The 71,208-nt window shown below is 45.1% G+C and overlaps 1 protein-coding gene and 1 pseudogene across 3 annotated transcripts; one reads left to right on the top strand and one right to left on the bottom strand.

The window, feature by feature from the left end:
• Window positions 1-5,006: 5,006 nt before the first annotated feature.
• PDCD6 (programmed cell death 6) lies at window positions 5,007-48,712 on the top strand. Of its 3 annotated transcripts, none has more exons than XM_037799160.1 (6): window positions 5,007-5,191; window positions 5,996-6,057; window positions 18,894-18,938; window positions 21,195-21,353; window positions 43,138-43,247; window positions 48,104-48,712. In XM_037799160.1, exons 1-6 carry the CDS (start codon window positions 5,091-5,093, stop codon window positions 48,200-48,202), a joined length of 576 nt encoding a protein of 191 aa, XP_037655088.1. In that variant the 5' UTR covers window positions 5,007-5,090; the 3' UTR covers window positions 48,203-48,712. The 3 variants fall into 3 exon arrangements, with proteins under 3 accessions (XP_037655088.1, XP_037655089.1, XP_037655090.1); XM_037799161.1 differs by having other exon boundaries at window positions 21,195-21,347; XM_037799162.1 differs by lacking the exons at window positions 5,007-5,191; window positions 5,996-6,057 and adding an exon at window positions 6,110-6,359.
• Window positions 15,638-16,313, bottom strand: LOC119506184 (annotated as a pseudogene).
• Window positions 48,713-71,208: the final 22,496 nt, after the last annotated feature.

Here is a 71,208-nt window from a genome sequence, read left to right on the forward strand (position 1 = left end):
TTCATTATTTTTTTCTTCTTTCTTTTCAAAGATACCCCAGTAGTAATAAGCATCCTCGGACACCTAGACTGTGGTCTCTAAATACTATCCCCACTAGAAGAAACCGGGGCTCCTGGGGAGAAACTGCTGATCCCTGAGCCAGGGCAGGAAATGTACAAGATAAGCCTAAGGAGTTTTCTGTGCTCCAGAGCAAGGGAGCTATCCAAGACTACTGGGATCTGTACAAAGAGCACAGGAGCTGACTTCCCATCTGCCAAAGAACAATGACAAGTGATGGAAACACAATGAACATATTTAAAACTGGGAATTCATGATGATATTTTTTTTGAAAAGCCCCGAATGAAAACATAATTGGTCACTTTTGGAAGTAACTTGGACACAAACTGCTAACACTGAAATAGTGATTATCGTGACTTTTCTCTACAAATTGTATTTCAGGGTAATGAAAAGTTGTATTTGATTAGGGAAAGTTCTTTACAGAAGAATTCCTGTGAACAAATGAGTAAGAAATGATAGAATTTAAGAATCACCATTTTTGCAACCCCTAATGCAGTGGCTCTCAAACTAGAGTGTGACCCAAATCAGCTGGAGGGACTGAGTGTCTGGCTCACCGGGTTCTGGGGTTCGGCCCAGGGAAGACACTGAAAACCTCTTGCATGTAAACCTCCTTCTCAGTCTGCTTCCCTCACAGGGAACCCTGCCTGGAACAATGCCCTCAGTAAATTTAATGAAAAATGTATTTAGATTCTTCTTAAATCACAGTTATGATCAGTTGAGAGGCCAGTTCCTATGAAAGTCAACAGGAGTGACTTGGTCAAATATGAAGGAGGTAATTTTCAGGAGAAAATGAGAGCTTCATCGCATCCAACAGATTTAATGAAAATATATGTGCCAAAGCGTTTTGTAAGTGTTCAGTATTAATATGGGCATTTAAGCAACATTTAAATGTTAGACAGTGAATTAAAAGCTAGCACAGACACCCCTGATGTGTGCTTGGATGCGGCCCGGGAGTGGACAGCAGCAGTGTAAGGGCTAATCTGGTTTCAAAGCATAAGTGTTCTAGGGTATGCCATGAGATAATGAGCCATGGGACTGATGCATTTCACACTTGAGAGACCTTGTAAAATGTGGGTTTCATGGTTCTAAAAGAACCCACATGCATAGGGGGATTAACAAACCAAAGGAGTTAAAAAATTTGGGACAAGATACAGAGAAAACAGAATATTGCCCACAGAGAAGACACCGGTAATTTCTAACATGAATCAAAAGAAGCAAACAGGTAAGATATATAATAAAATATTAAAACCTGTACTGTCTAGTACAATACCCATGTTCACAAGTGGCTATTTAAATTTAAGATGAAATGTGGCTACTATATTTAAGTTAAAATTAAATAAAATTAAAAATTCCACTCCCCAGTTGCACAACTCCCTTTCTAATGTTCAGTAGCCTCATATGGCAAAAATTACTTATTGAATAGTGCAGATAAAGAACAATTCCATCGTTGCACAGTTCCATTAGCCAGCACTAATGTAGGCATTTGCTAATAGCCTCTTGTATTAAAAGCATATATTTGAAATTGACTGTTTTTCAGTAAGAAGCCTAAATTAGATTTAAAAAAAAAAAAAAAAAATAGGTCATTTTCTTTCATGCTGAATTCTGAGAAAGAATTTTGGTTGGATTCCAGTAGCCAGGAAGGAGAGAACTCGTGTCATCCTTGCACAGGACGGGGAGGGCTGGGCCCAATCTCTGTCGGCTGGAATTCTGCAGCCGGAGGCTCTAGGGGGAAGTGGTGGAGAGGAGGCAAGTCTCGAGTGTGCAGCTCGTAAAGCTCAGGGTCCTCGAGCTTACTGAGAAAAATAAGAGACAAGTGATGCAACAGTGGTTTTGAGAGAACACTGATAAGTTAAATAAATATATAAATATTTGTACATATAAAAATTATACATAAATGTGTGTGCCTGTGTATATATGCATCGTCACACACATATAGAAAGGACAGAAGAACGGGCACATAACTTGTTCATTCGTCTATTGTTATGGCTCAAAAGTGAGTCCTTGTCTGATGTACAGTCAATTAGGAGACACTGGGACTGAGAAGAGAACAAATTTATTTAGCAAAGGCCAGCCTCAAGACAGCTGGAGGACAGCCCTCAAATCTGTCTCCCCGAGCTGGAAAAACCTGCAGTGTTTCAGAGCATTCAAACAAAGGCAGGCAGGCTCAGGATGATGGGCAAGGTGGTTTGAGATGACGAGGTTAGAGACAGTCTAATCACTGAAGAGGTGCGGACTGATTACATGCTTGGTTTACTTGAATTCTAAGGTTTAAGCTACTGCACATGTCAGGTGTGCAACTCCGATTAAGAACTGCCTGGTCCAGCACGGTAACTCGGGAATCGGGGTGGTCAGTTCTGAGCTGATTGATGCTAATTAACAAAGTGACTTCATGCAAGGGCGCCCGACCCCAGGGGCTAAAGAAGATAAGATGATACAAGAGGCACCAGTCACAAGTTTACTGTCCAGTACAGGGTAAAGATTATGCAGTTTCAAAACCGCATCAGCATTAAAGAAACAAGGCATCTGTGTTACAGGTTAGTGAGTTATGACAGTTACAGTTACTTGCTTCTGGCTACAATATGTAAGAAAGTTAGAAAGCTTTTAGATAATGATTCAGTAACTATAATTATACTTGTTAGCGCTCCATTACACTTTTAAAACTAATATTTATTGAGGACCTATTTCTGCCAAAGATGTAAGATGAACATGAGGGTGGACTGTGAAATGTCAGGGATGGCACTCAGAAAGAACCAAAGTCTAGAAAAATTCTTAAGAAAATAAAAGCCTTTTCAAATTAGCTCAGAGAAATTAGACCAAAATAAAAACTGACCCAGTACTTGAATGTCTGATGTAGTTAATGTAGGAAAGAAAGCACACCCAGGAGCATGAACTTCAAAATGGAAAGTTTAGAACAGCCCTGGCCAGGAGGGAACTGAATCTGAGATGGGCGAGGACATGGTGGCAGGCCCCCGCTGCTTTAAGCAGCTGAGCCAGCAGCACCAGGGTGGAGGTGATGTGCCTCTTCCTGGTGGCAGATGGTGGTCTCTGCACCGTGGCCACGGACTCCTGAGGGTCGCGCCGTTGGCAACACCCCCGCCTCCAAGTGATTCAGGGGAAAGGCCTGAGAAAGCACGTTCCTCACTGGCAGAAGAGCGAGGGTTGCTTCTCCCAGGAGGAGCTGATGCGGCCGTGCCCAGACTCTGTGGGCCGGAGGCTCCCGGTGACTCGGGTGCATCAGGGAAGGGCCCACAGCTGCGGAGTTGGCAGAACATGGCAGGCCAAGCCCTGGACTCTTAAATCCATCCATCCGCACGTTTACACGGGTCTATATGTGGAGCTAGGTCTGTTTAAACCCCAAGTTACTAGCAGTTGATCTCCTACGAGTCAGCCGTGTCAGCACTGGGATACTGTGCAGGAAATGCAGAAAGGCCCCACTTGAACCTCCTGATTCGCTGTTTGACCTGAAGCAAGTTTTACTTAACTTCTCTAAGCCACGGTCTTTCTCATCAGTAAAAAGTGGACCACGGCCCCTCGCCTAACAAAGCAACATTTATACACCAGCGTAGACTCGAAGCCACTGTAAGTCTTCCTCCCTCGGAGGAACTTCCCGCCCTAGAGCTGGACAGAAAGCAGAGCAGCCTGGCCCCGCATCCCATGTTGAGCCGGCGACACCGTCAGGAGAGGCAGACCAAGGGCTGCTGCCTTTGCTGAGGTTTTCCTGTTCAGTACCAGAAAACTTACAAGTAGGGGTGCAAAACTCTTATTATCAATAATTAATCCTTATGAATATTCATGGAGCCCTAGAGACAAAAAGGGAGCCAGCAATGAGGAGAACAAAGAAGGATTTCAGAACCTACAGAGCTGTGGAAAATCTAGATAGCATTATTCAACAAGTAATGTGAATATTTCATAAGGAGAAAATTAGAAACTGCTTTAGTGCATTAAACCATGAAAAAATCCACATTGTTGCAGAGGTTTGTGGAGAATTACTTTAGATTAATGCCAAAGACAGTGTCTTGATTTCTTTGAAGAATTTAAAGAGCTCTGAAGTTCGCGGCCTAAGGGCCGAGAGAGATGGGGGGCAGAGGACAAGGCGGAGATGGTATCTGCAGCTGCCGCGGGAGCGCTGGATAATGGATCTGTGCCCACGGGGACGAGTCTCAGGTGCGGTAAGAGGCCACGTCCTCGGCCTCCGTCGGGCCGGCGCTCGGGCAACGGGAGAACAGCAACCGGGTCTGAGGAGCAAGCGCGGGGGGTCGCGCAGAACGCGGACCTGGAACAGCGGGAAGGCCGGCGCAGGCCCCGCAGAGCCACGTGGGGCCGGGGGCGCTGCGGCCCGGAGCTCGGCATCCCCGCCCGGACGCGCGCGGGGGCCACACCGGTAGCCGGGCGCCGATTCACGGGGCCGGCAGCCCAGGTCAGGGCGCCGCGGGCGGGGAGGGCGCCAGCCGCGGACCCTCCAGCGCGTCTCGCCCGTGCTCCGTCCCCTCCCGGAACCTACAGCCGCGAGCATCAGCGGTCGCGTCAGTTATTCGCGTCTTACACGGACTTCAAGCAAGCCGGCCGCCCCTTCGCACTATCACTTCCACTTTGGCCCTCAGGGCAACTGCCACCGCGGGTCGGGCGAGCACCTTCCGGAAGGTTCTAGAAAAAACGTCGTGCTCAAGAACGCCCGAGTCACGTCGGGGCGAGTGCGCCCGGATGGCCAGATCCCGGTTCTCTTCCTCCTGGGAGCGCGCAGGCCCGGGGCGGGGCAGGGCGGGACTGAAGCATCCTGGGCTCCCGAGAGAGGCCGACTGCGACCCCGAGAGGAGGAGGCGAAGGCGGGAGCGCCGGCTTGGCTCTGCTCGGAGGTAGGCGGGCTGAGCTCGGATTGGCCGCGCCAGGCCCCGTGACCGCCCTTGCGGGACACGCACTTCCCGTGCTCCAGGAAGTGACGTGCACTCAGGCTCCGCCCCAGGCAGAGGCGGAAGCTGAGGCGGTCGCGCGTCTCGTAGTCTCTACCAGCACCTCAGTCAGCCGCGCCTCGGCCCATGGCCTCCTACCCGTACCGCCCTGGCCCCGGGGCCGGTCCCGGCCCTGCTGCCGGCGCGGCACTGCCGGACCAGAGCTTCCTGTGGAACGTCTTCCAGAGGTGAGGAGGTGAGGGCCGAGCTGCCGGCCGCCTCCCGGCCGCCGGCCTCCTCCTGCCTCCCCCTCCACCGGCCTCCCTCCGGCCTCCTCCTCCTGCCGGCCCCTGTCTGTCGTCTCCCCCCGGCCTCTGCTGGCCTCCGTCTCTCGTCGCCCCCCGGCCTCCCCCTCTGGTCTCCTCATCGGCCTCCCCGGACCGCAGGCCACTCCCCGTTCCCGTCTTTCCCAGTTCTTCCGGCCACCGCCAAGCGCCCCGCGGTTGAGGAACGGGTTCCAGCTGCTCCGGATGGTCTCCGGGGGAAATTTGCTTTAGAAAAATAGCAACCCGCACCCTCTCCCCTAGTGCTGTTAGAATGCCAGGAGCCAGGGAAGAAGCTGGAAGACTTCTGGGCTCGGCCAGTGAGCCTTTGGTCCCGAGTGGGTTTGAGTGAACGAATGACGGAAACTTGAGTGACTCAAGGAAAGAATGACTTGTTTGAGATATTTTTTCTGCTTGCGGAGAAGAAACTGGTGCAGGTGTGAGGGTGGGAATAGGAGAAAGGAAGATGGGAAGGGAAAGACCCGAGACGGGGGAGAAGATCCAGTGTCCTTGGGGAAACCAGGCTTGGAATTTGGCACGGAAGGTACTTAGGCTACAGTGAAGGCTGCCTCAGTTCCTTATTCCCCAGTAAATGGGCGAGTGAGGGGCACAGAAGGAGATGCCAGGATGCCGGGTCCCATGTAGGAATAACAGGAGTTAAACATTTTGCCATGTTTTGCATTGCCTACAGTTTTAATCACCAGGTTGATTGGTCTCATTAATTTCCAGGGTTGATAAAGACAGGAGTGGCGTGATATCGGACAACGAGCTTCAGCAAGCACTGTCCAACGGTGAGTGGGACCTGGCCGTGGCCGCAAGGACTTCAAAATTGCAAGTCCAGTCCACCCTCAGTAGATGACTTCTTTCTCAACCTTAATTTCTAAGTTCAAAGGAGTCACTAGACCAAGTCATTGCCGGTGCATGGTAGAGGTCTTCCGGTCTCTTTTTTTCGTGTGGTTTCCCGGTTGTTGCCGTTGGTGCTCCAGGACCTTGGAGAGCTAGTTGAGAAGTGCATGGATAAGAAATGGACGTTCCAGTGACAGTTTTAAGGGAGGGGTAAGAAATGTACCTTTGTACAGAACACATCTTTCAGGTATGTTGAAGATCCTTTAATTTCTTAGGAGAGTCAGGGTCACAGAGGGCACTGATGAGATTATCAGTGAGACTGACTGGGTAATTGTTGAAGGGTTTGAACACTTAAATAGGAATGTGGTTGCTATGGAAACTGCAAAAACAAAGACTAAATTGTGGCAGAAGTGATTGGGGCCCTGGGTGGTGGAGGGATTACTTGGAGGAAGATGATAAGGGGTCAGGTAGAGGAGGCGACAGACGTCTGCGGTGCTCTGTGGTGCTGTGTGGTGGGGATTCTCCAGTTTATGCTGGGACCAGCCGTGATTATCCAGAGTGGTACCCAGATATTTACTTCATGAAATGCCTGCCTAGGAGGTTGCCCTTGTTTAATCCCTCAGGTGCAGCTGTCTTTGTAGCTGGCTTTTCCAGGGTGTGCCATCTTAGCGAGAAAAGGAGTTGATTTTACGATGACAATGAGGTAACAGTGTTTGTTAGTGGGAAGTGGCTTGGTGGAGTAGAGGGAGGGAGGGAGTCAGAGAGTAAGGGTGCTGTAAACTGCCTCGGAGCAGGGGTCAGGTGAAAGGGCGTCTGCCTGCGCCCTCAATGTGCTTGGCACAGGCTAGGCATCCAGCAGGCACTTCACTGCCTGACAATCGCTGTTGCAAATAGTCATTAGCATGGGTCATAGATATCGGTGTATATTTCATGTGAAATTATGCAGATTGCTTTCTGGAAATTAAGAAGTTCCATTATTTCTGCCCTGAGGACTTTTCTGATCATTGTTAACCTCTTTTTATTTTTGATTTGTTTTCAACATTTGAATTGCGCTCAAGGGATGCAAAACAGGTTACTAGGAAGATGTCAGGAGAGCCTGGAATCCAACAGGTTGCAGTTTAGCACATCCTGGCTTTCTAAATTTTGATCAAAACAGATGTTTTCTTCATATCATATGGTAACTATGACCAGATGACCACCAGACAAAAGTGGCAGCTCACTGCAGTGATAGATGTTGCATAGGCCTCATTAGCGTGACCGTTGTCTACGCTGGAGGGTCTCCCTGCCTGGATTCAAGTCCGGCTCTGCCTGTTCTGACAGTGTCACCTGGGGCATGGGTTTGACCTCTCTGGATCTCCGTGTCCTCACAATTACTGGGAGGATAATCAAAGGAATTCATGAAAAGTGCTTCCTGCACCTGGTACATAGCAAGTGCTCAGTGATTGTTACCTACTTTTATTAGTAGTAGTATTCCCACTGTTATTGGCTAAGCAGCCAGCTTCAATCCTTGATGGCTCCCCATCTGATGATGATGATAATTGCCATTAATTGAGCACCTAGAGAGCATGTTTTACAATGCCAAAGAATCTTTCAGTCCACCATTCCTAAAATACGTTGAGATCAACACTTGCCATAATCCAAGCCCATAAATATGTGTAGGAACCATCTCACAGTGGCCCCTGTAAATGCACTGTGGGATTCCCTCAGCTCCTGCAGACACAGCCTGCCTTGCCTGCAGGCGCTGTTAATCCCAGAGGCTTCCTGTTACACCCCCTTTCCCTAGGGCAGCCCCCGAGAGAAAGGCCTCCCTCACTCTCCCGGGAGTAGTGGTGGTCCTTGTGTTCTGAGCACATGTGGTGGGTGTTTTACTTTGTGTTTTAACTGATCACATCTTACTCTTCAAATTAGCTGCTAGAAAATTTTACGTCAAAATTTGTGACTCACCTGCAGCAGGTCTTGAGGGTTTCGGGGTAAATTTTTTGAATTAGCCTTGGACTCCTTACTTTCTTACTCTCTGATCTTTAAGTTTTTCTCTTCCCAACCAACATAATTAAAATTTATTTTATTTTGCTATTCCATGAATATCTTCATAGATTTCTTTTAATTCTTTCTGGAATAAGGCAGTTGATTAATAAGTACAGATTTCTAGTCCTTTAATAAGTTCGCAGATAGGTGATGGTCTGATCAAAGGCTTTGCCTACCCGAGATGTAATAGCTCTCACATTGCAGAACCTCACTGGAATCCAGATGTATTTTCCATACACCACAGTGCCTCATTGTGTCAGTTTTGCTCCTCACATTGAGGCATTCATTCTGAGGCCCCTAGGTTTTTTCCACCTTGTCTTTTCCCATCTGCCTGTGCTGAGAGCTGCAGCCATGTGGCGGCACCCCAGTGGTTGCCCTCCCCTTGCCTTGCTCCTTGGGCCTAGAATGCCTTCCATCCTTCAGCCAGACGCATTTCAGGACGGGCCTCCCAGGTGGTCTGAGTGGTTTTGTCTTTATCTTTCTTTTCATTGTATTGTAATCATTGATGATTGAAGTGATTTTAACTTTCCTAATTGTTCTCCCATGATTGGACTTTTCTTTTGATATTAGACTGTTTCAGGAAATTATTTTAATCAGTTTATTCCTGATGGAAAAACTGAAGTTACAAAATCACAGTCTCCCACCTTTCTCAGTTAAATCTGTGCCTCTCAGTGCCTCTCTATTAAAATCTGGCTGAAAGCCTCCTGAGCAGGTATGTGCTGCTCCTTTACACTGGGTCCTTTTATGAGACTTGTTTCCAGAGGAAAGCTTCTAAAAACTGGCTCTGTGTTCGTGTCTCTAGTCACTAGGTATGAAGAGAGCAGAGAGAACTGTTCTCTTGTTTCTTTTTTCTTTCTCTTTTAATATATTTTTATTGCAGTGACATATATCCTGTTTCTCTCTGAAATAACATGTCACAAATAAGTTTGGTGTCTTTGCTGTTTTGATTTTCACACTATTTCTTGGACTTATGAGAAATTAATTTATTTTTAAGAATTGGAATAGCTTTATTCTGATTATAAAAGTAACATGGTCTTTGTAAAGTTTTCCAAAAAGGTAAAGTTATTAAAGAGAAAGAAAAAAATCAACCTTATTCCAACTATCCAAAGTTAACCAATATTAATTGTTTGATGTATTTTTTCCTAATCTTTCTATCTCTTCCTCTCACACACAAACAAATACACACACAGTTTATATAGATTTATGTCTTGCTTTTTCATTTAATATATTGTGATAATATTCCTATGGTGTGAAATTCTTTGACTCTATACCATGCCACTGTCTGTGTCTTAGATTGTGTTTGATTTTCATTAACCAGTTCTGCAGCGTTTAGTCCCAAAGTTTCATAAAACACATTTCTAAAGGTGAGATCTGTCAGCTCAAAGGTTTAAGATTAGTGCCAGTGATAAACATTGCAGATTACTTTTTACAAAGACTGTGTTACGGTTGACTAAAGCTGCCGGAATGCAATACACCAGAAATGGATTGGCTTTTACAATGGGGGGTTATTAGTTCACAAATTTATAATTGTAAGGCCACAAAAATGTCCCAAATAAGGCATCAACAGGATACTACCTTCTCTGAAGAAAGGCCGATGGCATCAGGGGTTCCTCTGTCCAATGGGAAGGCAAATGGCTGGAGTCTGCTGGAGCTCTCCTGGGTTAAGCTTCTGGTTTCCATGGCTTTCTCCAAAATGTCTCTGGGCTTCTGTCTCTCTTAGTTTCTCTTGGCTCCTGTGGGTTCTCCTCCTCCCAGGGGCAAACTCTGGTTTATGTATCTTAGCTTCTCTCCAAATTCTCTGAGCTCTCTCTTTCCTTGAGCCTTTCTTAAAGGACTCCAGTAAAAGGATTGAGACCCACCTTGAATGGGGTAGGTCACATCTCAGTTGAAACAACCTCATCAAAAGTCCCACCCACAAGATTGGATTAAAAGAGCATAGTCTTTAACAGGATACATAATAGATTCAAACCAGCACAGATGAGAGAGGCTGAGAGAGACATTTGGAGAGAAGCTAAGATATGTAATCCAAAGTTTGCCTCCAAGAGAAGCTAAGAGCTGACACAGACCCAGGCATTTGGAGATGCTAAGCTAAGGGATGAAGCCCAGAGTTTGCCCTTGAGAAGCTAAGAGAGGACCCCCCAGAAGCTTCGAGAGAAACATCCTGGGAGAACAAGCACGTATACACAGTAGCTGAGAGAGAAGCTAAGAGAAATAAAAGCTCGGAGACATTTTGGAGAAAGCCATTGTGGAACACAACTCAGGAGCAAAGGAGCCATTGGCCTTTCTTCAGTGAAGGAATCACCAAGCCATCTGTGGAAGTCCTTGTGGCAAGAAAGCACAAAAAGCACATCACATTTTAGGAAGATACACTTTATCTATAATTTTATTTCCTTCCCACCCTGAAATAATATTTTTCAGATTAATTTTGAAATTGGAGGTCCAAAATACTTCTGGAACATATTTCTTTTTCCTTTTCACCCTCTGATTTTCAGTGTGACATAGCTTTAATTAATTAATTTATTTATTTATTTATCTATTTATTTAATATTTCAGGTTACTGAAACTTTATAAGCAGAGACTTTCAATAAACAGTTTACATTTCAGTGACAGTCAATAGCTTAAACTGAGCTTTAAACTAATTATGAAGAATGATAGAGATTTTCTTGGGGAATTTTTGAATAAAATATTCAAATTGAGGAAGAGAAAACAGCACAGACCATTTTTCCAGTTGTGGGCTTTTGAAGATAACTGGTGAAATGTGGGATTTTGGTGTACATACCAAAGATCTGGCAGATCTCTTCATTAAGTACCAGTGTGTTATGACCTGAACCAGATAGGACTTCATGTGTACACCATCTTTTTACATAGCTCTTCCCTTTGGCAGAAACGCATAGAAAGGCCTGAGGCCCAGAGTGATGGCATAATATGGAAAGCGGTCTCCAGAGGATGTAACTCAAGGTTTATTTTCCCAAAAGGGTTCAAATTGTTAGGTACTTCACTTGTCCACATACTAGTGGTTGTGAAGTTTTTACCCCACTTACTCAACCAAAATGTAAGCTTCTGGTTAATAGGACATTAGGCATTATAAGGCAGGAAACTGTTTGGAAAGTAAAAGGAAATGACATTAATGCAGAACAGGAGCTGAGATGGGTTTTTCCCACCCTTGCAAAGCGGGATGTATATAAAATTTCAAGTCAACTGTGTACCTGAGGTTTAAGTAGGAAGACACTAAAGCGTTAGGATGGTAATTGACTCTGTGTTTATAGAATTGCGGATTTTTAGTTCAGCCTCATTCGTTTTGATTGTTGCTTTCTATGGCACTAGCACTGTCTCCAAATTCAGGTGGAAAAAGTTAGGTGTACCAGTGTATATGGAGGATAATGTGTATGTTTCTCTTTTCTCTGGTTCTCTGAGATGAAATTGAGGCAAGATATATAGGTACAGTCTTAATTTTCTAAGACCATAGTTTTCTAACTGGATGTCACAAGGTCTTTATCCTCTGCGGCCTGAGTGATGCTAGACATGTTCATAACTGGTGACCTCAGGTGTGCTTAACCCTTAATATAACCAAGATGTTAAATGCCTGCAAATTTCAGTGTTCAGGCTTCATTGTGGGTTATATAACTTTTTGATGTTCAGTCTGGGAACCAGGCCACTTACTTGGCACCCAATAAATCGTCAATTAAATATGGACTGTTGCTATTGTCCCTTGGTTTCTTAGGAGTTCTCAGGCCCTAATTTTAGGTAGCAAGAAAGACATGTGGAGAGGCCAGGAGCCTGCCTCTGTCTTCCTGTTCCTCACCAGCCACTGAAGGAAACGGTGGGGCTTTGTGTGGAGGCTAGGCTGTTGTGCTGGAGGAGGGGGCCAGCTTCCTTCCCATCCTCACTGGCCTAGGATGGACTACTGTGCTTTCCTGGAGCCTGGCACTCTCCCTGCAGTCCTCAGAATGCCCCGGGACAGCCACCTAGTTCCGTCCCAGACCAACCCTCTGGAGAATGCACCACCTGCTCCACGAGTGCCTCTGTGATTGGTCCTTGATCTTCACCAGGGAGGATGGTGACTTGGACCCATTTCCAGCAGCCCAGTACCTTTGATCTACATGGGTTATATTTCTGTTAGAAGTGCCTGTGTTTGCAGTATCGTTTAACGGTTTCACCTGTATTGTTTTATTAAAAAAATGTTGCACCCATGTAAAAGTTCAGATTGTCAAGTTATTTGCTAAGATGGTCTATTGACGTCTCTAATTATAGACAGTTGGGACAGACAGACAGTGTGTTCTCTACCTTCAGTGCTGTAGAATGTCATCACTGAAATCTCTCAGCTTCTGTGCATCCTTGCTTGTTTCTCCCAGAGCATTTCTCTCTAAGTGTTCTTGGGGTCCTCTCTTAGCTTCTCAAGCGCAGACTCTGGGCTTCATTTCTTAACCTCTCCAAACATCTTTCTGTCTGTATCTCCAAGTGTTTGGGGCTGTTTTGGCCCCTGACTTCTCTTAAAGACTCCAGTAAACTAATCAAGACCCACTTTGAATGGGTGGGATCACACCTCCAAGGAAGTAATCTAATCAAAAGGTCCCGCATACAGTTGGGTGAGTTGCACCTCCAAGATCAAAAGATCCCACCCGTAAGTCTGCACAAGATTGGAGTAAAAGAGCATGGCTTTTGTGGGGGATGTGATAGATTCAAACCAGCACACCACCCTTCCCCTACATGTCTGTAAGGCCTGCACAGAGATATGCCCGTGAACTGTAATCTCTTCAGTTGAACACTTTCTTGTGCAGTGAAGTGAGCCAGGCTCTGTGCTAGGCTCAAGGACGAGTGTGCCCCCTGCCTTCCTGAAGTGCACCGGCTGGTAGGAAAAGCGACCTTACTGAGTCATGTAAGGTGGGTGAGGTGTTCTGAAGGGGAAGTGTGCAGGTCCTCCAGCAGAGCAAACGAAATTAACTTGGAGGGGTCCAAGAAAGCACTCCCAAGGAAATTTCCCGCAGACCTAAAGGAAAAATCGGAATTAGGGTGAGGGGTGTGGATATTTTCTGTAGGAGGCACACATCAGATTGAGAAAAATCGTGGGTGGCAACCTTTGAGTGGGCGTGGTACTTGGGAGGAACTGCAAGGAGCTCAGGTGCCCCGAGGGAAGGGGTGGTGGGTAGAGGGTGGCGTGGACTTGGGACCCTTCAGACACCCCACTGCCCACTACCCACATTCCTAAATATAAGCATAAAAATATTACCTGATGTGACAGCAGGGGGATAGGTTTCTGTATGCCACCCAGAACTGATTAGTACCTGAAGCAGCTTTGTAAATAGAAGAAAAAATAGTAGTTTTTTATATGTATGGGTGTAGGGAGAGGATGATCCTAACCATGGCTATCTCATGTTTGAGGTCTTTAAAAAAATTTTAATAGAGTTTATGTTTTTAGAGCAGCTTTAGGTTTACAGAAAAATTGAGCAGAAAGTAGAGCTCCCATATATCCCTCCCTTGCACCAGGGTTTCCAATTATAAACATCCTGTGTTAGAGTAGTACATGGGTTACAGTGGATGGAACCAGTACTGACATGTGATTATTAACTAACATCCGTAGTTCACCTTGGGGTTCACTCTTTGTGTCGTACAGCTCTGTGGGTTTTGACAAATGCGTAATGTCATGTGTCCACCATTATGGTGTCACACAGAGAGTTTCGCTGCCATAAAAATGCCCTCTGTCCCCCCTGTGCATCCCTCCTCCCTCCTCTAAACCTCTGGCAACCACTGATCTTTTCACTGTCTATGGTTTTGCCTTTTCCAGAATGTCATATGGTTGCTATCGTACAGTATGTAACTCTTTCAGACTGGCTTATTTCATTTAGCAATGTGCATTTTAAGGTTCTGCCATGTCTTTTTGTAGCTTAATAGCTCCTTTCTTTTTATTGCTGAATAATCTCTTGTATGGATGTTCCACAATTTGATTATCCATTCACCTATTGCAGGGCATCTTGGTTGCTTCTGATTTGGGGCAATTATGAATAAAATTTCTATAAACAATTGTGTGCAGGTTTTTCCTGTAGACATAAGTTTTCAGCTCCTTTGAGTAAATACCTAGGAATGCAAGTGCTGGATCATGTGGTAAGCCTATGTTTAGCTCTGTAGGAAACTGCCAGGCTGCCTGTTCTAGTTTGCTAATGCTGCCGGAATGCAAAACACCAGAAATGGACTGGCTTTTATAAAGGGGATTTATTTGGTTACAGTTACAGTCTTAAGGCCATAAGTGTCCAAGGTAGCACATCAACAGTCAGGTACCTTCACTGGAAGATGGCTTCCGGAAAACCCCTGTTAGCTGGGAAGGCACGTGGCTGGCATCTGCTCCAAGTTCTGGTTTCAAAATGGCCTTCTCCCAGGATGTTCCTCTCTAGGCCGCAGCTCCTCTTCAAAATGTCACTCTCAGTTGCTGTTGGGACGTTTGTCCTCTCTTAGCTTCTCCGGAGCAAGAGTCTGCTTTCAACGGCCATCTTCAAACTATCTGTCATCTGCAGCTCCTGTGCTTTCTTCAGTATCCCCCTTGGCTGTGTAGCTCCTCTTCAAAATGTCACTCTCAGCTTCACTGAGTTCTTTTGTTTGTCATCTCATTTATATGGCTCCAGTGATTTAATTTAGACCCACCCTGAATGGGCAGGGCCACACTTCCATGGAAATTATCTGGAGTCATCACCCACGTTTGGGTGGGTCGCATCTCCACGGAAACACTCAAAGAATTACAATCTAATCAACACTGACATATCTGCCGACACAAGATTACATCAAAGAAAATGGCATTTTAGGGACATAATACATTCAAACCAGCACACCGCCTTCCAAACCGGCTGTACCATGTTGCATTCCCACCAGCAATGAATGAGAGTTCCTGCTGCTTGAAATCCTCGCCAGCATTTTTGGTATTGTTTTGGACTTCAGCGATTTTAACAGGTGTGTAGTGGTATCTTAGGTTTTTTTTTGTTTTGTTTTGGATTTTGTTTTTAAGAGCAGTTCAACTAATTTCACCTTCAATTTACAAAATCTTTTGATCAGTTTTAGTTTATCCCAGAAAAAAAGAGAAAGTATATTTCCAAGAGTGTACTTCTGATGCCTTTCTTGATGAACTCAGTGCTTATTGTTCTAGCTAATAATTGCTGTACTTGACCTGAGGTTGAAAGTTGACTATTGTTTACAAAGATGCCAGTAGAAATAAAATGTGGTTATTAATCCTTAGAAAAGGACCATAATAACATAATTCCTTTGGAAAGAAAGCTTTGGAATCAGATGCATCCACTGTGTCATTACATATACAATATTTTAATTTAGGTTTAGAAGTCAGAAAATAGAAATGAGTCTTTTGATTACCTTGGGATTAGACAACACTAATTTTTACTAATAAATAATAAAAGGAAAGCAAGATTGTCATAAAATATATATAATCTCTGTAAAATTCAATACATTTATGCCTCTGATTCCCAGAAACTATTATAATATTTCCTGGAAAAAAAGGTAAGCTTATTTAAACCAGTGTAAGTAGTTTGACATTACTCTTGGAAAACAGACATTGTCATTACAAGATGCACCGTGGCTTGGAAAACAAGCTGAACATAGTACCGTCTTTTACATGGCACTTCTCCTGGTTACGTGCCCAGTAAACTGCACATCGCTATATAGAGTCCCCAGACTTTCATGGGTTGGTAAGTATGAATTGCACATCCAGTCCCATTGGAGGTGGCCTAGCCATCTGTGTATAATGTGTGCACATGGTGCAATAACATCTCATGGGACATCTGGCGTTGCTATACCAGGGTTACGGAAAAGCATATTCTGTCACTTCTTCATACCATGACTTGATCAACTAGAGAATAGAGCAGTATTCTACAGCTCATACAGATAGATGTGGGCCTAGAAATCTCAGCAAGTAAGAAGATTCATGGTCCCACATGCAAGTAGCTGTCCAAGCCTCTGCAGATTTTGCAAGATTTTCATCCCAAACCATACAGTTCATGCCAGTGCTTCTGCCTGGCTTTAGGAAATCCGCAGAATATAGTTATGCTTTTAGGGCTGCTTCAATATCAGTGAGATTATTGGTTGGCAGGGATGAATCAGTGGAACTGAGTAGGGCAACAGCACTTGCTTCACAAGGAAGGGAGAACAGGAGTGCACCACTGATGGCAGAGATTGTTGTCATTTGAGGGGTGGAGGGGAGGCCGCCGATTTTCCTTTGCTCTATACGCCTGATTGTTCCAGTGCTCAATAAAATGATTCCAGCCATGACTCTCATTTCTGAGGTCTTTATTTTGATTCATTTTCCATCTGCTGCTGCAAGAAATATGTCAGCCACTCCAGACTTTAGAGTCCAAGTATGAGAAATGAAAGGTTTACTGCTCATCCCATCTAAAACCCACGTCTGGGGTTTCATCTCCTGCCCAGGCTGACAGTGGGAATGTATTAAACATTGAATTGCCTATCTCATTTTAATTTGCAATTCTGTGAGACATACGATGTTGAGCATCTTTTCATATTCTTTGTGCCGGTTTGAATATATTATGTCCCCCCAAACGCCATTATTTTTGATGTAATCTTGTGGGACAGACATATTAGTGGGGATTAAGTTGGAACATTTGGATTAGGTTGTTTCCATGGAGATATGGCCTTGCCCATTTAACATGGGCCTCGCTTATTTTACTGGAACACTATAAGCTCAGACAGAAGGAGCGAGCTTGCTACAGCCAAGAGGGACACTTTGGAGAATACACAGAAGCTGAGCGAGTAGCTGCAGATGAGAGACAGTTTGAAGATGGCCACTGAAAGCAGACTCTTGCTCTGGAGAAGCTAAGAGAGGACAAACACCCCAAGAGCAACTAAGAGTAACATTTTTGAGGAACTCCAGCCTAGAGAGGAACATCATGGGAGAAAGCCATTTTGAAACCAGAACTTTGGAGCAGACACCAGCCATGTGCCTTCCCAGCTAACAGAGGTTTTCCAGACACCATTGGCCATCCTCCAGTGAAGGTACCTTGGATACTTTATGGCCTTAAGATTGTAACTTTGTAACCAAATAAACCCCCTTTATAAAACTGATCCATTTCCGGTGTTTTGCATTCTGGCAGCATTAGCAAGCTAGAACACTCTTATTTGCCAACTGTGTATCTTTGGTGAGGTGTCCTACCCATTTTGTTTGTATCTTTTGACCATTTTGTAATTGAGTGGTTTTCTTTTTATTGTTGAGTTTTTAGAGTTCTTTGTATATTTTAAGATGTGTTTTGCAAATATTTTTTCCCAGTCTGTGGCTTGTCTTGTCATTCTTTTTAAAAGTGTCTTCTGCAGAGCAGAAGTTTTTAGTTTTAATGAAGTGCAACTTACCAATTTTTTCTTTCATGGATTTTACTTTTAGTGTTCTCTCTCAGAAGTCATCGCTAAGCCCAAGATCACCTAGATTTTCTCCTGTTATCTTACTGAAGTTGTATAATTTTGTGTCTTGCATTTAGGTCTATGATCCATTTTGAGCTAATATTGTGAAAGGTGTAAAGTCTCTGTCTAGATTTTTTTGTATATGGCTGTCTAGTTCCAGTTCCATCTATTGTAAAGTCTTTTCTTTGTTGAATTGACTTTGCTTCTTTATCAAAGATCTTGACAAAGTGTGGTCTATTTCTGAGCTCTTTTCTGTTCTATTGATCTGTTTGTTTGTCCTCTCCTTGGCCAGTACTACACTGTCTGTAGCGTCATAGTGCAGGCTTCAGTATTCTGTTGGCTATTCTGGGTCTTTTCCCTTTCCAAATAAGCTTTAGAATTAGTTTGTCAGTATCCACAAAATAACTTGCTGGGATTTGGATTGTGATTGCATTGACTCTATAGATCAATATGGGAAGAATTGACATCCTAATGTCAAGTCTTTTCTATTCATAAACATGGAATATCTCTCCATTTATCCCCTCACACGTCTTTAAAAATCTTGTGGTTTGTTCTTAGTATAAAAATAAGGGTATTAATCATTCTGGAAAGATATTCTTGGGCAGAAAGGATACCTGGTAAAGACCATTCCACCATCACAGTTGACACGTGGTTCTAATGAAGGTCTCAAGTCTGGCAGAATCAATGATCCCCCTTATAACAAATCTTTGATAATGTCCCTGTTATTCTTCTGAAATGCCTGCCTGTTCACAGTTTCAAGGAAAATAGTACCATGCCCTGATGTATCTTCAGAGAAAAATTTTAAAGTACATTTGTAGTATCTGGAGAAAAATATAATGCAGTAATCCAGTGCTTGCACCTATTTGTAGAATGACTGGATGCACCATCTGCAGAAGTGGACTCTACAGGTAGATTGTTTGGGTGGCTTAGGCACCATGAGCCGTGGTGGGAGTTTATGAAATGGTGGGCAGTTACTGAAAAACCAACAAAACTAAGTGCGGGCTTCTCGATCTGGTGACTGCATTCCTGGAAAACTCTACATTTATTAAAATAATATAAAACTGTTTCTTGATTATATATAAAACAGCAGTGAGCTTCCAGGCTCAGATAATCGTAAACAGCTTTGCATGTCTGCAGGCCGTGAGGACTCCTGGCGCTGTGACAACCAGAATACTTCCAGGCAGGTCTGGAGCGCCCCCGGGGACACTGCTGCCCAGCTGAGAATCACTCTCTCAGGGTCCTGCTGTCAAAAGCATGTTACTTACTTTCGTTGTGCATTCACTGTTACAGATGAAGCATTTATCGTTTTCTATAAAAATACTTTTCTTATAGTTTAATCCCAGTTGTTTGTTTTCAGGTACATGGACTCCGTTTAATCCTGTGACCGTCAGGTCAATCATATGTAAGTAAAAACATCTTCTGCTTGTGCCGACAGACAAGCGGTAGCTCCTTTCTCTCTGTCCTTAGATACAGGTTGTGCTTCCTGTGTCTGTAGCTACGTGTCTTATTTTGTCCTTCTAAAATCCCAGTTAGATGGATGTTGGATCCTTTCATTCTACTCTCCCTTGCGCTTTACCTCTTTCACTTATTTATTTTAAATCTAACTCATTCTTTCTGTTTCTCATTCTAAAGATATTTTTTCCTAAGTTATAAATTTTTTGAGTCTTACTTGGTTATTTTTGATAGTCTCTTATTGCTTGACATTTCTGAGTCCTTTTACTTCTTCAAATATTTTACATGGTTGTCTTTAAAGTTTTTAAGTGCACATTTTTCGTTAAGTATAATATACATAATATGTATTTGTTATATAATGTTTCTGGTAACTGGGTATCCGGGGGTGGAGGGGTTGGAAGTCTGATTATCACCAGGAGTTTGCACATGGTGGCTGATTTCCTTGGAGCCTTGGTAGTTATTTGTTCTGTGGGTTCCTCTTTGGTTAAGCTGTGCACATCCCGGGGCCCTCTCTCTTCTTCCAGAGAGGATTGTGTGTATTTCTGCTAGGAATCGGTGCTGTAACAAATCTGGGCCTTGCTGGCTTCTCCATTCAGGGTCTCACTGACTGCACGGGTAGCATGGATTTGGACTCCAGGTGGAGATGGGCCTGTGTCTGCATATTCTTAGGGAAGATTTAGCAGGTTAACCCATCCCTCCAACCCCTTGATTTCTGGAAGCCTTCCTTCGCTGGAAGGTGGGTGTTTTTAATAGCCTACCCTCCCAAAGATGTAGCTCTCCTCAGGGGCTCCTTTGATTTCGGACCTTGGGTTCAGCTCCTGACTCCAAGTCGGGGACCAAGATGTGGCCACCCAAGGACAGTGTCACAGGGCACCTGTTTTCCAGAGCAACCTGACACTGCTCCAGTTCAGCTCGCTTTTTTTTTCTTTTGAGGATTCCCTTTAGTTTCCTGTGAGGTCAGCAATATATTACCAAGTGTGTTTGGTGCAATTTATCTGCATTCTACTGGTATTTCAGCTATAGGACTTGTTTTTTTAGATGGTATTACCAGCTTTCCACCCTGCTTATAGGTACAGCCTCTGCACAGCTGCATCACATTTAACCAGGTGGGAAGGTGTCATCGTGGTGCTGGCCCTTGACCCCTGGCCCTCCGGGCATTGCCTCTCCATGCTGCTGACCTCAGCGTCAGCCCCGGGGCAGGCATGGTCCAGGCAGCTCTCAGGCCTGCCGCTCCCAGCACAGTCCATGAACCACGCGCCCCAGACCCAGGCCGTATCTTGGAATCGTAATAGAAAAACAGCCCAAGATTGCCAATGTGATTATTGACTGTTTGGAGGAAACATTAATGTTCAGTTCTCATGTTGTTTTTATTATGCGAAATTTCATTAATTGTAATGTACTTTGGACCAAACCAAGAGCACTTAATGTTAGTCTTATTTCAACCTCTATACCTGAAAAGAGACCAAATTGTTTATACTTTTCCCTGAAGTAGTATAGACTGAATTTTTATGTATTTTTTAGCCATTTTGCAATTACATGTAAGTGTAGTTACAGATTTGATGCTGGAGCTAGACTGAATTTGTTTAATGAAAGATGGTTTTTATTTTATAAGATCATTAGGGCTAGGCCCTTTTTTAAAAAAATCATGAGTGTAGGGTTCTGTTTACTTGGGACTCTTGTGCCTCCCTCAGTAGATGGGAATCACGTGGGAACACTGAGAGGCTCTGGTCTGGGTTAGATCTGTGGTCTCAGGCCAGAATTTATGCTCTGACAGAGCTGGAGAGCCCCTCAGCTTCTCTGCACCTCAGTTTCTCCTTTTCTGAAACAAGGACCACACCTCCCAGTTAGATGCAGTGTAAAGTTTTATTTCTGTTGTTATTATGGTTCCACCAGTATGTTTTGCATGCACTTTCCCTTGCACAGTCCACCCCAGGGCCATCAGTACATGCTGTGTCCAACATTATTTAGGGTCTGCACCCCTGCCCCTGGCAGAGGTGACAAGGCTTTTGGAAATCTAACCCCAATGCAACTCACGAGCATGTATCAACCAAGACTCACTATTTAGTGATTAGCTGGGCAAGGTTCCTCAAGGAACCTGAGGTCTGGTGGGGAAGCTTTGAAATGACTTTGCTGTAATTGAATCTCTTGCTGCTTAAAGTCAGGATTTGAATTGCATGTGTACTGATTGTATTCTTTTCTGTCTCAGCTATGTTTGACCGAGAGAACAAGGCTGGTGTGAACTTCAGTGAGTTCACTGGCGTCTGGAAGTACATCACAGACTGGCAGAATGTCTTCCGCACCTATGACAGGGACAATTCTGGAATGATTGACAAAAATGAGCTCAAGCAAGCACTCTCAGGTTTTGGTAATTCACTTACCTTGACTGCATAGCTTATTTCATTTTGGAACCTAAGTACCATTAAACTTTTTTTTTTTTTTTCAACTTTGTTCAACTTACTGTTGTTTTTTTTTTAACGTGGTTCATGTAAATTTTTCATGTACATCATACAGGCTTATATTTTAATGTGATTTTTTATATGATGAAGGCATATATTTGATATGGTAACTTTATGTAGTTTTTCATCCAAAATGAGATAAGGGCTATGCAAATCTTTCACCTTTTGTGAAGTGGAATGATGTCATGAACAAAATTGAGAATGTGGATTTTGAAACAATTTAAAGTAAAGAAGTGAAAACACCAGCTTTTATTTTCATGATGCAACAAAATACACTTAAAAGTGATAAAGTAGCCATAAAAAACGAGTCTATGAACTATTAGGTCTAACTCTTGGTCTGTAAAAATTCTACAACTCAGATCAAGAGTTCCAAAGTAGGAATAAGTTCTCTCCCATTCTCAAGTGAGTGTGAGCTGTGTGTGTACTGATTTATGCACATGTCAGTCCCAAGGGAGTGACAGTGTGTGCATGTCACAAATGTTTATATAGTACCTTTCCAGAATAAATTAACGTATTCTTCTAATGTTAATTCTTGGGTCTGAGAGGACGTGGGGAAGCAGGGTAATTTTTTATGTACAAAGGAAACACTGAAATGCTTTGGGACTTGTCCAAGTCTTCTAAGTAGTTACATCAAGATTACAGTTTTCTTGGAATGATTTTACCTGGTGGTCTATGCATCAGGCTCTATTCTTACCTTCTGTGTTGTGTTTAAAAGGCTGCTTATAAGTCCTAGAAAAAATAAGAAAAGTTAGATTTTAATTTAATAGATTCTACATATTTTGAGGTTTTTGAGTTTTATTGATAAAAATACATTGTACTTCTTGTGGCTATTTTAAAGAGCAAATTTTAAAGAATATTATAGGTTACAATTCCACAGTTTCAGTTATTTCCTTGTTATGAAATGTAGCATATATGCAAAAAGGTACTACCTTTGATAGTATGATTTAACAAGTAGATATATAGGAAATTTCCAAAGTTACAAGTTATAGTACCATAGTTTCAGTTATTTTCTTATTGTGACATATAAATATATACAAAAAGGTATGGCTTTTAAATTATGATTTACCAAATAGCTATAAAACAAAATTCAAAGGATGCTATGGGTTACAGTTCCACCATTTCAATGCTTTCCTTCTAGCTATTCTAATGCCCTAGCAACTAAGAAAAAGAAAATTATGTAAAGAGTCAGTATTCATAATCCTTTATTAGATTCCATCTTGTCTGTTGCTACCTCTTCCTCTAGTTTAATCACGTTCCTGATCCTCAGGGATGTCTAGCAGTGACCACCCTAACCCGTCCATGTTGAAAAGGGGTATCAACTTTATGAGCCAAAGGGGACACAGCTAGTTGATGTTCTTGAGCAGGCTATTGCCTCTGGGTTTGGGGACTTACCTGGCATAGGAGCACTCTAAAGGATTTAAGTTTCTGGTGAATAAACTCAGTGAGTGAAACTTTAAGAGTCTCAGATAGGGATCCGGGTATTCTTTTTGGGACTACTGTTGACTTGGGCTTGTCATATTGTGGTCATTTGGCATAGAAGTAACCTCCAGGACAACCTCTTGACTATTTGAATTCTCTTAGCCACTTAACCCTTATTTTGTTGCCTTTCTTTTACCCCTTTTTGTCAAAAAGGCGTTCTCAATTCCTCTTTCCCGGAATCCATGTCTCACATCGCCAGGAAGGCTTCATTCATCTTGGGGGTCCTGTCCCCCATCGGGGGGTGGGTGATGAATTTATTTGCAGAGTTAGGCTTAGAAGACGAAGTCCACATTTGAGCAACAAAAGAGGTTCTCTGAAGGTGACTCCTAGGCATAACTGCAGGTGGGCTCAGCCTCCTCTTTACAGCCATAAGTTTCACTCAAGCAAGCCTTAGTATCAAGGGTCCTACTTATAAAGTAGAGGGTTCCTAAATTCACATAGCATATGCTATATCCACAATAATCCATCCGTATCTCATACCGTCATCACTCAGTTGTACAATCCTCATTGCTCTCCATTTAAAACAATTTTCAGGACCCAAAACATCTCGCAATTATCAGCCCCCAATTATTTGTCTGTAATATTTATATACTAGAATGGTCTGCTTATTAATTATAGTCCCTAGTATGCAATGTGTAGATTTTTCCCATGTACCCTTCTGTTGTCCACTCTCGGTGCCAGTGTCATGCCTTCTATATTTGTGGTGCTAATCTGTGGGAAACATACCTTTAAACAACACTTTTCATTCCTATTTGCCTTCAATACAGCTCTGATACTCATAATCGCATTAACAAACAATCGTCATCCCTATCTCATTACTAAACCTTGGAATTCACCATCATTAACATATCTGAACATACTAGATTATCATTCCCCCTTCACTAGCTACTGTTTTATCACTAAGCCCCCAATTTTCTTACTTTATAAGGCATTGATTTTACAATGTTCAGATAGTTAATAGAAGTGGTTACATACAATATCTCTTCATTTATGTCTGAGTTATTTCACTCAGAATACTATCTTCAAGGTTCATTGATGTTCCCATATATTTCAAGACCTTGTTGGTTATTACTGCTGCATAGTATTCTATCATATGAATATGCTGTTGGTTTATCCACTCATCTGTTGAAGGACACTTGAATTGTTTCCATCTCTTGGCAATTGTGAACACTGCCGTTATGAACATCAGTGTACAGATGTCTGCTCATGTCACTGCTTTCAAATCTTCTGGGTATATACTGAGAAGTGGAATTGCCGGATCAAAGGGTAATTCAAATCTAGTTTGCTGAGAAACCACCAAACTGTCTTCCAGGGTGGCTGTACCATTATACAGTCCCACCAGCATTGAGTAAGAGTTCCAGTTTCTCCACATCCTCTCAAGCATTTGTAGTTTCTACTTTGTTTGACAGCAGACATTCTAATTGGTGTGAGATGATATCAGTGTGGTCTTGATTTGTATCTCTCTAATAGCTAGTGAAGATGAACATTTTGTCATGTATTTTTTGAGCCATTTGTATTTCCTCTTCAGTGCAATGTCTTTTCATATCTTTTGCCCATTTTATAATTGGGCTGTTTGTACTATTGTCATTGAGTTGTAGGATTTCTTTATATATGCAAAATACTAGTCTCTTATCAGATACATGATTTCCAAATATTTTCCCCCATTGAGTTGGCTGCCTCTTCACCTTTTTGACAGATTCCTTTGAGGTATAGAAGCTTTTGATTTTGAGGAGCTTCCATTTATCTATTTTCTTCTTTTGTTGCTTGTGTTTTGGATGTAAGATCTAGGAAGCGACCTAATACTAGATCTTGAAGATGTTTCTGTACGTTATCGTCTATGAGTTTTGTGGTACTGTCTCCTATATTGAGGTCTTTGATCCACTTTGAGTTAATTTTGTATAAGGTTTGAAGTACAGGTCCTCTTCCATTCTTTTGGTTATGGATATCCAGTACTGCCAGCCACATTTGTTGAAGACACTGTTCTGTCGTAGTTCAGTGGATTTGGGGGCCTTATCAAAAATAAGTCAACCATAGATCTGGGGGTATATTTCGATTCCATTGAACTATATGTCTATCTTTGTGCCAGTACTATGCTGTTTTGATGATTTGTGGCTTTATAGTAGGCTTTAAAGTCAGGAACTGTAAGTCCTCCCACTTCATTCTTGTTTTTTAGAATGTTTTTGGCAATTCAAGTCCCCTTTCCCTTCCAAATAAACTTGTTAACTAGCTTTTCCAAGTCTGCAAAGTAGGTTGTTGGAATTCTGATTGGAACTGCATTGAATCTGTAGATCAGTTTGGGTGGAATTGACAGCTTAATGACATTTAGCCTTCCTATCCATGAACATGGAATCTTTTTCCACCCATTTAGATCCTCTTTGATTTCTTTTAGTAAAGTTTTGTAGTTTTCTTTGTAGAGGTCTTTTACGTACTTGGTTAAGTTTATTCTTAGGTACTTGATGTTTTCAGTTGCTATTGTGAACGGAATTTTTTTCTTGGGTGTCTCTTCAGTTAGGTCATTACTAATGTATAGGAACGTTACTGATTTTTGCGCATTAATCTTGTATCCCGCCACTTTGCTGAAGTTGTCTATTAGCTGAAGTAGCTTTGTTGTGGATTTCTCAGGATTTTCCAAATACAGGATCGTGTCATCTGCAAATAATGACAGTTTTACTTCTTACATTCTAATGTGGATGCCTTTTATTTTCTTTGTCTTGCCGGATTGCCCTGGCTAGAGCTTCCAGCACAATGTTGAATAACAGTGGTGACAGCAGGCACCCTTGTCTCATTCCTGATCTTAGGGGGAAGGCTTTCAGTCTCTCACCATTGAGTACCATGCTGCCTGTGGGTTTTTTGTTTTTTTTTTTATAATGCAGTTTTATTGAGATATATTCACATAACATACAATCCTTCAAAATGTACAATCAGTTCATAGTTGTGCATTGATGTGGGTTTTTCAAAAATGCCCTTTATCATATCAATTCCTACCTTTTGAAGTGATTTTTTTATTATATTCAATTTTATCGAGATATATTCACATACCAGTCATCCAAAGTGTACAATTAATTGTTCACATTACCATCATATGGTTGTTCATTCATCACCCCAGTCTATTTTTTTGAACATTTTCCTTGCACCCAAAAAAGTGAAGATAAGAATAAAAAATATAAAAGTAAAAAAAGAACATCCACTTTGCCCGCCCCCACCCTATTTTGCCTTTTGTTTTTTGTCCCCATTTTTCTACTCATCCATCCATATACTGGATAAAGGGGAATGTGATCCACAAGGCTTTCCCAATCACATTGTCACCCCGTGTAAACTACATTGTTAGACATATATCTTGAAGAGTCAAGGCTACTGGATTGCAGTTTGTTAGTTTCTGGTGTTTACTTATAGTTTTTTTTAATACATTAAAACCTAAAAAGGGTTATCTGTTAGTGTGTAAGAGTGCCCACCAGAGTGACCTCTCAACTTCATTTGGAATCTCTCAGCCACTGAAACTTTATTTCATTTCGTTTCACATCCCCCTTTTGGTCAGGATGTTCTCTATCCCACGATGTCGGGTCCAGGTTCATCCCCGAGAGTCATATCCTGTGTTGCCAGGGAGATTTATACCCCTGGGTGTCAGATCCCACATAGAGGGGAAGGCAGTGATTTCATCTGCCAAGTTGGCTTAGCTAGAGAGAGAGGGCCACATCTGAGCAACAAAGAGCCACTCAGGGGGAGACTTAGGCACAATTATAACCAGATTTAGCCTCTCCTTTGCAGTGATACACTTCATAAGGGTAAGTCCCCTGATTGAGGGCTCAGCCCATCATCCCAGTGTTGTGAGAACATCAATAGCCATCCAGGTGAGGAAGCCCAACACCTCTGCATTTTCCCCCAGCTCCTCAGGGGGCTCTGCATATATTTTTTTTTGGTGTATTTTTTTTTTTCAATTAACTTTATCAGAAAGTTAAGAAAAAATAGAAAATAAAAAAATTCAAACTAAAGCAAAATAACAAAATAAGAAAAAACTAATAACCTATAATAACTACCTTACTTCCAACATGTTCCTACTGTACCCCAAGAGAACAGAGTATACCCAACAAAGAATAAGAAAAACAAGTAACCTAAAATAACTACATTTCTGCCAACTTATTCCTACCATTCCCCTCAGAAATTAGCAAACTGTAGTCATTCCTGAGCATTCCCAGAACATTAAGTTTACCCACAATAACTTCTGTTCTTATTAGATTATCATTTCCCCTTCACTATTTGCTATCGCTAGATCCCCTACATTCTACATTACACACCATTTATTTTGCATTTTTCAGTGTTCTGATACATTAGTGGTAACATACAATATTTCTCTTTTTTTGCCTGGCTTATTTCGCTCAGCATTGTCTTCAGGGTTCATCCATGTTGTCATATGTTTCACGACCTTGTTCCTTCTTACTGCTGCATAGTTTTCCATCGTGTGGACATACCACATTTTGTTTATCCACTCATCTGTTGAAAGACATTTGGATTGTTTCCAACTCTTGGCAATTGTGAATATTGCTGCTATGAACATTGGCGTGCAGATATCTGTTCATGTCACTGCTTTCAGATCATCCGGGTATATACCAAAAAGTGCAGTTGCCGGATCGAAGAGTAACTCGATATCTAGCTTCCTAAGGAACCCCACCAGACTGTCTTCCAGAGTGGCCGTACCACCAGCAATGAATAAGAGTCCCAATTTCTCCATATCTTCTGCAGCATTTGTAGTTTCCTGTTTGTTTTCCATATATAAGATCATATCATCTGCAAATAATGACAGTTTTACTTCTTCCTTTCCAATTTGGATGCCTTTTATTTCGTTGTCTTGCCGGATTGCCCTGGCTAGCACTTCTAGCACAATGTTGAATAACAGTGGTGACAGTGGGCATCTTGGTCTCATTCCTGATCTTAGAGGGAAGTCTTTCGTTCTCTTGCCATTGAGTACTATGCTGGCTGTGGGTTTTTCATATATGCCCTTTATCATATTGAGGAAGTTTCCTTCAAGTCCTACCTTTTGAAATGTTTTTATCAAAAAAGGATGCTGGATTTTGTCAAATACTTTTTCAGCATCTATTAAGATGATCATTTGATTTCTCCTCTTTGATTTGTTAATGTGTTGTAATACACTGATTGATTTTCTTATGTTGAACCAACCTTGCATGCCTGGAATGAACGCCTCTTGGTCATGGTGTATGATTTTTTTAATGTGTCTTTAGATTCGATTTGCAAGTATTTTGTTGAGAATTTTTGCGTCTATATTCATTAGGGAGATTGGCCTGTGGTTTTCCTTTCGTCTAGCATCTTTACCTGGTTTTGGTGATATTGGCTTCACAAAATGTTTTAGGTGGTGTTCCATTTCCTTCAATATTTTGAAAGAGTTTAAGGAAAATTGGTGTCATATCTTTCTGGAATGTTTGGTAGAATTCCCCTCTGAAGCCATCTGGCCCTGGGCGTTTATTTGTGGGAAGCTTTTTGATGACTGATTGGATCACATTGCTTGTGATTAGTTGGTTGAGGTCTTCTGTTTCTTCTCTGGTCAGTCTGGGTTGTTCATGTGTTTCCAGGAAATTATCTGTTTCCTCTACATTATCTAGTTTTTTGGCATACAGTTGTTCATAGTATCCTCTTTTTTTTTTTTTTTTTAATTTTATTTTGAAATAAATTCAAACTTACAGGAACAGTTGCAAAAAGAATACAAACCCCATACACAGAACTCCAGCATATCCCTCTCCCCTCGCCCGATACCCCGATCCACCAACTTTAACATCCTGTCACACCACCATTTCTTTCTTTCCCTCCCTATCTGTCATCCATCATCTATTGCTCTGTCTTCTGAACATATGAGAGCAAGCTGCACACATCCTTGAACAAAGAATATAATTCACATATACATTTCCCATGAACAAGAACATTCTTTTATGCAGTCCCATTAAGCGCAGCTAAGAAGTTCAAGAAATTCAACATTGATACAAAGCTTACATTCTATATTTCCTTTTTTTTTTTAACTTACATCCCACCTGTGACCCTTTGAGCCTCCTCTCCTCCATCCTCAGATCCCATCCAGGATTATCCTTGCCATTTAATTGTCATTACCTATTTAGACTGTCTTTTTTTTTTTTTTTTTTTTCAATTGTGTAACCATATATACAGCCTAAATCTTCCCATTCCATCCCCTTCCTAGCCTTCCATTAGTGGGATTAATCATATTTAGAATGTTGCAATGCCATCACCTTCCCTCCATCCATTACTAGAAATTTCCCTTCACCCCAAACAGAAACCCTACACTCATTTCTTAACTCCCCATTGCCCCTTCCCCCACTTCTCATAACCCATACTCTACTTTTCATTTCTGTGCTCATATTCTCTGATACTTTCTTTGTGTTTACTGTGGGGCTTAAATTTAACATCTTAAATCTATAACAATCTTGTTTTTCTTTGATATCAACTTCACTTCAATAGGACTCATAAACTATGTTCCTATACTGCTCCATTCCCCCACCTTTATGTAGTTCTTGTCAAAAATTACATATTTTACATTGAGTCCAAAACAACTGATTTATCATTACAGTTTATGTATTTTAGTTCCTGTAGGAAGTCAATAGTGGAGTTACAAATCAAAAGTACAGTAGTATTGGTATTTATATTTGCCATGTGATCTTTACTGGATATCTTTATTTCTCCATGTGGTTTCAGTCAATTGTTTAGTGTCCCTTGCTTTCAGTCTGCACAATTCCCTTTAGCATTTCTTATAGGACTGATCTACTGGTGATGAAGTCCCTCAGCTTTTGATTATGTGGGAATGTTTTCATTTCCCCCTCATTTTTAACCTCCAGATGTTTGTGAATTTTCTAAGTCTCTGATGGTTATTGACTTCTATTTGTATTTTGTATTCCATTTTGGTCAGAGAATGTGCTTTGAATAAATTCAATTTTTTTTTTTAATTTATTGAGGCTTGTTCTATGTCCCAGCATATGGTCTATTCTGGAGAAAGATCTGTGATCACTAGAGAAGAATGTGTGTCCTGGTGCTTTGGCATGTAATGTTCTATATATGTCTGTTAAATTTCTCTGTATCTCTTTCTCCTTTCTTTGTTTCTCTGTCGGTAGGGCTCCCTTTAGTATCTGAAGTAGGGTAGGTCTTTTGTTAGCAAAATCTCTCAGCCTTTGTTTGTCTCTGAAAAATCTGAGCTCTCCCTCAAATTTGAAGGAGAGTTTTCCTGGATAAAGTATTCTTGGTTGGAAATTTTTCTCTCTCAGAATTTTAAATATGTTATGCCACTGACTTCTTGCCTCCATGGTGGCTGCTGAGTAGTCACTACTTAGTCTTATGTTGTTCCCTTTGTATGTGGTAAATTGCTTTTCTCTTGCTTTCAGAACTTGCTCCTTCTCTTCAGTATTTGATAGTCTGATCAGAATATGTCTTGGAGTGGGTTTATTGGGATTTATTCTATTTGGAGTTTGCTGGGCATTTATGCTTTGTGTATTTATATTGTGTAGAAGGTTTGGGAAGTTTTCCCCAACAATTTCTTCGAATATTCTTTCTTGACCTTTACTCTTCTCTTCCCTTTCTGGGACACCAATGAGTCTTAAATTTGGATGTTTTATTTTATCTATTGTATTCCTGAGATCCGTTTCGATTTTTTCGATTTTTTTCCCCATTCTTTCTTTTGTTCTTTCATTTTCTGTTCTGTGGTCCTCAAGGACGCTGAGTCGTTGTTCAGCTTCCTCTAGTCTTGTACTATGAGTATCCAGAATCTTTTTAATTTGGTCAGCAGTTTCTTTTATTTCCATAAGATCATCTATTTTTTAATTTACCCTTGCAATTTCTTCTTTATGCTCTTCTAGGGTCTTCTTTATGTCCTTTATATCCTGTGCCATGCTCTTCTTCATGTCCTTTATATCCTGTGCTATGCTCTTGTTGTTTATCTTTAGTTCTTTGATCAATTGCTCCAAGTACTGTGCCTCTTCTGATCTTTTGATTTGGGTGTTTGGGTTTGGGTTCTCCATATCGTCTGGTTTTATCATATGCTTTAAAATTTTCTGTTGTTTTTGGCCTCTTGGCATTTGCTTTACTTGATCTCTATTTTGTCAGAACTATAGTTGGCGGCATACAATTTCTCTAACCAGCAGGTGGCGTCCGCAGCCAACTATTCCCCTCAAGTCAGTTCTCCCCAATTTTGTCTTGTGGTGTGTGGGGATCTGATTCTTCTGAGGTTCAACTGGTGCACTAAATTTGGGTGTGTTGTTGGTGCTGTCCGCCCTGAATGTGGGGCGTGTGAGTGGTTAGGGAGGCAGGGCAGCTTTAATAATCAAACCTCCCAGGTGTCCCCAGAGATTTAAGGCTGTTGCAAGAGTCTAAACCTTCATTTCAGTCTTGCCACAGATTGTCTCTGCCGCTGACTCACAAGTCCTTGGTATTGGCGTAGGGTCCCTGGGGTTTCCAAGTGGGTCCCCCTTCTCAGCTGTGCTCTTCCAGGACCTCTGCTGAGGGAAGGCTGTGCCACTCACAAGTGTGTGCCGGCCCTTGAGGGAAGCCCTGGGCTACCAGGCTGTTCAGGGGCTTTCCCGGCCTGCTGTAAAGATGGCTGAATGGGGCGTGTTAATTTCCCCCTTTTTGCACAGCTCCGCCTTCCCCACTCCGGGACGGTTAGCTGTGGGTGTACTAAAGGCCACTGTCCATGGCCAATATTGTGGCATGTGCGTGGTGCTGCAGGAAACACTCCCCATCATACTGGGACCCTTGGCACGGCTCTGGGCTGTGACTCCAGCTCCAGACAGGAGTGTCCCCAGCCCACCGGGCAGATGGCTGCAAGGGGTGCGGTTTCTTTCTCCTTTTGGCTCTCCTCTGCTCTCCTGGCTCCAAGACAATTAGTGGGTGTGGGAAGGGCTATCTTCCACGCCAGGTATGGAGGCATTGGCACAGCCCGTTCCTGCCGTGCTTCACTCCACAGCCGCTCCCGGATTTTTTTTTTTTTTTTTTTTTTTTTAAAGAACTAGTCCGTCTCCAAAGGCCCATCCGTGGTTTCCCCACACTGCAGCGCGGCCGTTGGACTTTCAGCCAGCTCACTCACTTGTTTCAGAACACAGACTCCTGGTTTCACCAAATGAACGGTCCCTGTGGATTTAGCAGACCTTGTCCGGCTAGTGCATTGCTGGAACTGGTGTTCTGGGTCACTTTCTGGATTTTATCTAGTATTTTTCACGGAGGTGTTTTTTTTGCCCTGTCTCACCTAGCCGCCATCGTAGGTTCTCCATAGTATCATCTTATAATTTTTTAAATTTCTTCGGGATCTGCAGTAATGTCACCTCTCTCATTCATTATTTTGTTTATTTGGGTCTTCTCTTTTATTTTGTCAGTTTAGCTAGGGGCTTGTCAATCTTGTTGATCTTCTCAAAGAACCAACTTTTGGTGTTATTTATTCTCTCTATTGTTTGTTTGTTGTCCTCTATGTCATTTATTTCTGCTTTAATCCTTGTTATTTATTTTCTTCTACTTGATTTAGGATTAGTTTGCTGTTTAATTTCTAGCTTCTTCAGTTGCCACATTAGTTCTTTGATTTTAGCTCTTTCTTCCTTTTTAATGTATGCATTTAGAGCTCTAAATTTCCCCCTCATCACTGCCTTTGCTTCATCCGCTACGTTTTGATATGTTGTGTTCTCATTTTCTTTCGTTTCTATGTATTCAGAAATTTCTCTTGCTATTTGTTCTTTAACCCATTGATTATTTAGGAGTGTGTTGTTTAACCTCCTGGTGATTTGTGATGTAGTGTTCTATATATGTCTTTTAATTCAGATTCATGTATCAGATTGTTTAGGTTTTCAGTTTCCTCATTGTGAATCATATATTGAATTCCTCCACAATTATTGTGCAAGCATTTATTGCTTCCTTCAGTTTTGCCAGTGTTTGTCTCATGTATCTTGGGGCACCTTTATTAGGTGCATAGACATTTATGATTGTTATTTCTTCCTGTTGAATTGTCCGTTTTATTAGCATGTAGTGACTTTCTTTGTCTCTCATGACATCCTACATTTAAAGTCTATTTTATCTGAGATGAATATTGCTACTCCTTTCTTTTGGCTGTAGCTTGCATGAAATATTTTTTTCCATCCTTTCACTTTCAATTTCTTCATGTCGCTATATCGAAGATGAGTCTCTTGTACACAACATATTGATGGTTCATATTTTTTAATCCATTCTGCCAATCTATATCTTTTAATTGGGGAGTTTAATCCATTCACATTCAACATTATTACTGTGAAGGCATTTCTTGAATCAGCCATCCTATCCTTTGGTTTATGTTGGTCAGATATATTTTTTTCCCTCTCTCTCTTAATTTCCTTTAACGTACCCTTACTAAATCTCTTTAGTTATGAACCTTTCTCTATACCTCTCTCTCCTATCTTTTTTTCTCAGCTGTTAGGGCTCCCTTTAGTGTCTCAAGTAGGGCAGGTCTCTTGTTAGCAAATTCTCTCAGCATTTGTTTGTCTGTGGGAAATTTAAGCTCTCCCTCTAATTTGAAAGAGAGCTTTGCTGAATAAAGAATTCTTGGCAGTTTTTCTCTTTCAGAATTTTAAATATGTCATACCACTGCCTTCTCACCTCCATGGTAGCTGTTGAGAAGTCCCTATTTAGTTTTATGCTGTTTCCCTTGTGTGTGGTGAATTGCTTCTCTCTTGCTGCTTTCAGAACTTGCTCCTCCTCTTCAGCATTTGACAATCTGATGAAAATTGTCTGAGTGGGTTTATTTGGATTTACTCTGTTTGGAGTTTGTTGTGCGTCTATGATTTGTGTATTTATGTTGTTTAGAAGTATGGGAAGTTTTTCCCTACAGTTTCTTTGAATACTCTTTCTAAACCTTTACCCTTCTCTTCCCCTTCTGGAACACCAGTGATTCTTATATTTGCATGCTTTATGTTGTCCATCATATCCCTGAGGTCCATTTCAATTTTTTTGGTCTTTTTCCCCCGTTCTTTCTTTTACTTTCACTGTCCATTCTGGCCTCTTCCAGCTCACTGATTCTCTCCTCAGCTTCCTCTAATCTAGTACTGTGTGTATCCAGAATCTTTTTGATTTGATCAACAGTTTCTTCTATTTCCATAAATCATCTGTTTTTTTAATCTACTCTTCCAAATTCTTCTTTATGCTCTTCTGGGGTCTTCTTCATGTCCTTTATATCCTGTGCCATAATCTCATTGTCATTAGTTCTTTGATTAATTGCTCCAAGTACTGTGTCTCCTCTGATCTTTTGATTTGGGTGTTTGGGTTTGGTTTATCCATATCTTCTGGTTTCTTCATGTGCTTTAAAAGTTTCTGTTGTTTTTGGCCTCTTGGCATTTACTTATCTTGATAGGATTCTTTTAGGATGTGCAGGCTTATTTGAACAATTATTTCTAATTTGTCAGAGCTATAGCTTGGTGGTGTGTACTTTTTCTGAGTTACCAGCAGATGGCACTAGCGAGTCACCTATTACCCTCAAGCCAGTTCTCCCCAACTTTTTCTATGTGGGGAGTGGGGTCCGAATCTTGTTGGGGTCCAATCAGTGCATCAAATTTCTGTGTGTAGTTGGTGCTGCCAGCCCTCATTGTAGGCGGTGGTTAGGGAAGGAGGGCAGCTTTAAGAATCGGATCTCCCGGGTGTTCCTGGAGACTTAAAGCTGTTGCTGGAATCCAAACCTTCGGCTCAGTCTCCCCACAGTCTGTCTCTGCTGCGGGCCCACAAGTCCCTGCTGTTGGTGTAGGGCCCCTGGGACTTCCATGTGGGTTCCGCTTCCAAGGGACTCCATGGGGGGAAGACAGCGCAACGTCACAGGTGAGCGCAGTCTCCAAGGGAAGCTCTGGGCAGCTGCGCCTTGCAGGGGCGTTCCCAGCCCGCTGAGTGGTTGGCTATACGGAGCGTGGTAAATTCCCCCTTCAGTGGGCCTCTGCCTTCCTAGCTCTGGGACAATAAGCTGTGGGTGTGTGAAAGGCTGTTATTCACACCAGATACTGAAGCGGGTGCCCGGGGTGCGGAAGGCACTTCCCACTGGACTTGACTGCACGGCATAGGCTGCAGAAAAGATGGCTCTATGGGGCATGGTAACTTCGCCCTTTTCGCAGACTTCCGCCTTCCTAGCTCTGGTACGATTAGCTGTGGGTGTGCAAAAGAGTTAGCCCATGCCAGATACTGAGGTGGGTGCCTGGGATGGGGAAGGCACTCCCTTCATGCTAGACCGTGCGGCTCTTGCTGCCAGATCCACAGCTGCTTTTGGGGTTTTTAAACTACGCCAACCCCCTATTTCTCCCAACCATGGCGTGGCTGCTGGCTTCCTAGCAACGTCACTCATTTGTTTCTGAACACAGATTCTCAGTTTCACCAAGTGCACAGTCTCTGTGGGTTTAGCAGCCCTTGTCCAGTCGGTGCAGCGCTGGAACTGGTATTCTGGAACACTGTCTTTTTTCTAGTGTCTTTCATGGAAACGTTTTTTGTCCTGACTCTCGTAATCCGCCATCTTCCCTCCTCCCCTTGCAGTGATTTTTTTAAAAAAAGGATGCTGACTTTTGTCAAATGCTTTTTCTGTGTCTATTGAGATAATCATTTGATTTTTCCCTTTCGATTTGTGTATGCGTTATATTACATTGATTGCTTTTTGTATGTTGAACCACAGTTGCATGCCTGGAATGAAACCCACTTGGTCATGGTATATGATTCTTTAAATGCGCCTTTGGATTCTGATTTCCAGGTATATTGTTTTTTGCTTCTATATTCATTAAGGAGATTGGGCTGTAGTTTTCCTATCTGTTAGTACCTTTATCTGGTTTTGGTTATCCATCTTGCCCTGGGCTTTTATTTGTAGGACACATTTTGATGACTGATTGGATCTCTTTGCTTGTGATTGGTTGGATGAGGTGTTCTGTTTCTTCTTGGGTCATTCTGGGTTGTTCAAGTGTTTCCAGGAAATTACCTATTTCCTCTAAATTTGTCTAGTTTGCTGGCATACAGTTGTTCATAGTATCCTCTTATTTTTTTTTAATTTCTTCAGTATCCACAGTAATGTCCCCCCTCTCTTCAGATTTTATTTGGGTCTTCTCTCTCTTTAACTTTGTCAGTCTAGCTAAGGGTCTGTCAATCTTCTCAAAGAATCAACTTTTGGCTTTATTTATTCTGTTGTTCTTTTGTTCTCCATATCATTTATCTCTGCTTTAATCTTTCTAATTTCTTTTTTTACACTTGCTTTAGGGTTAGTTTGCTTATCTAGCTTCTTCAGATGTTCAGTTAAGTCTTTTGCTTTTTTGGTCTTTCTTGCTTTTTGGTAAATGCATTTAGAGCTATGAATTTCCCTCTCAGCACTACCTTCACTGCATCCCATGGGTTTTGATATGTTGTGTTCTTGTTTTCACTTGTCTCTAGATATTTACCAATTTCTCTTGCAATTTCTTCTTTGACCACTAATTGTTTAGGAGTGTGTTTAACCTCCACATATTTGCGAATGTTATGGTTCTCTGGTGGTTATTGATTTCCAGCTGTATTACATTATAGTCAGAGAATGTGCTTTGAATAATTTCATTCTTTTTAAATTTATTGAGACTTGTTTTTTGCCTCAGCATATGATATATCTTGGTAATTTGGGATGTAACATTCTAAATATGTCTGTTAAGTCTAATTCACTTATCACATTGTTTAGGTTCTCAATTGCCTTATTTGTCCTCTGTCTGGTTGTTCTGTCTATAGAAGAGAGTGATGTATTAAAGTCTACCACTGTTGTCGTAGATGTGTCTGTTCTCCCCTTCAGCTTTGCCAGTGTTTGTCTGACGTACTTTGGATCTACTTGATTGGGTGCATAAACATTTATGATTGCTATTTCTTCTTGGTGATTGGCCCCTTTTATTAATATATAGTGTCCTTCTTTGTCTCTTATGACATCTTTGTATTTAAAGTCGTCTTGTCTGATACTGGTATTACTACTCCTGCTTTCTTTTGGCTGCAGCTTCTGTGGAATATTTTTTTTCCATCCTTTCACTTTCGGTCTATTTGTGTTGCTTGGTCTACAAGTAGTCTCTTGTAAACAGCATATTGATGGATAATACTTTTTAATCCATTCTGCAAGTCTGTATCTTTTAATTGGGGAGTCTAATCTATTCTCATTCAATTTTATTGCTGTGAAGGCAGTTCTTGAATCAACCAACTTATCTTTTGGTTTTTGTTTGTAGGATCTGTTTTTTCCCCTATCTCTTTTTTTCTTTAAGTTACCCTTACTAATACTCCTCAGTTCTGTGCCCTTCTCCAGTCCTGTCTCTCCTTTCTTTTTTTCTCAGCCAGCGGAACTTTGCAGGGCAAGTCTCTTGTTAACAAATTCTCTCAGCATTTGTTTGTGAAAATTTTAAACTCTCCCTCAATTCTGAAGGAGAGCTTTGCAGGCTAAAGAATTCTTGGCTGGCGATTTTTCTCTTTCAGAATCTTAAATATGTCATATTACCTCCATGGTGCCCATTGAGTAGTCAGTACTTAAACTTAGGTGTTTCCTTTGTATGTGGTGAATTGCCTCTCGCTGCTTTCAGGACTTTCTCCTTCTCTTCAGTATTTGACAGTCTGATCAGTATATGTCTCGGAGTGTGTTTATTGGGATTTATTGTATTTGGGGTTCATTGGGCATATTTATGTCTTTTAGAAGGGTTGGGAAGTTTTCCCCAACTATGTCTTCAAATACTCTTCCTAGCCCTTTTCTTCTGCAACACCAGCGACTCGTAACATTTGTGCGCTTCTTGTTGTCCATCATTTCCCTGAGTTCCATGTCAAATTTTTTTTATTTTTTTCACCATTTGTTTTGTGCATTTGCATTCGATTGCCTTGTCCTCTAGTTCACTTATTCTTTCTTCTGCCTCTTCAAATCTGCTGTTGTGTGTCTCTAGTATATTTTTAATTTGGTCAAGTTTATTTCCATAAAATCTGCTATTTTTCTATTTACTCTTTCAAATTCTTCTTTATCCTTTTCTATAGTCGTCTTGATGTCCTTTTATATCTTTATCCAGCCCATTGAATTTGTTTTGCAGATTTGTGTTTACTTCTTTGATTAATTTCTCCAAGTTCTGTGTCTCCTCTGGCAGACATATGGTTGTTTGGATTGTCCTTTTTAATATGGTTGCTTGGGTCTTCATGTGCTTTGTGATTTTCTGTTGGCTTCAGAGCATTTGCTTATCTTGATAACATTACTTTTGGAAATAAAGGATTTTTTGAACATTTACCCATAATTTGGCAGAGCCACAGCTTGCTGGAGTGCACATTCCCTTGTCTTCCCAGCAGATGGTGCTTTTGGGCCACCTCTCACCCTCAAGCCAGCTGTCCCCCAACCGCCTGTTCATTGGGCAGGGTCCAAACGAGGTGGGAATCCAATCATTGCACCAGTTCTCTGTGTGCACTGGGAGCTGCCAGCCCTGGAGGTGGGCATGGGCCCTATGCAGTTCAGCAGGGAGGCTGCTTAATGGCATTTTGGTTCTGGTGACTCCCGGACCTCTGTGTGGGTCACTCTGGGGCTGTGGAGCTGCAAGTCTCACCCTCCAGCTCAAATGTGCCCTGCTGCCTGCCTGCCCTGTGCCCACAAGCCTCTGGGTTGTTGAAGGGGTTCCTGGTGCTTCTGTGTGGCACACTCGCCTATCACTGCCTCTTGCCCATGCACACCACGGACTTCTGTGGAGGGAGAGTAAATGCAGTCAACACTGGTCCACTGCCTCCCGGGTTCCCTCCTGGGAGCTCCTGGCCATGTGGCCGTGGAGGATCATCTCTCCAGCTAATTGCTAGATGGGTGCAGGTAGTGGATTGCCGCTCACTCCTCTGCTCAGTGGTTGCTTCACTGCTGTCAGCCCCCGGCGGTGATCTCAGCTAAATAAACTCACCCTGTCCTTTGAAATGCAGTTTTTCCACTTTCTCATCCAAGATCCCACCACATATTGTAGAAGTTCTTCTCTGGCTACTTGCACCCTGGAACCACTGTCCTGGGCATTCCTGCCTTTTCTCTAGTTTCTTTCATGAAAAATTTTTCTCTGCCTCACCCAGTCCACAATCTTCCAGGAATGAAAGATCATTTTGCCATACATAGAATTCTTGGTTGACAGTATTTTTTCTCTAAGGACTTCCACTGTCTTCTGGCATCCATAGTTTCTGACAAGAACTTCTATGTTAATTTTATTGGGAAGGCCTTTTATATGAAAACTTGCTTCTCTGTTGCTGCTTTCAGAATTCTTTGTCTTCAGATTTTGACAGTTTTGGTAAGTCTCTCTTGTCGGTTTCAGTCTATCTTGATTGGAGTTCAGTGAGCTTCCTGAATATGTATATTCATGTCTTTCATCAGATTTGGGGAGTTTGGGACCATTTTTTTTAAATACTTTTTCTTCCCCTTTCTCTCTCTCTTGTCCTTCTGGGACTCCAGTGATGCATATGTTGGTACACTTGACAGTGCCCCACACGTCCCTCAGGCTCTGTTCATTTTTCTTCGTTATTTTTTCTTTCTGTTCCTCACCATGTGATTTCTATTGTCTTATCTTCAGATTCCCTGATCCTTTCTTCTGCTTCTTCAAATCTGTTGAATCTATCTAATGAGTTTTTCATTTCAATTACTGTACTTTGCAGCTCCAAAATTTCTCTTTGGTTCCTTTTTCTAAAATCTATTTATTTTGTTAGTGTTTTTCCAATTTCCCTTAGTTCCGGGTGTGTGGATTCCTATAACTCACTGAACATTATTAAGACAGTTGATTTAAAGTTTTTGACTAACTGATCCAGTGTATGAGGTTCCTCAGGGATGATTTTCAGAAAAGTCATTTTTTTCCTGTGAATGGGCCATACTTCCGTGTTTCTTTATGTTTTGTCATTACGTATTGAGAACTGCACATTTAGAGTATTAGGTTTTTAAACTCTGGGAACCTAGTTTTCCCAAAAGGTTCCTGCCCTTTTTAGGGTCTTCTGCTCTTTCCTTAGTGGGTTTGGAATGGTGGCTGCCCTCAAAGCTGGAGCCCATCAACTGAAGTAGGTGATCAAAAAGTGATCAGTGGCCTGGCTACACCTCCTGGACTTTGTAGGCCTGGGTCTTTTTTGTCCACTCTGGCAGCAGGAGCCTGGGCTGCAGTGGCTGCTGCACAGAGTGTGAAATTCAGCCGTATGCTCTGCAGTTTACCAGCTCGTTCCTCCAGCTTCTCCCTGGCTGCTGTGCCGTGTCCCACCAGACCCCAGAGTTCTGAAATTGTGGCTTCGGCCATTGTCCTGGGGGAGGGACTGACTCCTGGAGCCTCCTGCTCTGCCGTCTTCCCACAGCCCTCTTCTCAGTCATTTATTTTTTAAACATTTATTACTGAACTTCTATATGCCAGGTACAAAGCACCTGGAAATAGAAAAATGAACAAGGCATGTTCCTCACCATCATTTTAAGAGGGGAATAGAGATTATTTGATGGAAGTTTAATTTACATATAGAAAAATGTACTCTCTTGGTGTATAGTATTAGATGTTTTAACAAGGCAGTCAAGGTCTAGAACATTTCCTTCACTCCCCAAATTTCCTTGCTGCTTTTTGCAGTCATCCCTCCCTCCACCCCAGCCTGCGCAACAGCTGACATTTCAGTTATAAAAAAAAAGTATAGTGAACCACCATTTATTGAACACTCACACAGCAGTTACCCATCCTTTTGCTACATTTGCTTAATCCCCTTTTTATCGCTGAAGCATTTTAAAGCAGTTCCAGGGCCTTCTCCCAGCATCTTCCATTCTGCATCTCTAGCACACGTGCTTAGGAACTATCAAAAAGTTAGTTAGAATTTTGTTTCAAGAATGTCTTTTTACAGTAGTTTTGCCTGAGTTAGGTCCAAGCAAGGGCCGTAAACAGTTTGCCCCTTTCCTCCTCCTTTTAATGCCATTGGCTGTTGAAGAAACCCAGTCCCAGCCTGCGATTTGCCGCATGTCTCTGCACGTGTTATGGGACTCGTTCTGTTCCCATGTTTCCTGTGAACACTCAATTGATGTCCAGCTCTGTCTGATGTGTGCTGTGGCTTCCAGGCTGTCCTGGTGGCTGGAAAGTGTCCTTCTGTCTGTCTGTCATCCAGCTCTTCTGTCTGTTGATGGCCTCTGCCTGAATCCGTGCTGCACAAGGGTGGTCCCGAACAATACTAGGTTCTCTTGTAAAGAAGTGTCATTTACCCTCCAGGCTCTCTGGTCTTGAAGTGCAGATGCCTTGCAAGGAGACATCAGTGCATCTTCTTTTGCCCCTTTCAGGGTAAGGTGTTGATTCCCTCGTCACTGCTGGACTGAGGCCCAGGAAGGCTGGGGCGTGGCTGTGAGACCATGGTGGGTGCCAGCTGTACGGGCGCCTTTGCCCGGGGTCTCACTGGAACCCTAAAAGCGTCCTGGGCTGTGGGAGGTGGTGCTCTTTGTCGCAGAGGAAGAACCCAGCTGAGGTGGCGACAGCCCCCATCAGACCCCGTGGCTGTGCTCTTGGCTGCTGCTCTTGGAGGAGGGTGGGCCTGGTGGAAGTAAAGTCATCCTGTGGGATAGGTGGGATGCTTTTCTCAGCAGGTAGAAGAGATGGTTTGTGTGGGTGTCCAGCATTCTCCATGGCTCATGAGCAGTTTCCAGGGCAGGCAGCTTTACCCCAAGGAGGAGAGTGGTGCAGAAAGGAGCATCCTGGGCGGACGTCTGTACCCTGGTGCCCCCTGGTTCCAGCCATGGGTTGTGTTCCACGGCCCCAGGGCCGTGCACAGGGGCATGTCTTTACTGATTAATTTGAACGTGTTAAATTTTTTACATGGATATTCTTTACAAAAACTCTTAAAGAACAGGTTATTTGAGGTTTTGGCTTCCCAGATTCTTTTTATAGTTCTTTTGTTCATAATTCTTTTCTAGTCTGACTTCTTTGTGTTTTGTTTTCCTGCTGTAATACTGATGACCAGGGAAACTGGAAGTTAAATCTGGAGACTGTGGGAGGTGCTTCTGTTGTCTGTAGACTGTCCTGATATCTGCCGTGGTCCTGTCTGCCCTTCCCTAGTCAGGGCCAGAGACAGCAGCTGTCTCCTGACTGGATTGGGGGCTTGGAGGGACTCCAGCACACACTTAGGAGGCTCCCTTAAATTTAAGCCATAGAGTTGGGGTAAAGTGCTTTGGCCTATCTGGAAGGTACTTTATAAATGTTTGCATGTTTGAATCTTTGTCAGTAAAGTGATTATTCGTCCAGGTAATTAACTGTGAAATTCACTCAGACAGTAGGTGTACACATCCTTGCAAAGATTCCAGCAAGACTGAAAAACCAGTAAAACTATTTTGGCACCTGGATCTTGCCTCCTGAATAAGTAAGGTCGCACAGTAACTGCAGGTGGTGGGACTGAGGGAGGAGGGGAAGGGAATAGGTGAGGCATTTGCTCTTGAAAGCTGCTGCTCCCAGCAGGTCTGGAGGGCAGCCCGGCCTGGCCCGCAGCCCTGGACCACCAGGTACGCCAGGCCTGGAGAGGCTCCCCAGCTGGAGACCTTTTCCAAACAGGATTCAGTGCCTTGAAACTGGGGTTAGTGACTCTGCAGTCACAGTGGGTGGTTTTGACCTGGGAGGCCAGCTTACCCCTTGTAGTCTTTAATTTCCTTATGCCAGAGAGAAACCGATTTATGTGGGGGGTGTCCTTTGATTTGTCTCATATTTCCTTAGGTTTGCATTTTGTTTAGTTTGAAGCTTTCTGTGATATTATCTTATCTTTCAAAGTACTCTCTAGTAAAGGGTATCCTGGGGATACTGAGTTATTGAGAACCTTCACATCTGTATTAGTAAACATAACAAAATTCATCAGTGAAGGGCTTTTTAAAATGGTAGCTCCACTGAATTCAAGGAACTAAATTTGGGTAGCCTATGGGATTGTCATTTTTGTGGATACTGTATAATGAGTATTGTTAATTAACGTCAATCAGTGAGTATATGTAAAATGACTTTGGGTTTTTAGCCCAGGGATGGCTTCTGAGTTACTCATCATCCTTCCAGGAAGGTGACAGTTGGTCTTCCTGGGCCACTTCACAGAATTAGAAATAGAAACTTACTCAGATGGATTTGTGAAGAAGACTTCCATTTCTCAGAGTGAACTTGCACGTTTTATTCCCTACCCAGCACTATATAGTTTGTTATTAGCTGTTATAAAAGGCTTGTGGGGTATTTTGGAGGGAAAAGATAGGACATTGTTGCAAATTTTCTGATTTTTTTCTTCAAGGGTACCGGCTCTCTGACCAGTTTCACGACATTCTTATTCGAAAGTTCGATAGACAGGGCAGAGGGCAGATCGCCTTCGATGACTTCATTCAGGGCTGCATCGTCTTGCAGGTAACTGGGGGGATCTCAGGTGGGCTTATAGTGAGGTGTCAAAACTGACACAGGTGTGGGTCTTGACGTTTAGGAGGACGAAAAGAGAAGCGTGTTTTAGAACTGGCAACTTCAGGGTCTTGCGTTGATAAACAGTTTCTAGAGCTTATAAAAGTTAGTCTGGTCTTAAGTGAAGGTGTCAGCAATCAAGTGTGTTCCCCTTGGAAACATTGTAGGGCAGTTGGAAGAGGTGATTTTTTTTTTTAATATCCAGTGGGTTATCTCCATGTATACATGTCATACTGGATGTTTACAAGCAGCTGTGTGTGAGGGAGGCCGTGACCTTGAGCTGATTGACACGTGGTCTCAGTGGGGCCTAAAACCTTTCCCATGCACAGTGTGGGCCAGGGTCCGGCTTTCCCTGCCAGGCCCCACACTGGGGTCTTCCTGTTCCTGCAACTCTGCCAGCGAGCCGCAGAGGCACGGAGAGCTTGGAGCCTGCTGGAGGGGTCGGAAGCCGGCCCTGGCAGCTTCCACAGTGGGTCCCCCTGATGCTAGAGAGAGATGTAAGCTTTAGCCAGGCAGTCGATTTGTAAGCTCTTGTATCTCTTGCAATTTCCTCTGGAAAGAAAGAAGAGGTGGGAAAAATGAAGAATAAAAAAAAAAAGAAAAATGAAATAAAACAAAATACAACAAAAAGGTCAGACAACAAGAACACCACCAAGAGTCCCATACCATTCCCTTATGTCCCACTCTTTTAGACATTTAGCTTGGGTAAATTGCCTGTGTTACACTTAATGGGCGTACCTTTTAGCTATAGACTAGTTTGCATTGATTGTATTTTTTCCTGTCTACCAAATGAATGTTGACTTTCATTTGTTCTCCCCCATGTAAAAACATTCATACTTTTGAACGTTTAGTCATCAGCATTCACCACTCTAGGTTTTGCTAAGATATACAATCCCAGTCTTTATCTTCTTTCTTTCCTTCTGGTGTCATACATGCCGCTAACTTCCTCTTTCAACCATCTCCTTTCACTCAACGTAATGTCTACTGTCTACCATTCTGTCTTTTGGATCTTATAAGCCATATTTTATTTTATTTTTCTTTTCTTCTCTTTTTTTACCCATAACTGATATTCTTCATTTCTACACTCTTCTCCAAACATGTCTCTCCTTGCTTTTCCTATCTGCCTGAGTGCTCCCTTTAGTATTTCCTGTAGAACCGGGTATCTTGTTCACAAACTCTCTCAGTGTCTGTCTGAAAATATTTTAAACTCTCCCTCATTTTTGAAGGACATTTTTGCTGGATATAGGATTCTTGGTTGGCAGTTTTTCTCTTTAAGTATCTTAAATATATCATACCCACTGCCTCCATGGTTTCTGCTGAGAAATCTGCACATAATCTTACTGAGCTTCTTTTGTATGTGATGGATCACTTTTCTCTTGCTGCTGTCAGAATTCTCTCTTTGTCTCTTTGTCTTTGACATATAATAATTGATTATTAATGTCTTGGAGTCAGTCTGTTTGGATCTATTCTGTTTGGGGTACACTGTGCTTCTTGGGTCTATAATTTTATGTCTTTCATAAGAGGTAGGAAATTTTCAGTGATTATTTCGTCTTTTATTGCTTCTGCTCCTTTTCCCTTCTCTTCTTCTTCTGGGACACCCATGACACATACATTCACGTGCTTCATGCTGTCCTTCAATTCCCTGAGACCCTGCTCATGTTTTTCCATTCTTTTCTGTTCTTTTGTATGTAGTATTTCAGATGTCCTGTCCTCCAGTTCATGAATCTTTTCTTCTGCCTCTCCAAATCTGCTGTTATGTCTCCATTGTGTTTTTCATCTCTTCTCTTTTGCCTTCTAAAATTCCTACATGTTCTGTCATTTGTTTTTTCAAGCTTATGAATTCTTCTTTTATGGCCATCCAGTGTCATCTTTGTATCCTTCATCTCTTTTACCATATTTTCCTTCATCTTGTTGACTTGATGTAGAAGATTTGTTTGAACGTCTAATTAGTTGTTTGAACTCTTGTATCTCGTTTGAAGTGTAAACTTGTTCCTTTGACTGGGCCATATCATTGTTTTTCCTAGTGTGAATCATAATTTTTTGTTGTCTAGGTATCTGGTTTCCTTGATTATACCCCAATCAGATTTTCCCAGACCATACAGGCCCACATCTCACAAGGAGGCTGTATTCAGTATCAAGTTTCCCTGAGGTGAGACCCAGCAGGTTGTCAGACTTTACAGTGAGGCCTCTAGACTTTTCCTATCCTGCCCGCCCACAGCTCCCCCCTAGTGTAAAGAGGTGCAGTCCCTTTAATTCTTAGGAGACCATGTCCTGGCCGGGGGGCCACAGGTGTCAGAAGCCAAGCTAAAATTGTTTCTGGTTTGTTTGTCTGAATTCTCTGAGGGAGGGCCGCCACTTGAGCTGGACCCCGCCCCCCATTTTCTTAGGGAAGATAAGCCTTTTAGGGAATTTTCTCCTATACTCCTTCCTTTGTGTCTCTAAGGATCTTAATTCCACCCTTGCCTGGGTCAGCTCTGGCAATTGAAAATGCTGAGGCTTTCTCTAATGAGCTTCTTAAAATGCAAAAAAATAAAGAATAAAGAAAGAAATCCTCTTTTCGGAGCCAGTCCCCAGCCCCCCAGTTTTGCTGGTCAGCTGGAGTTGGTACCCAGTTCTGTGTTCACCTTTTCTTAGGACACAGCCCTTATCCAGTATTCTGAGCTCAGGCGTCTCCAAAAGCATCTGTTTTTTATTCATTTTTTTTTTCTGTCATCCCCACCTCCTCTCTTCCAGGCCCACATCTCACAAGGAGGCTGTATTTAGTATCAGGGTTCCTTTCCTGCTTGCTCTGGGTTTGTTTGTGCTTATAGCTTATATTCAGTAATCCAAATTTGTTAATTAAAACTGCAGTTGGAGCTTGGTTGCGTTACGTTCCATTGCACCTAGTAGCCTGCTTCTTTTTCCTACAGGGGAGTGTTTCAGCTCAGGCTGCTATGCCAGTAGGAAAGGGGTGCCAGCTCCGCAGTTTGGGGAACTTTCCTTACAGTTCTGTGGTGCGATCTCAGGTTGCAGTCTCAGCCATTCCAGGCTGGTGTACTAAGTATGTCCAGTCACAGATGTCCCCCAACAGTTGTTCCAGACTGTTTACTAGTTGCTCTAGGTGACCAATTAAATTCCACACCTCCCTATGCCACCATCTTGCCCCGCCTCCTCCTGTATTGGCTTTTTAAAAGGAAAATGTATTTGAAAATAAAGTGAGACAAAATTCATTTTAAAAAAATGTATCTGGTTAAGTTGGTCCTTTGTTCATCAGCAATTTGTCAGGCAAGTGTGCTAACATTTAAATATTCAGATTTCTAAAATGGAGAGAGCCTCTACCCCATCTCTGCCTCACAGGGTTCCTTGTGAAGTTGGATTGCATTTAAAAAAAGAAGCTGTGTAAATATCTAGTAATGTGCTGCATCTTGGAATTGCTATGGGGTGAGCAGATTTTCATTTGAAATTATGTCCCAGAAGTGTCAGCTTGGGGCTGTACGGCCTCTCGCCCATGAGCTGTACCTCAGGAAAGGCTGTTGGGGCCTGGCCGTCCTCAGGGCCCAGCTCTGTCTGCAGGGCGGGGTCCCATCCCTCCTGAAGAATGACCCTGAGCACCAGACTGGTGGAGGGGACGGGGAGCGAAGAGGAAAGTACCAGGTCTCACGAAAAAAAAAAAAAAAAATTCCTCAAAAGCATTTCTCTTCATCTCTTTTTTGCAAAAAAGTAAAAGACTTAGAAAAAAAATTTTTTAACAAAATAACATGAAAACTTTTAGAGCTCTTGGAAAAATACAAATAAAGTTTAAAAAGGAAGAATTGTCCAGAATTCTTCAAGCCAGAAAGCTTCTGTTCGTGTGTTTGTTGCTTGGTACCAGCAGTCTCCACGTGCGTGCGGGAGCCACTGCTGCTCCCCGTGGGCACTCACTGTGCCCGGGGGCGAGTTCCCCGGCGCCAGAGCAGCGACCACACAGCAGGAATGCGGTGGTTCATGGTTCCCAGGCCAGGAGAAGTTCAGGATCGAGGCATCCTCAAGGCAGTGCTTCCTCCTGGAGGACCGGCACCGGGGCTGGTGGCCGGGGTCCTCGGCGCTTCCCCTCTGCTCACTCCAGGTTCTGGGCCTCCAGCGTCTGGATGCTCCCGTGGCTTTTCTCTGAGACCATCCCTACGAGGCCTTCAGTCATAGGAGCAAGACCCACCAGGTTCTCTTAGGCTACTCCTAACTGAAGTCACCTGTCTACAGTGGGTTCACCCACAGGGACAGATGAAGTTTAGGAGCACACTTTTCTGGGGTGCACAGCTCCAGCCCCCCAGCACATTCTCTCGGGAAATCTGCATTCACCTTCCCAGGGGGGCTGCTGTGGCCTTATTGGTAGACAAGGAGCTGAGTTCCGGGACCTTCCACATGGGTTCCTATGTGAGTGGAGCATTGTTTTCTTCTGTTTGCCCGGGAATTTGGTGGCTGTTTTTTCCTGTGGTTCCAGCTCTTCAGCACACCGGGATGGCCGTGCTGGGTCCTGTTGGGGGGGCGGGTGCAGGAGGCCTGAGCCATGGTGCAGATGCAGGGGAGCAGGAGCCCCGAGTGGCAGGGCTGCTGTGGGTTCTGAGGGGCCCAGGAACGAAGGGTCTGCAGCTCAGATCTGCAATCCCTTACCAGCTTCTTCTATTCTGACCCATCCCACCTGATCCCAGAGGGACCCCCACCTCTCCAGGGTGCCCCACAGTTCCTCCTGTGCTCTTCTCCACACATGGCCCCACTAGGAGAGATTGGGTTCCTAAATGTTGTTCCTCCATCTAACGAGCATCAAGGTCTGAATGACTGTTTTTCTTCCCCAGAGGCTGACAGACATATTCAGGCGCTATGATACGGACCAGGATGGCTGGATCCAGGTGTCCTACGAGCAGTACCTTTCCATGGTGTTCAGCATCGTATAGCAGCAGCCGGTGCGGACAGCAGAGGGACTCACGGAAGAAGGACTGGAAATGCCAAACCTCTTCTCCTGTCACTAATGAAAAAGAACACGGATGCAGTGCGAAGCTGTTCTTCCTTTAAACTTTATATAATTAACTTAGGGACCTGTCTGTATATATGTGGATAAGCTGACCAGTGGTTTTGCACTCTTAACAATAGCTGTATCATTATTCAGATACAAACATTGATTTGGTGACTAATTGTGCCACGAGGTAAATGTAATAATGTTTCCAATACTTTGCAGAACACAATGCATCATGTGCTTTTCTGATATCTCCAGTTCTATAGTGGAAATACTTTTATTAGCCAATAGGAATTTTAAATGATACAGAATTTGAACATAAGGCTTTTCACGTGCCTTCCTTTTCTAAAAAAGGAGTTTATTGTATTCATTTGAATATGCAATGTAAGCAGTCAAGTAAATGGCAGATTCCTGGTTTACAACTTTTCAAATTAAAAAAGTTGGAAAAATGCGCCCTGTGTCACATGGTTTGTTCCAACCCTGTCCCAGGTGTCGACAGCTGGGATGAGTTCATTCCCAGGCACCCCGGCTTTGCTCTAGAAGATTCAGAGATCCTTTTGTGAAGTGCCGTGAGGGGAGGTGGTTAAATTCCACAAGACTTTGTCAGGAACAACAAATCCAAATTTAGTTTAGAAAGTTGTGAATTTCTGTTTCTTGAAAGGAGGAAGGAACTATCATTTGTTATCATTCATTATTTTATTATGCCCGTGATTGTTTTATATATATATATATATATATATATATATACACACACATATATATATATATATACACACACACACTTTTTTTTAATTGAGATTGTTCACATACCATACAGTCTTCCAAAGATCCAAAGTGTACAATCAATTGCCCCAGTGCCATCATACAGCTGTGCATCCATCACCACAATTATTTTTTCAATTTTTAGAACATTTTCATTACTGTAGAAAAGAAAGAAACCCAAAAAACGGAAACTCAAATCCTCCCATACCCCTAATCACCCCCCTCCATCATTCATTCATAGTATTGGTAAAGTACATTTGTTACTGTTGATGAAAGAACATTAAAATACTGCTAACTGTAGTATATAGTTTGCAATAGGTATATGTTTTTTCCTATATGCCTCTCTATTATTAACTTCTAGTTACAGTGTCATACATTTGTTCTAGTTCATGAGAGAGAATTCTAATATTTGTACAGTTAATCACAGACATTGTCCACCACAAGATTCACTGTTTTATACATTCCCATCTTTTAACCTCCAACTTAGCTTCTGGAGACATATGTGACTCAGGTTCCCCTTTCCATCACCTTCACACACCTTTCAGCACTGTTATTCTCACAAAGTGCTACCATCACCTCTGTCCATTTCCAAACATTTAAGTTCACCCTAGTTGAACATTCTGCTCATAATAAGCAACTGCTCCCCATTCTTTAGCCTCATTCTATATCTTGGTAACTTATATTTCATGTCTATGAGTTTACATATTATAATTAGTTCATATCAGTGAGACCCTGCAATATTTGTCTTTATTTGTCTGTCTAATTTCACTCAGTATAGTGCCCTCAGGATTTCTTCATCAACCCATTTTTTTAAGACAGTTTTGTTCACACACCATACATTCCGTCCTAAGTAAACAATCGTTGTTCCCTGTATAGTCATGTATTTATGTATTCAGCACCATCACCACTATCTATATAAGGACATCTCCATTTCTTCCACAAAGGAGGAGGAAGAGTCAAAGAAGGCAGAGAGACAAAAGAAAAAGAAAAGAGAGGAAAAAAAGCATGACAGCTAGAAAGCATCAAAAGGAAAGATAACATTAACCTAAAGTAGAATCGAGTCAGACAACATCACCAATGGCAGGAGTCCCATACCCTACCCCTATTCCCCCCACCCATATGCATTTAGCTTTGGTATATTGCCTTTGTTACATTAAAAGAAACATAATACAATGTTTCTGTTAATTATAGTCTTTAGTTTGCATTGATTTATTTTCCCCCCAGTCCCACCCTATTTTTAACACCTTGCAATGTTGACATTCACTTGTTCTCCCTCATATAAAAACATACTTGTACCTTTTATTACGACCATTGAGCACCCTAGTTTTCCCTGAGTTATACAGTCCCAGTCTTTATCTTTCGTCTTTTGTTTTGGTGTCCCACATGGTCCTAACCTTCCTCTATCAACCATGCTCACAGCCATCTTTGTTCAGTGTACTTACATTGCTGTGCTACTATCTCCCAAAATTATTCTCCAAACCTCTCACTCCTGTCTTTTCCTTTCTGTCTGCAATGCTTCCTTCAGTGTTTCCTGTAGAGCAGGTATCTTGTTCAAAAACTCTATCATTGTCTGTTTGTCTGAGAATATTTTAAGCTCTCCCTCATATTTGAAGGACAGTTTTGCTGGATATAGGATCCTTAGTTGGTGTTTTTTCTCTTTCAGTATCTTAAATATACCGTCCCACACACACACACTTCTTGCCTCCATGGTTTCTATTGAGAAATCCGCACATAGTCTTATTAAACTTCCTTTGTATGCGATGAATTGCTTTTCTCTTGTTGCTTTCAGGATTCTGTTTATCTTTGACGTTTGATAATCTGATTATTGTATCTTGGTGGAGGCCTATTCAGATCCGTTTGAGGTACATTGCGCTTCTTGGATCAATAATTTTATGTCTTTCATAAGAGATGGGAAATTTTCATTGATTATTTCCTGTATTGCTTCTACCCCTTTTCCCTTCTCTTCTCGTTCTGGGACACCAATGACACAAACATTCCTGCTTTTGTTTTTGTCCTTAAGTTTCCAGAGACATTTCTCATTTTTCCATTCTTTTCTCAATCTCTTCTTTTGTGTTTAGGCTTTCAGGTGCCTTGCTCTCCAGTTCCTGAGTGTTTTCTTCTGCCTCTTGAAATCTGCTGTTGTATGTTTCCATTGTGACTTTCATCTCTTGTGTTTTGCCTTTCATTTCCATAGATTGTGCCAGTTGGTTTTTTGAACTTTCAATTTCTACCTTATGTACGCCCAGTGTTTTCATAGTACGCTTCATCTCTTGCCATATCCTCCCTAAACTTTTTGAATTGATTTAGTATTTGTTTAAATTCCTGTATCTCAGTTGAAGTGTAAATTTGTTCCTTTGACTGGGCCATCACTTCGTTTTTCTTAGAGTAGATGGTAGTTTTCTGTTGTCTAGGCATCTGGTTTCCTTGGTTACCCCAATCAGTTTTTCCCAGACCAAAACAGGCTCAGGTCCCTGCGGGTATCTTAGAAGATTGACACACCCTGTGAGGCCTCAGGTCACTGTGCTTTTCTGCCCAGCAGGTGGCGCCTGTCAGCCTGTACCTCCAGACTGGTGTAGGGAGGTGTGGCCCGTGGCTCTTTTCCCCCAGGCTCTGGGGTCCGGTTCTGAATGGAAGGCAGGTAGTAGAGCTGGACCCCACCTCTTTCCCCTTAGGGAAGATAGACGACCTAGGGGGAGGTTATTAGCATTTGAATGGACTCTGCCTGTGCTATCTCCACCCTTGCCTGGGTCAGAGCGCTGGAAACTGAAAATAGCTGAGGCTTTCGCCACTGAGCCAAAAAAGGGACAGAAAGTCCCCTTCAGGGCTAGTCCACGGCCACCCTCCAGCTCTCCAAGGTCATTTGTCACCCAAAGCCTCTGCTTGTTGGGGATTTGTAGCTTATATTTAGTAGTTCACATTTGTTATTTAAACCCCCAGCTGGAGCTCAGCTGAGCTATATTCGCTTGCTGGGAGAGAGCTTCTCTCTGGCACCACGAGGCTTTGCAGCTCGGGCCCTGGTGGAGGGGTCTCCTGACTTGGATCCACAGATTTTACTTACAGATTTTATGCTGCAATCTTGGGCATTCCTCCCAATTCAGGTTGGTGTATGATGAGTGGATGGCCACGTTTGTCTCCCCACAGTTATTCTGGATTATTTACTAGTTGTTCCTGGTTGTGTGTTAGTTGTTCCAGGGGGAATAACTAGCTTCCACTCCTCTCGAAGCCGCCATCTTAGAGCCTCTCCCCTGTGATTGTTTTTTATTGGAATTTTTAGGTCAAAATTTCCAAGCATAACATGTAGAGCAGCTTGGAGGCCTTGAGCTCCCGGCAGCCATGTGTACCTACCTCACCCAGTATTTTGAAATGAATCCACACCTGTGAGTCTTCACGTAGGTCTTCTCCTGAATGACTGAGAATTTAACTGGATGCTGTGCCCACACCCTGGTTCTGGGGCTGACCCAGCAATGCCAGCTGCAGGCCAAGTTCCCTCCCACTCTCACTCCCCCACCCACGAGAGGACACCCACCACCCCTGCTGCAGCTGCACCGAGTGGACTCCCTGGGGAGCCGTTCCAGGCCCTCCCGGGTTGCAGGAGCTGCTCATTGGTGGCCATCCTTTCCCCCTGAGTCAGACCACTCCACCAACCTGGCCCATCAGCCACAACCTTGTGGGGTCCTTGTCCAGTTGCACCGGTGCCTCAATTTTTGACCTTGTGATCCTCTCCCTCCTGACACACGCAGAGGGCGTTGGCCCTTGGTCTTGCTCTCTGGTCTGTCTGAGGCCACCCTTCCCTCAAGTAATGGCTGGTGCCATTCCTTTCACTCCCCTAGTGCTGGGTAGAACGATTTTGTAGGGAGGGACTGGTTCACTGGTGTGGAGGTCAGTGATTGGTGGGTCTGAGACCTGTGGGTCTCTGCACGCAAGGAGAACCCCTCTCGCGGCCCATCCCCCATTTGTGGAGAACACCCCCTGTGGCCCCTTGTTGCTCACGTTCACTCCTCTAGGTTTCCCTGACACTCCTGTCTGCCCTTCTCACCCCGCCAGGCTTTGGCGAGGGGTGGTCACTGCCCTCCAGGAGTCTGGGAATGTGGGCACAACCTGGAGGCTGAGGAAGGCCACCCCTCCAGATCTGTCCTTAAAGGGCCTGTGGGCAGTTGGGCGCATCCGTGGCCCAGACCTCCGCTCCCCCACCCCCCACGTTGCAGACTGCAGACCTTCCTCTCCGTGCAGGGGCCTGCAGGTGAACTGGTGCCGCAGACAGGGCCCAGTGAGGGCAGGTGGGGTTCTCAAAACACGGTGATGCTTGAAGGGTGTGTGTAGTGAGGCGGGTTACTTTAAAGTCCTTGAGGGCAGCAAACCACTATTTTAAGAAAGTTGTTGGGAAACAATTTTTGCAGGTTTTGTTAATCATGTTGCTTGTGCTTCAAGCTGCACCCTGTATCCATTTAAAGCCAGATTTTTCCCAGTGACAGAAGTGCAGAGTAGGCCCTGACTACCATCGGAGAGCCGGGCTGGCTGGCACGGGCCTAGGCGCACCTTGCTTGACCCAGCACCATTTGAGCCGTAGAGTGAAGAAGTACTCACCCAGCTTCGAACCTCGGTGGCATCTTCACAGAGAATATGATCAGGTATGACTACTGCTGGACCTGGGCCACGCCTGCACCATCCACAGTCCACCTCGCTGGCTGGGGAGAGACTCAGGTTCCTCTAGAGGGACCTTGATGCATGGAGGAGAGAGGTGGGTCTGGAAGCCCAAGGACCCTCTCCTGGGGATGGGGGGGTTGGGGGTGCAGTTACCCTCAGCTAGGGATGGAAGTGAGCTGGGAGGGGCAGTCACCCTCACCTGAGGCTGGCACAGGGTGGGGCAGGGTGGCTGAGCTCACCTGGACTCACCTGCAGGAGTTCCTGTCCCCTCTAACTCAGCCCCCAGGTTGGGGCCTGCGACCCTTACCCTCACGCAACCTCTAACAGAGATCGTTCCCAATTAATGCACTTGTGTGTGTGATTATTCGACTTTCTGATCCCTCTGGAAGCTGGGGCTCTCCACACATACATGAATACATGAACAATACATTGTGTAGATAAAACAGAGACCCAGGGAGGGTGAGTACTGGCCACGGTCAGGTATAAGTGGTAGCTCAGCTGGCATTTGAATGAGGAGTCGTGGGGGTGGCAGGAGCACAGCGGGTGCCTCGGACACATCCTGTCCTCCAGCCACAGGACACGATGCTGACACCCCATGTGCCAGTTTGGATATATTATGTCCCCAAAAAAGCCATGTTCTTTAATGCAATCTGGTGGTGGGAGACTGATTAATCTTTTTGGATTAGGGTGTGACCTCTTGATTGAATGTGTCCCTAGAGATTTAACCCCACCCACTCAGGATGGGTCTTGATTAAATCACTGGAGTCCTATAAGAGCAGCGGAGAGAGACTTTTTGAAAGCTGATGCTTGGAGATGCAGACAGAAGGACACTTGGAGATGCTAAGCTAAGAGATGAAGCCCCAAGTTTGCCCCAGAGAAGTTAAGAGAGGACCCCCAGACGGTCAGATGCACAGCAGCTGAAGGGGCTAAGAGAGACAAGTCCAGAGACATTTTGGAGAAAGCCATTTTGAAATGCAAGCCAGGAACAAAGGACCAGCAGACGCCATCAGTCGTTCTTCAGTGAGGGTATCCTCTTGTTGATGCCTTAGTTTGGATACTTTTATGACCTCAGGACTGTAAATTTGTAGCCAAATAAATCCCCTTTATAAAAGTCAATCCATTTCTGGTATTTTGCGTAATGGCAGCCTTAGCAAACTGGAACACATAGGCAACTTTAGTAAGTTCAGTCTAGGTGCCATATTAACAAGTCAGGGTAGGGTTCAAGATGGCTGGTTTCCTCTTGAAAACTGTCCTTAAACCAGGCAAAGAACCAGAGAAAGAAAGGAAATTCATCCTTTGATGAAACCAGGAAACACCTGTTCCCAAACCCTGAGAAGGGTAGACCCAAGAGGGGATTCCAGCCTTCCCTGGGAGGGGTGGGGAGATCTGCTGGGGAGGCCGCGGCAGGAGCTGGGGGAGAGTCCCAACACCCCCCACCCAGCCCCTCGCCACCTGCCTTTGTCTGCCTCACTCGAGACAGCACCTGCGTATGCTGATGTTCAGAAAAGGAGAGCTGCCACCCCTCACACAGGCCTGCTCAGGGCAGTGCCTCCCACATGCGAAGTGCAGTGGAGCTCAGACATTCGTAAAAGGGATTCAGGGACCAGAGGAAACAGACACCTTAAGACCCCTGTAAGCAGTATCTCAGGGGTATGGCGGAAGATGTTGCATCCGTTAAAAAAGAACCAGATTATGTAAGAAACATACAGATTGAGAAGTAACTCAGAAATTAAACATGGAGGAAAGGAAGAGACTAAAAAAATCGGAAAATGATAAGGAGAAAATGTCCCCTGTGGTGGTTTGGAAGCTGTTAGTTACCCAGAATCTATTCCCGCGGGTGCAGACCTGTTGTAGGTGGGACCTTTTGGTCATGTTATTTCAATTGAGGTGTGACCCGCCCATTCAAGGTGGGTCTTAATCCTTTTACTGGATTATAAGATAAAAGACAGAAAAAGCCCAGAGAGCTCAGAGAAGCGAAGAGACGGGACACACCCACAGAGGCTGAGAGAGGAGCCACTGAGGCCAGACGCTGGAAGCGACAGAACCCGGGAGCAGAGGAGCAGCAGACGTGACAGAGGAGCCCCGATGCCAGCAGCTTGTCCCCAGAGAAGGGATCGTCCTGTGGATGCCTGGAGTTGGGACATTTTCACGGCCCAATTCTACAGAGAAAACTGTAGAGAAGAAATTTTTTTTTTCCCCAGAAGTAAACGGCATGAGTTTGGTTTGGGAAGGTTCGCTGAGTAACTGGTACAGGGGATGGAAAAAGCCACATCATCAAGAAAAACATCAGAACTCCAGGAGCAAAGGGGAGCTCTCAAAGCCTCAGCTGAGAAACGCAGGTCCATGTTGGAATCAGGAATCAGGATGGCATTGGCTTCCCAATGCCGACTTTGTAAACAGGCAGGTTTCAGGCAATCCTTCGGAATTGACAGAGTGACTTTCAACCTTGACTTTTATCCTTGGCTAAGCCATCAATCTGTACAGGTACACTAAGTTTTCAAGAAATTTCCCTCCTTTGTGCCTTAACAAGGAGACAACCGAAGGATGTCCTCCAGCAAAACTAAGTGCGTAACCCAAGAAAGAAGGGGCCTGGAATTCTGTAAACACGGGGCCAGCACAGGAGAAGGCAGGAAAAGCCGAGACAGACACAGCCCAGGGCAGGGTGATAACTGACCCGATTTAGTGAGCCCCCGGGGAGAATTACATCGAGAAGCCTTTTACGGAGGCAAACTAAGCGAAGTGCTGATGAGAGTGTGTGGGGGGGAGGTGTACAAGGAAGGAAATACGCTACAGTTGGGAATTTGGTCTTGTCCCCCTCTTTCCTGTCCTCTCCCACTCCTCGCTCTCGCCTCCCTCCTCCTGCAGCCACAGTGGGTTTTCTGGGCTCTGGGGCTGCAGGAAGGAACGAGGTGGACAAACATTTCTGTTACTGAAGACCCCACACTGGGTTGGGGGTAGGGATGGGGGCAAACACCCAAGTCAGGTGGTGTTGAGGGACATGGCGGGTTGCTCGGCAAAGCCTCTTCTGGAAGAGGGCTTCACGCTGAGGGAGCGGAGGGTGAGCTCAGGGACCCAGGAGGGGAGGGTGAGCTCAGGGACCCAGGTGAGCTCCTGCCAAGACCCCATGGGGTGGGAGGTGGGGCGGCCGGGAGTTCTTGGGGTGTCCCAGCCATGGTGTGGAAGGGGGTGTGGGGGTGACGACACCCCAGGGACCCAGGGAAAGAGCGGCTGGGGCCCAGCCAGGGAGGACCCGGGTCCCTGCGTCCGGCCCTGCCACCCCAGTCCGTCCCCGCACCCGGCCATGTCACAGCTCAGCAACCCCTGTGCAGCCCATGGGAGCCACGATGCGAGGCCTCCGCCGTCAGGGGACCCTGTCTCAGGCTCTGCCCGCTCCCCAACGGGCCCCCCATGCCCTCCTCCCTGGGACACAAGGCCGGCCCGGGAGCAGCCAGGGCCCTCCCTGCAATGAGCACCTGTGTGACGGCCCCACAGCCATGGGCTCCCCGAAGGTCACGGGGCTCCCCTCTGGTTCCCCCACGAGAGAGCTGCACTCCGGCCCGGCCTCCAGCGTGGTCCACCTTGGCCGCCAGTGCTCCGCCTGCACTTTCCCTCTCCAGCCTCACTCGCTCCTGGAGGCGGGAAGGTTCCCAAGCATTTTGGCCAAAAGCGCCTGCACTGCAGAGGGCGGTGCTCTGGGGCGCTGCGGGCCCACTGTTGGCCCTGCCTCGCCTGTCCTTCGAGCACCCCTCTCCGGCCTGCATCTGCACCTCCTCGCCCACCTTCCTGCCCCTGGTTTGTGAAACTCACGTGGCTCCCGGGCCAGGGTCCGGCCTGCAGTGCGGACAGGGTCCTTCAGGAGAGGGCGGTGGGAGGAGGGTCTGCGGTGGGCTCCAGGCACTGTCCAGGAGGCCACACGGGGACAGAAGCCCGCCCGGGAGGTGGGTCACCCGCTGTCGCCAGCCGGGTGGGTGATGTGGGGAGTGGGCAACGCGGAGGTGAGCTGGGGCCCCGCAGCCGGGGCAGCTCGTGAGTGAGTGGAATGCAGGGCAGGGCTGTCCCTGAACACCAGGGATCTTGAGGTGTCAGCGGGCGGACGGGCACCACGATGAAGATGACGCATTGCTGGGTGGGGACCTCTTAGGGCAGGTACCCTGGGCAGCTCAGTCCCCGGAGGGACCGTCCAAAAGTCAGCGGAAGCCCTCAAGCATGTGAAATGGGCACCTTAGTGCCTCTGGTTTAAGATGAAGAGACTGAGGCTCGATCCAACCCTGTGCACATGAGGCCCAAGGAAGGAAAAGAAAACCAAGTGGAAATGAGGCTCAAGGAGAAGAAACACCAAGGCCTGGGCCCGGCTCCTCCACCCAGGTATGAGGCTACAGTGAGCCCGAGATGCACACCCAGTTCCAAGGTCCACCAGAGAGGGCCCTGGTCATGAGTGCCGCTCACGTCCCACTCTGCACGCCTGCCGTGCTGCCCCCCACCCACCACCCACCTGCTGCCCCTGCCCTGACCTGCACTAGTGGGAAATTGAGTCCAGCTGAGCTCCAGGGTTACTGCCAGGGAGGCCAGAGCTGTGCTTGTCTTGGTGGCTGCCCAGGGTCTCTGAGGGTCGCCCATGAGGGGGCTTGGGCTTTCACATCAGGTTTAGGGACCCTCTGACCCTGAACCGGGGATTTGGCGGGCTTCGCCTCCTTGGGAAGAGCTGGCCTGCTGCAGCTCGGCCCCTCTGGCTGCCCAAGGGTCCCAGGGCTGGGAGGCTTTGTGGGGAGAGCAGAGCCGGGGTGGGGGCTGTGCACAGGGAGGGCAGTGGGAGCCGACGGTGGAAGGGACACCCCCATTCCCTCTGCACCTTGGGCGGGCGTTCTTGCTACTGGCAGGAGGGAGTGGCGGAGAGGAAGCGTCTCCTTGCTGGTTCCCTGCTGGAGGTGACTCACGCAAGGCTAGAAGGGGTTCCCTAAGCCCTGGGGGAGGCCTTGGCTCTTACTAGAAAGGGGCCCTCTGTGATTCTGAGGGGGCAAATGGGGCTTGCAACCCAACCAGGGCAGACGCACCTCACTGAGGGCTTTGCAACTCCAAGCGCCGCCCCCCTCCCACAGCGCGGTGATGGAGACCGCCGACGTGCTGCGTGCCTCTTGCAAGATGTTCAGGAATTGTAGAAATTTTAAAACGTAAAAAGAAGAAATTAAAGTTCACCTGTAACCTCAGAGTTATCCACCCAAACATTTTCCTGGCATAATGCACGTTACAAAATTGAGCGCTCATTTTAACTACTTAAAATATGTAACAGTATAATAATATAATAATTTACATTTTTCCATGTAAAGAAATAATAAGAAAACCGAGTCAGTCATTGTCTTCTGAGCCCCAGCGGTGGGGCAGGCCGTCAGCAAAACAGACCTGGAGGCCCCTCGTTAACCGTAAACGCTGATCTCAGGCTGAGCAAAGCCCTGTGACCCAGCCCGAGCAGCGACCGCGGGCGGACAGCCGGGTGCTCTGCCCGGCCCTGTGCGCGCCCTCGAGCCCGGCTGCAGGGGGCAGGCGTGGGCGCCAGAGCCCCACCGAGGCGGCGGCCGGGGTGCGGGCCGGGGGTGCAGACGGCCCCGGGACCTCCGAGGGGCTGGGCGTGGCGGGTGCGGGGACCCCCGGCGCGTCCCGGTGAGGACCGCGGAGGAGCGGGCCGGGTCGGTGTCGATGCCGCTCGGGCGCGGAGTCCCCGGCGGGCGTCTGTGGGTTCAAGTCAGGACGCAGGTCCGGAGCGGGGAGGGTGGCCGGTGGGGCTGGTGGGGTCGGGGGGCCTGGGGCGGGAGCCGGGGGCGAGGACCCGCCCGTCCCCGCACATCTCGCGCCCGCAGGTCCGCCCCGGGGCACGCTCCCAGGAGGGAAGTCCTGGGGCACGGGGGTTCGTATTAACATTTTGTAATTTGCAAAACAGTTTCGCCGCTCTGTTTAATGCTCGCCGCGACGCGGTGCTGCGTGCAGGGCGGGACCCGCTGTGCCCACTAACGGGCCGGGCAGGGCAGGGTCCCCGCGCCTGGGTACGGCGGGCGGGGGCGCGGGGCGACGCAGGAGGACAGGGGGGCGGCCGACTGGGGCGGGCGCACGACAAGCCTCCTTGAGGGGATCCGACGTTGACCCAAACGCGCGGGCGGAGAGAGGGCGCGACCCACCTCAGCGCGCGCAGACCCGGGGGCTCCAGGGGCGCGGGGCGCGCTCCACGCCGGCGAGCTCCGACTCGGGGCGCGCGAGGGGCGCGGGGCGGGGGCCGGGGACGGGCTGGGGCGGGGCCGGGGCGGGGCTGCCGCGGGCACCGCCTGTGGCCTCCCGGGCCTGAGCGCCGGGCGGGGCGGGGCGGACCCACGGGCCGAGGGGGCCGTCCTCCAGCGCCGGCGCCGCCGCCACCTGGTCCCGGAGATGCGAGCGCCCCGTGTCCCGGCGGGGTCCCCTGCGCGCCGGCCCCGCTCCGGCTCCCCTCGTGGGTGCGCCTGACCTCCGCGGTGCCCGCCGACCCCAGGTAAGTGCCTCAGGACAGGGCGCCGAGACGCGGGGGCTGCCGAGGGCCGTCCGCGGCGGGCGCCCCCGGGATGGAGACCCCCGGGGAGAGGCCCGAGGGCGCGCGGGGCCTGGTGTGGGGGGCCCGAGGGCCGGCGCCGCTACCCGGACCCCTCCTCTCACTGCATCCAGGTCTTTCCATCCCACCCTGGCGTCGCCGTGGCGTCGGAGCCGCTGGACAGGGCGAGGAGGGCGGGTTCTCACTTAAAATTAAAAATGGGATTTCAAAAGCAGTCGTTCCTCTGTCATTGTCCTCAGTTTCCCCACCCGGGAGCATCCCCCCCACCCCTCGAATTGAAATCCGAGGTCCCGGACCTCCCCCTCTGCTTTGGGGACGGTGGGTTTCTTGCCCTTTGCCCTTGGCCCAGTTCCTCTAAAGGCGTTTCCCTCGGAGGCCGGCAGGGATGGGGCGGGGGCGCCGAGTGCGGCCTTCCCTGTTGGTGCAGCGAACATCAGCCGGGTTCTGACACTTGAAAATGGCCTCTATCACTGGAATTCTCTCCGTTTCAGTTAGTGGCACATGCTAAATATTTTTCCTAATGTCTTACTTTGTGTGGCCGAACATCCCGGATTGTGGGTGCTCTGAGCAGAGGACAGGGCGCCCAGACCCTCGCAGATCTGCTCTGCGCCCATAGCCCAGGTGCTCTCCTGGGGAGGGGACGCGAGGACGGCCAGTGGGCCCACCCCACAGCGTCTTCCGCTCAAAGGCCCAGGCGTCCTGCTGGCCCGTCTCTGTTTCGGCAGGTTCCAGATGCTGGGGCTGGGTGGCCTCTGCCAGCCACGGCCGCCCCAAGTGGACATGGAGGGGACGGCGGGGGCTCCTGTGACCAGCCACGGGCCCTGGTCTGGGAGGAGCTGGGGGGGGCCCTGGGTGTTTCTCACCCAAAGCTCTGGGTACGTGATAGTCGTGTGGCCAGACTTCTCCCAGCGGTCAGCGGCCTGGACACCACGGGGCCTCCCCGATGGCTCCCTGGCAGCTTCTCGGGCCTGAGCCCCTCACGGTGAGACCCGCAGGGCGGGGTGCGCTGCTGCTGGCCCAGTGTCCGTGTCTGCGGGGACGTGGGCAGGTGCCGGCAGGCGAGGGGCCCGCACCTTCTCCCTCTGTTCCCCAGCACCCCCGTCACCCCTGTTTTGTGGATGAGGAATCGGGTGGGAAACTCGACCAGGAAACGGCCTGCTGGAGTCTGGCTCGGCCATTCCTCACCCCGGGCTTGTTTTGCTGTTTGGAGATCTCAGGGGACGCACCCCAAGGTTAACCGCTGCGTTAAGGGGATATTGCTGGGGGGGGGTGGCTTTTTAAAAATGTTCTCTCTAAAATGAACAGACATTACTTTTAACATAAGACAAAGGTTTTTATAGCATTTCAGATTTCTCTGAGAGATGCACGATCAGCTCACAGCTCAGTGCAGAGGGGAGACCCAGCTCACTGACAAGCCCCCAACCCCGAACAGACTCTGCTTGGGCTGCTCACACCTGCCTGTGCCCCCATGGTCCCCAGTAGCCCCCCCCCAGGTTGCATGAGTGTCCACAGATCCCAGTGGGGGGTCCTCCTGGATCCCTCTCACCTACAAGGCACCTGGAGCAGAGAGGGAGGCTGCGGGTGGTGGGTCCAGGCATTTCTCAGGCATTTCTGGGGGAAATTTGGTACAGTCCAAAGGAGCCTTCATCTTTTGAGGAGAGAGCCCAAGTATTTAGTAAAGTAGAGCAATCTGTCGCAGTTATGTGCACATCCCACATTTAGGACATGCTGGGCAGTGGGCACTGTGCAGAGACTGGAAACCTGGACACGGTTATTTGGGAGGGACTGGCCGTGGGGTCGTGGGCCAGCTCCTCTAATTTCTTCCTCCTTACCCCCTGCCCTCACAAATGGGGAAGTGTCTGGAGAATATTTACCTGCTCTTGATGCTTTCTGCAATAACCTGCCTTTTTAAGGCTGCTCCCCAGCACTGAGCTTGAGACACTGGGGAAAGTGGGTTTTGAAAACTGGGATGGGGTGGGGCTTGTCAGAGGTCACAGGGCGGGCCCAGCACCCCACTGACCCAGGCTGGAGGCCAAGCTGAGCACTGGGGAGTCCTGGGGAAGGACTGGGAACCTCCCAGCAGGTGTGGGTGTGCTGGGGGGCTGAGGCTGGCCTGAGCCGCTGGGAGGGCAGAGTGGCCAGTTCCAGGGGCGGCCACAGGCTGGGGGTGCAGAGCCTCCGGATTCAGGGTCAGTGCCCCAGTGCAGTGTCTGAGGGGGTGCAAGTGTGGACACAGGGCGGGTTGGTGCTGTGGCTTGGGGGTCTGCCAGCAAGCAGGCAGTTCCAAGGCGGTGGGGCCTTGGCCCCTGTTCTGGTTTCTGCTGCGTGGAAGGCTGTTAGGGTTTAGGAAAGGGAGGGGGCTCACATCACCCCCTGCTGGTGCCCCCTGGTCCCCTCCTCTATCTGCCCTGCCCTGGGCTCGGGTTTCATGTGGGGACGAGACTGGGCCAGGCCGGGGTCCCCGGGACCATCGCCTTCTGTCCTGCATCCTCGCCGGTGGTGGAGGCCACTCGCTGTGAGCCCCGGCCCCCTGTGAGGTGCTGGGAAACGTCTCGGGCCTTTCTCACCACCGGGCGGGCAGGACCCGGGCGCGCTCTGGGCGTTTCCTGCGGAGGCTGAGAGGTGTTGTCCCTCAGTCACCCGGCCCTGCACCTGACCACCGGGCTCCTCCGCCTGCCCGCGCGCCGCTCCACTCGCACACCGGCCGCCCTGCGCGGGGCTCCTGCTCGCTCAGCGTCCAGACCCCTCCCGAGCCCAGCAGCGCCCTGGCCGGCCCGTTCTCCGCGCGCCCCTGTGCCAGCTCCTGGAGGCGATTCCGTTCCCGCGCCAGCTTCTCTCCGTCCGCCCTGGCTCCTCTGCGGCACTCCACGAGTTACACGGCTCTTTCCCCGTTCCCACCCGGTGCCTGGCAGCCTCCCGTCTGCGCTCTCGCTCTGCGGATTCGCCTGCTCTGGACGCTGGGTGAACGCGGGATCATACAGTATGTGGCCTTTCGGATCTGGCTTCTCCCACTTAGCGTCGTGTTTCCGGGTTCATCCATGCTGAAGCCTGTATCAGTGCTTCATTCCTCTTCACGGCCGAAAAATATTCCTCTGCATGGATATGCCACGATTTTTTAATCCACTCATCTCTTGAGGGACATCTGGGCTGTTTCCACTCTTGGCTGTTATGAATAATGCTGCAGTGAACGTTCATGTAAAGCATTTGTTGGAATACTTGTCATCTCTTTGAGATTATATGCCTAGGAATGGAATTGCAGATCGGTAATTCCATGATTAACTTTTCAAGTTACAGCCAAACCGTCTTCCATAGTGGTGCACCACCCATTCCCACAGGGATAGGAGGTTCCCATCGCTACACCCTCTTCAAGTCTCACCTTCCACTAAAAAATTACATCCATCCTAGTGTGAGATCTTGTGGCTTTGATTTGCATTTCCTTGATGACTAATGATGTTGACAATCTTTTCATGTGCATTTTGGCCATTTGAAGATTTTCTTTGGAGAAGTGTCCATTCAAGTCCATTCAAGTCCTTTGCCCATTTTTAAAAGTGGGTTGTTTGTCTTTTTGTTGTTCAGGTGTAGGAATCCTTTATATATTCTGGATACTAGACTTTTATTATTTGCAAATATTTTATCCCATTCTGTGGGGTTTTTTCATGTTCTTTATAGTGTCCTTTGATACACAAAATTTTTAAATTTTGAAGTCCAATTTATTTTTTCCTTTGTTACTTGTGTTTTTGGTGTGTATTTCAGGAACTGTTGCCAAATCCAAGAGCACGAAGATTTATACTGTGCTTGCTGCCAAGAGTTTTATAGTTTTAGGACTCACGCTTGGGTCTGGGATCCACTTTGAGTTAATCTGTGTGTATGGTGTGAGTTAGGGGCCCTCTTTTTCATTCTTCGGCGTGTGGGTTTCTGGTGTCCCAGCCTCGTTTTCCAAGAGACTGTTCTTTCTTCATTGGACGTCTCTGGCACCTTGTCAGGTAGCAGTGGTTATGGGTTTGTTTCTGGACTAAAATCCTATTCCGCTTATATACATGTCTTTTCTTATGCTACATTCTATCTCTTTTTCAAGTTTTTTTTTTAAACTTCCTATTATTTTCAAATCCTTATAAATTTGTAGAGAATTCTATGGTGACCTCACCAACAAGTGCAGGCGGTCACCTGAGAATGTGGGCGTACCCTGTCTCGTCTAGAACCCCCCTCTCTTCCCCAGAGCATTTGGACCCCACTCAGCCCCCCCAGATTATGTAGAAGCAAATCCCTGAAATGTCGTTTCTTTCATATATTTTAATATGTATCTCTAACATATGTACTTTTAAAAATCACTTTTTTATATTTTTAAACTAATTTTTTGTTTGAAGGGAGTAAGTTTAATATAAAGAAGTATTAGCTACAACCATGGAGTAACTATGAAGGTGAAAAGGGAACCCTGAGAAGTGCCCTTGGGCTTCGGGAGTGTGCCCTAAAGGGGCCCTCCCCACGGCTGGGGGGTGGTCCTCGTCCGGACAGGCCGAGGCTGCAGGTGGCCTGGGGGCCCGGGGAGCAGGCAGGACAAGGCTGGGGAAGCCGTGCCGAGGGGGTCCGTTTGCGCCAGAAGGACCGAGCGAGGTGTCGCAGGCGGAGCCCTGAGGCACCCCTGAGGGGTGGGGTGGGGTGGGGGTGTGAGCAGGAACGGAAGGGAGAGTTCAGAGCACTGGAACCCAGGGAAGCCCCCTCCTCCTTCACGGAGCCTCCCGCGGCCTCTCCTGGGCATCAGAGCTCATGGGCCCCACCCGTCCTAACAGAGCTGGGGAGAAGAGGCAGCCTCTGGTGCCAGAGGACACGGATACCAGAGGATACAGATACTGGGGGACATGGAAAATGGGGACACAGTTACTGGCGGACATGGATAACAGGGGACATGGATACCGGAGGACACAGATACCGGGGGACGTGGAAAATGGGGACACAGTTACTGGGGGACATGGATAACAGGGGACATGGATACCGGAGGACACAGATACCGGGGGACGTGGAAAATGGGGACACAGTTACTGGGGGACATGGATAACAGGGGACATGGATACCGGAGGACACAGATACCGGGGGACGTGGAAAATGGGGGACACAGTTACTGGGGGACATGGATAACAGGGGACATGGATACCGGAGGACACAGATATCGGGGGACGTGGAAAATGGGGACACAGTTACTGGGGGACGTGGATAACAGGGGACATGGATACCGGAGGACACAGATACCGGGGGACGTGGAAAATGGGGGACACAGTTACTGGGGGACGTGGATAACAGGGGACATGGATACCGGAGGACACAGATACCGGGGGACGTGGAAAATGGGGGACACAGTTACTGGGGGATGTGGATAACAGGGGACATGGATACCGGAGGACACAGATACCGGGGGACGCGGATAACGGAGGACACGGATACAAGGGGACACGGATGCCGGGAACTGGCTGTCTTCTGAGCCCGTGAACCGCCCCTCGAGCTGTGCAGGGAGCTGCAGCCCTCGGCACCGCCCGCCCTCCTGCCTCGGCGCTGTACGATCTTCTGTGCATGTTATAAACCCAGGGGACAGTGCTGCTGTTTTTGTTTCAAGTAACTTATTTTTCAAAGATATTTAAATAATGAGGGAAAACCTTGCCTCATCACTATGGACTTAATCTCCTGTGCTCTCGCTTCCTGCGGTAGCTCATGGTGGACCCGAGGCCGTCCCTCGGCATTTCTAACACTTAAGCTGTGAATTCTTTCAGCGTTCATGGGTCTGAAAAAGTCTTTATTTTGCCTTCATTTATATGTATATATGTAATATTTTTATTATGAACTTTAACATATATACATAATGTATATGTATATACATTTCAAAGTGCGATTCAATAAGTAGCAAATTTCAAAGACTATCATGGGTCACCATTCCACAAATTCAGCTATTTGCGTTATTGTAAGCAGTGTCATACACACAGAACGGCGTTAACTTTCAGTGTACAGCTCAGTAAGTGGTTATAGAGGTAATTTCAAAAATTGTTTTGGGTTACAGTCCCATAGTTTCACTTCTTTCCTTATTATGCAATATAAGGTAGATACAGAAAGGTGAAGACTTACAAAACCTAATTCAACAAGTAACTGCAAAGCAGATTTCAAGGATGTTATAAGGTTCAGCTCCACCACGTCACTGACCTCCTTCCAGATATTCCAACACCCCAGCATCTAAATATATGCATATGAAGTTTCAGTATTCATAGACCTCTGTTAAATATTATCTGGTTTGTTGCTACCCCTTCCTCTCACTTAATCCCTTTCTCCATCTTCAGGGGTGTCTAGGCAGTGAGCACCCCAACTTGTCCATATTGAAAGGGGGAGCTGGCAGTATGGGGAAGGGGCTGCACCTGATTGTCAATCTTAAAGAGGCTGTTGCCTCTGGGTTTTAGGACTCGTCTGGCATAGGAACACTCTGGTGGATTTAAGTTTCTGAGAGATAAAACTTATCTAGTGAATCTTTTATAGACTCTCAGGTAGGGACCTAGGTATTTGGGGACTATTTTTGGTAAAGGCATGGGATGCTGTGGCCATTTGGGATGTCTTGCTGGAGCTCACATAAGAGAAAACTCCAGGACAGCCTCTCGACTTTATTTGGGATCTCTCAGCCACTGTCACCTCAGCTTGTTACCTTTCTTTTTCCCCGCTTTTGGTCAAGTAGGCATTTCCAATCCCTCACTGCCAGGGCCAGGCTCATTCTGGGAGTCATGTCCCACAAAGCAGGGGAGGTTAATGAATTTATTTGCCAAGTTGGGCTTAGAGAGAGAAAGGCCACATCTGAGCAACAAAAGAGGTTCCCTGGAGGTGCCTCTTAAGCATAATTACAGGAGGGCTCAGCCACCCATTTACAACCCTAAGTTTGACAACAGCAGGCCTCAAGTCAATGGCACGATTTATTAAGTAGTGGATCCTAATTTCACTTAATATATATTCTATCCCAAGATAAATGGTCAGTTTCTTGCATTATCTTCACTTAGTTGTACAACCATCATCACTGTCAACTTTAAACAATTATCATAACATAATATATCCTAGAGCTCTTATCAGCTGCTAATTATTCATCCCTAGTATTAGTGTACTGTTGGTAAGATATTCCTATTAAATATAGTCTTTAATTGCCTTCATTTTTGAAAGACATTTTTGCAGGACGTAGCATTTTAGGTTGACTTTAGATTTTTTCCACTGCCTCCTCGCTTGCTTTGTTTTTGACAAGGCATCTACTGTTACGTTATCTGTGGATCGCTACACAATGGCTATTTTCTCTGGCTGCTTTTAAGACTATTATATTTATCTGGTCATGAGCAATTTGATTATGATGTTCCTTGGTGTAATTTTCTTCATGTGTTGTATGTTTGGAGTTCATTGAGTTTCTTGGATCTGTAAATTTGCAGTTCTCATTACATTTGGAAAATTTTCTGCCATTATTTCTTAAATTTTTTTTTTCAATTACCCCTTACCCTTCCTATTATTTAGGACCCCATTTACACACATATTAGATCTCTTGAAATACCTTAGTATTTCAATTCTATTTTGTTGCTATTGTAAATGGTACTGCTATTTATCTTCCAGTTATACATTGCTAGTGTATAAAAATGCAAGTGGCTTTTGTATGTCATTTCACCCTTTGCCCTTGCTGAAGTCACTTAGTTATATATTTGTGTGTTGGTTTGGCTATATTATGCCCCCCAGAAAAAGCCATGTTCTTTGATGCAATCTTGTGAGGGCAGATGTAATAGTGTTGATTAGGTTGGAAACTTCTGATCCAGTGTTTCCATGGAGATATGACCCACCCAACTGTGAGTGACACCTTTGATTAGGGTGTGACCTCTTGGTTGAATGTTTCCATTGAAATGTGGTCCTGCCCATTCAGGGTGGGTCTTGATTAGCTCACTGGAGTCGTATAAAAAATAGCTCACAGACAGAGGGACCTCAGAGCAACTGAGAGTGACATTTTGGAGGAGCTGCAGCTGAGATAGACACTTTGAAGATGGCCGTTGGAAGCTGACACTGACATTTTGGAGAATGCCATTTTTAAATGCAACCTGGGAGCAAGCAGATGCCAGCCACGTGCCTTCCCAGCTAACAGAGGTTTTCCGGATGCCAATGGCCTTTCTCCAGTGAAGGTACCTGATTGTTGATGCCTTAGCTTGGACGCTTTATGGCCTTGAGACTGTAACTTTGTAACCAAATAAACCCCCTTTATAAAAGCCAATCCATTTCTGGTATTTTACACAACAGCAGCATTAGCAAACCAGAACAATTTGTTTTTGTAAATTCTTTGGAATTTTCTATGTGCACAATGGTGTTTTCTGTGAACACAGAGACTTTTACTTATTCCTTTCCCAGCTTTATGACTTTGTTACTTTTTCTTGCCGTAATACCCTGGCTAGTATACAGCTGTGATGTGTAGCGGGAGGGGTGACAGACGACATCCTGGCTTTGTTCCTGATCTCAGGGGGAAGCAATCTGTCTCTCACCATTAGAGGTAACGTGAGTCCTAGGCCTTCAGTAGATGCCCATTACCAGTAAGTAAGTTCCTTCTATTCCTAGTTTGATGAGATTTTTTTTTTTTAATCACAAATGGATGTTGGATTTTTGTCAAATGCTTTTTTGCATGTATTTAGATAATCATGTGTTTTCTTCTTTGGTTTGTTAATATAATGAACCACAATGATTGATTTTTAAAACTTAAAGTTTAATGGAGTCTTATGAACAAAATGTTTAGGAATTTTTCTCTAGCTAATTTCACCTGACTCTTTGTATTTCAATTTAAATGTTACTTCTTTGGGAAGCTTTTGCTTGACCATCCTGGTTGGGTCTGGGTGCCGTGTACATACTCCTGTAATGACACCCTATATTCAACTCATCATTAGCAGCTCTTCCCCATGCAGTTGTACAACGATTGATTTTTGAAGGCTGAAGCAACCTTGAAATCCTTGGTTAAACCCCACTTGGTTGTGATGTATTTAAAAAAATATATCACTGGATTCAATCTGCTGCAATATTTATTGCAAGCTCTTGTGTCTGTGTTCATGAGGGATGCTGACCTGTAGTTTCCTTTTCTTGTAATGTTTTAGTTTTCATATCAGGGTAATGCTGGCCTCATAAATGAGTTAGGAATTTTTAAAATTTTCAATTTTATGCTAGAAATTGGAGGAAATTGTATTATTTCTTCCTTAAATTAGTAAACTTTATCAGCGAAACTATCTGGACTTTTAGGGTTTTTCTTTGTTGGAAGGTTTGCAACTAAAAAAATTTGAGTTTTAAAAATAGATTTAGGACTACTCAGGCCATCAATTTTTTTCTGGAGTGAGTTTCAATAGTTTATTTGTTTCAAGGAATTGGCCCATTTCATCTAAGCTGTTGAATTTATGGGGATAATATTCTCTTATTTTCCTTTAATGTTTGCGAGGTCTGTAGTGATGTCCCCTCTTTCATTCCTGATATTAGTAATTTGTGTCTTCTCTTTTTATTTCTTGATCAGTTTGGCTAGATGCTTTTCAAATTACTGATTTTTTTTTTAAAAGAAACGACTTTTGGTTCCATTGATTTTTCTATATTTTTTTGTTTTCAATTTCTTTGTTTTCTGCTCTTTATTATTTTCTTCCTTTTGTTCAAATTAGATTTATCTTCTTTATCTGCTTAAAATAGAAGTTGAGGTTACTGATTTGAGACTTTTAAATTTTTCTATTTTAAGCATTTATGCTGTCACTTTCCATCAACATACTGTTTTCTCTGCACCCCATATTTTTTTTTCTTTATTAGAGAAGTTGTGTGTTTACAGAACAATCATGCATAAAATACAGAATTCCCATATACCACTCTATTATTAACACCTTGCATTGGTGTGGAATGTTTGTTGCAATTGATGAAACCACATTTTTATAATTGTATTATTAACAATAGTCCATGGCTTGACTTTGGGTTCATTGTTTGTCTTACGTAGTTCCATGGATTTTTAAAAAAAATTTTATTCTACTACCATATATACAATCTAACATTTTTCCTTTAATCATATTCAGATATATATTTCAGTGCTGTCAACTGCGTTCACAGTGTTGTGCTACCATCACCACCATCTATTACCAAAACATTTCCATCATCCCAAACAGGAACCCTGGATGTTCTAAACCTGAAATCCCCATCCCGTTCCCTGATAAACTATAGTCTAGACTGTGACTCGATGAGTTTGTTTATTCTAATTGTTTCGAATCAGTGAGCTCATACAATATTTGTCTTTTGTGTCTGGCTTTTTCCACTCGACATCAAGGTTCATCCATGTTGTCTCATGTATCAGGACTTTGTTCCTTTTTACAGCTGAATAATATTCTGTTACATGTGTACACCAATTTTATTTATCCATTTATCTGTTGATGGACACTTGAGTTGCTTCCATCTTTTGACAATTGTGAATAATGCTGTGAATGTCAGTGTGCAAATATCTGTTTGAATCTTTGCTTTCTTCTCCCGCAGATTCTGATATGTTGTACTTTCAATTTTATTCAGTTAAAAATATTTTTAAAAATTTCCTTGAGACTTCCTCTTTGACCCATGGGTTATTTAGAAGCGTGTTGTTTTCCAAGTATTTGGGGATTTTTCTAGATATCTTTCTATTGTTGATTTCTAGTTTAATTCTGCAATGGGCAGAGAACAAACTTTTAAATTTGTTAAGGATTGTTTTAAGTCCCAAAGTATGTTCTATCTTAGGAAATTTTCCATGTGCAAAGAATGTATATTCTGCTGTTCTTATATTAATTCTAGTTTTCTGCTGGTTATTCTACTGATTACTGAGAAAGGAGTGTTGGAGTCTGGTTATTCATCCTTTTAGTTTTACTAGTTTTGCTTCATGTATTTTGAAACCCTGTTGTTGGGTGCTTACGTATCAGGACTGCTGCGTCTTCCTGGAGAGCTGAGCCCGGCTCACTGTGTGG

This window comes from Choloepus didactylus, chromosome 11 (assembly GCF_015220235.1).
Source record: "Choloepus didactylus isolate mChoDid1 chromosome 11, mChoDid1.pri, whole genome shotgun sequence".
Classification (NCBI taxonomy): Eukaryota; Metazoa; Chordata; class Mammalia; order Pilosa; family Megalonychidae; genus Choloepus; species Choloepus didactylus.

What these genes read in the sequence shown, in the direction of transcription:
- PDCD6 (XM_037799160.1), top strand. Translation starts at nt 5,091, where the DNA reads ATGGCCTCCTACCCGTACCGCCCTGGCCCCGGGGCCGGTCCCGGCCCT. An exon ending in TCAGCAAGCACTGTCCAACG is followed by an intron (nt 6,058 to 18,893) that starts GTGAGTGGGACC and finishes GTTTGTTTTCAG; the next exon opens with GTACATGGACTCCGTTTAAT. An exon ending in GCAAGCACTCTCAGGTTTTG is followed by an intron (nt 21,354 to 43,137) that starts GTAATTCACTTA and finishes TTTTTCTTCAAG; the next exon opens with GGTACCGGCTCTCTGACCAG.